At 37.5% G+C, this 72089-nt stretch overlaps 1 long non-coding RNA gene across 1 annotated transcript; it reads left to right on the forward strand.

Annotated features, from left to right (window-relative positions):
• Positions 1–9775: 9775 nt before the first annotated feature.
• On the forward strand, positions 9776–33842 carry LOC134736228 (uncharacterized). The gene is made up of 3 exons (XR_010120125.1): positions 9776–9907; positions 21834–21938; positions 33651–33842. It is a non-coding gene; the product is annotated as an uncharacterized lncRNA (long non-coding RNA).
• The last annotated feature ends 38247 nt before the right edge of the window (positions 33843–72089 follow it).

Consider the following 72089-nt stretch of genomic DNA (forward strand, 5'->3'; position numbering starts at 1 on the left):
CCTACAAAGGACATGAACTCATCATTTTTTATGGCTGCATAGTATTCCATGGTGTATATGTGCCACATTTTCTTAATCCAGTCTATCGTTGTTGGACATTTGGGTTGGTTCCAAGTCTTTGCTATTGTGAATAGTGCCGCAATAAACATATGTGTGCATGTGTCTTTATAGCAGCATGATTTATAGTCCTTTGGGTATATACCCAGTAATGGGATGGCTGGGTCAAATGGTACTTCTAGTTCTAGATCCCTGAGGAATCGCCACACTGACTTCCACAATGGTTGAACTAGTTTACAGTCCCACCAACAGTGTAAAAGTGTTCCTATTTCTCCACATCCTCTCCAGAACCTGTTGTTTCCTGATTTTTTAATGATGGCCATTCTAACTGGTGTGAGATGGTATCTCACTGTGGTTTTGATTTGCATTTCTCTGATGGCCAGTGATGATGAGCATTTCTTCATGTGTTTTTTGGCTACATAAATGTCTTCTTTTGAGAAGTGTCTGTTCATGTCCTTTGCCCACTTTTTGATGGGGTTGTTTGTTTTTTTCTTGTCAATTTGTTTGAGTTCATTGTAGATTCTGGATATTAGCCCTTTGTCAGATGAGTAGGTTGCAAAAATTTTCTCCCATTCTGTAGGTTGCCTGTTCACTCTGATGGTAGTTTCTTTTGCTGTGCAGAAGCTCTTTAGTTTAATGAGATCCCATTTGTCAATTTTGGCTTTTGTTGCCATTGCTTTTGGTGTTTTAGACATGAAGTCCTTGCACATGCTTATGTCCTGAATGGTATTGCCTAGGTTTTCTTCTAGGGTTTTTATGGTTTTAGGTCTAACATGTAAGTCTTTAATCCATCTCGAATTAATTTTTGTATAAGGTGTAAGGAAGGAATCCAGTTTCAGCTTTCTACATATGGCTAGCCAGTTTTCCCAGCACCATTTATTAAATAGGGAATCCTTTCCCCATTTCTTGTTTTTGTCAGGTTTGTCAAAGATCAGATAGTTGTAGCTATGCGGCATCATTTCTGAGGGCTCTGTTCTGTTCCATTGATCTATGTCTCTGTTGTGGTACCAGTACCATGCTGTTTTGGTTACTGTAGCCTTGTAGTACAGTTTGAAGTCAGGTAGCGTGATGCCTCCAGCTTTGTTCTTTTGGCTTAGGATTGACTTGGCGATGCGGGCTCTTTTTTGGTTCCATATGAACTTTAAAGTAGTTTTTTCCAATTCTGTGAAGAAAGTCATTGGTAGCTTGATGGGGATGGCATTGAAACTATAAATTACCTTGGGCAGTATGGCCATTTTCAGGATATTGATTCTTCCAACCCATGAGCATGGAATGTTCTTCCATTTGTTTGTATCCTCTTTTATTTCATTGAGCAGTGGTTTGTAGTTCTCCTTGAAGAGGTCCTTCACATCCCTTGTAAGCTGGACTCCTAGGTATTTTATTCTCTTTGAAGCAATTGTGAATGGGAGTTCACTCATGATTTGGCTCTCTGTTTGTCTGTGATTGGTGTACAAGAATGCTTGTGATTTTTGTACATTGATTTTGTATCCTGAGACTTTGCTGAATTTGCTAATCAGCTTAAGGAGATTTTGGGCTGAGACAATGGGGTTTTCTAGATATACAATCATGTCATCTGCAAACAGGGACAATTTGACTTCCTCTTTTCCTTATTGAATACCCTTTATTTCCTTCTCCTGCCTGATTGCTCTGGCCAGAACTTCCAGCACTATGTTGAATAGGAGCGGTGAGAAAGGGCATCCCTGTCTTGTGCCAGTTTTCAGAGGGAATGCTTCCAGTTTTTGCCCATTCAGTATGATATTGTCTGTGGGTTTGTCGTAAATAGCTCTTATTATTTTGAGATATATCCTATCAATACCTAATTTATTGAGAGTTTTTAGCATGAAGGGTTGTTGAATTTTGTCAAAGGCATTTTCTGCATCTATTGAGATAATCATGTGGTTTTTGTCTTTGGTTCTGTTTATATGCTGGATTACATTTATTGATTTGCGTATGTTGAACCAGCCTTGCATCCCAGGGATGAAGCCCACTTGATCATGGTGGATAAGCTTTTTGATGTGCTGCTGGATTTGGTTTGCCAGTATTTTATTGAGGATATTTGCATCGATGTTCATCAAGGATATTGGTCTGAAATTCTCTTTTTTGGTTATGTCTCTGCCAGGCTTTGGTATCAGGACGATGCTGGCTTCATAAAATGTGTTAGGGAAGATTCCCTCCTTTTCTATCAATTGGAATAGTTTCGGAAGGAATGGTACCAGTTCCTCCTTGTACCTCTGGTAGAATTCGGCTGTGAATCCATCAGGTCCTGGACTCTTTTTGGTTGGTAAGCTATTGATTATTGCCATAATTTCAGAACCTGTTATTGGTCTATTCAGAGATTCAACTTCTTCCTGGTTTAGTCTTGGGAGGGTGTATTTGTCGAGGAATTTATCCATTTCTTCTAGATTTTCTAGTTTATTTGCATAGAGGTGTTTGTAGTATTCTCTGATGGTAGATTGTATTTCTGTGGGATTGGTGGTGATATCCCCTTTTTCATTTTTTATTGCCTCTAGTTGATCCTTCTCTCTTTTCTTCTTTATTAGTCTTGCTAGTGGTCTATCAATTTTGTTGATCTTTTCAAAAAACCAGCTCCTGGATTCATTAATTTTTTGAAGGGTTTTTTGTGTCTCTATTTCCTTCAGTTCTGCTCTGATTTTAGTTATTTCTAGCCTTCTGCTAGCTTTTGAATGTGTTTGCTCTTGCTTTTCTAGTTCTTTTAATTGTGATGTTAGGGTGTCAATTTTGGATCTTCCCTGCTTTCTCTTGTGGGCATTTAGTGCTATAAATTTCCCTCTACACACTCCTTTGAACGTGTCCCAGAGATTCTGGTATGTTGTGTCTTTGTTCTCGTTGGATTCAAAGAACATCTTTATTTCTGCCTTCATTTCATTATGTACCCAATAGTCATTCAGGAGCAGGTTGTTCAGTTTCCATGTAGTTGAGCGGTTTTGAGTGAGTTTCTTAATCCTGAGTTCTAGTTTGATGGCACTGTGGTCTGAGAGACAGTTTGTTATAATTTCTGTTCTTTTACATTTGCTGAGGAGAGCTTTACTTCCAACTATGTGGTCAATTTTGGAATAGATGTGGTGTGATGCTGAAAAAAATGTATATTCTGTTGATTTGGGGTGGAGAGTTCTGTAGATGTCTATTGGGTCCACTTTGTGTAGAGCTGAGTTCAATTCGTGGATATCCTTATTAACTTTCTGTCTCATTGATCTGTTTAATGTTGACAGTGGGGTGTTAAAATCTGCCATTATTATTGTGTGGGAGTTTAAGTCCCTTTGTAGGTCACTCAGGACTTGCTTTATGAATCTGGGTGCTCCTGTGTTGGGTGCATATATATTTAGGATAGTTAGCTCTTCTTGTTGAATTGATCCCTTTACCATTATGGAATGGCCTTCTTTGTCTCTTTTGATCTTTTTTGGTTTAAAGTCTATTTTATCAGAGACTAGGATTGCAACCCCTGTCTTTTTTTGTTTTCCATTTGCTTGATAGATCTTCCTCCATCCCTTTATTTTGAGTCTATGTGTGTCTCTGCACGTGAGATGGGTTTCCTGAATACAGCACACTGATAGGTCCTGACTCATTATCCAGTTTGCCAGTCTGTGTCTTTTAATTGGAGCATTTAGCCCATTTACATTTAACGTTAATATTGTTATGTGTGAATCTGATCCTGTCATTATGATGTTAGTTGGCTATTTTGCTTGTTAGTTGATGCAGTTTCTTCCTAGCCTCGATGGTCTTTACAATTTGGCATGTTTTTGCAGTGGCTGGTACCGGTTTTTCCTTTCCATGTTTAGTGCTTCCTTCAGGAGCTCTTTTAGGGCAGGCCTGGTGGTGACAAAATCACTCAGTGTTTGCTTGTCTGTAAAGTATTTTATTTCTCCTTCACTTATGTAGCTTAGTTTGGCTGGATATGAAATTCTGGATTGGAAATTCTTTTCTTTAAGAATGTTGAATATCAGCCCCCACTCTCTTCTGGCTTGTAGAGTTTCTGCCGAGAGATCAGCTGTTAGTCTGATGGGCTTCCCTTTGTGGGTAACCCGACCTTTCTCTCTGGCTGCCCTTAACATTTTTTCCTTCATTTCAACTTTGGTGAATCTGACAATTATGTGTCTTGGAGTTGCTCTTCTCGAGGAGTATCTTTGTGGCGTTCTCTGTATTTCTTGAATCTGAATGTTGGCCTGCCTTGCTAGATTGGGGAAGTTCTCCTGGATAATATCTTGCAGAGTGTTTTCCAACTTGGTTCCATTCTCCCCGTCATTTTCAGGTACACCAATCAGACGTAGGTTTGGTCTTTTCACATAGTCCCAAATTTCTTGGAGGCTTTGTTCATTTCTTTTTATTCTTTTTTCTCTAAACTTCCCTTCTCACTTCATTTCATTCATTTCATCTTCCATCAGCGATACCCTTTCTTCCAGTTGATCGCATCTGCTACTGAGGCTTCTGCAATCTTCGCGTAGTTCTCGAAACTTGGCTTTCAGCTCCATCAGCTCCTTTAAGCCCCTCTCTCCATTGGTTATCCTAATTATCCATTCTTCTAATTTTTTTTCAAAGTTTTTAACTTCTTTGCTATTGTTTTGAATTTCCTCCCGTAGCTCAGAGTAGTTTGATCGTCTGAAGCCTTCTTCTCTCACCTCGTCAAAGTCATCCTCCATCCAGCTTTGTTCCATTGCTGGTGAGGAACTGCGTTCCTTTGGAGGAGGAGAGGCACTCTGGTTTTTAGAGTTTCCAGTTTTTCTGCTCTGTTTTTTCCCCATCTTTGTGGTTTTATCTACTTTTGGTCTTTGATGATGGTGATGTACAGATGGGTTTTTGGTGTGGATGTCCTTTCTGTTTGTTAGTTTTCCTTCTACCAGACAGGACCCTCAGCTGCAGGTCTGTTGGAGTTTACTAGAGGTCCACTCCAGACCCTGTTTGGCTGGGTATCAGCAGCGGTGGCTGCAGAACAGTGGATTTTCGTGAGACCACAAATTCAGCTGTCTGATAGTTCCTCTGGAAGTTTTGTCTCAGAGGAGTACCCAGCCGAGTGAGGTGTCAGTCTGTCCCTACTTGGGGGGGTGCCTCCCAGTTAGGTTGCTCAGGGGTGAGGGACGCACTTTAGGAGGCAGTCTGTCTTTCTCAGATCTCCAGCTGCGTGCTGCGAGAACCACTACTCTCTTCAAAGCTCAAACAGAAATGCAGAAATCACTCATCTTCTGTGTCGCTCAGACTTGAGCTGGAGACCCGAGCTGTTCTTATTTGGCCATCTTGGCTCCACCCTGCCGTTTATATTTTTTTCTGCAACTTATTTGTTCTGTTTCATTAATTTCAGATTTTATCTTTATTAATTTCATGTAGAGTTTTTATAATTGTATTTTTTATGTTTTTTTCTTAATTCCTCTACATGAGCACTAACTCATAGTTTTTAACTATCTTTTTAAATTGTGAAAGCATTTGTGATAGGACTTCCTTGTGTTGCTTTCTAGATGGTTTGCAATTTAGTTCCTCTTTGATCCAAAGGCTACATAAATTTATTTAATTTTCAAGTTGTGTATATATTTTAGTCAAATTTCAAATAACTTATTTTTAATGAAATTGGATTATTGTAAGATAATGTGGTCCATCGAATATTTTAATTAAGAATTTGTTCTGGTTGGTACAGATGTGTGATAAAAATAAATTAAATAAATTTAAATAAAAAGAATTTGTCTCTTGCAAGTATATGACCAAATATTATAAATATTTCTTAGATATAACAAAAATGTATATCATTTCATAAAGTCTCCTTTATCTTTCTCTCTCAATCAGAAATATGGTAATTATTTTAATTTGTTCTTCTAATAAGTTCTTTTCAATTTTGTCTGCTAAAACTTTCCAATTATGAGAGATATCTAAGTATTTCATTGTAATATATATTATGTTCTCACATTTTTTATGGATTTTGCTTTCTGTGCTTAGTTGCTATATTGTTTGCTGCATAAAGGTTTATGGCTCTTACTGTTTAACTTAAATTTCTGTGCGACTAATGCTAATATTTTTATTATTGTGGTTTGTTGTTGGTACCTTTGTTGTTGTTTGTATTTGTATAATATCCCTTAGGCTATCCCACTACTTTTTAGCCATCCTTTATGGCTTTGTTTTAAATGCATTTTTTGTAAACAGCATATAACTATGTTTTGTTGTTTAACCTCATCTAACAATTACTGACTTACTCTTAGATATTTCAATTAACACATACTTAGAGTAATAACTAATATGCTTAATTTTATTTCTTCCATGTTACTATATACTTATGTTGTATTTTATTTTCCTCCTTTCACTCATATATGCTATTTGATTAAGCATCTATTAACATTTTTCTCACCATTGTAATATTGCAAGTTCCTTAGTAATTTTCTTTCTTTAGTGTTTACTTTTTCCTCAGATGAGTTTGCAAGAAATTGCAGATTCCTCTACAATTACTTAAAAATAACATACCTCTATAAGACATTATTGTTTTTCCATTTTAGCCCTTTCTCAGTAAAACAAAGCTTTGAGAACACTTCCTCTCTCCTCACTCCTCCTCTCTGACTTAACTCAGACAAAACCTTTGTAATTATTTTAATTTCTCCCTCTCTTCTTGACTGCCGTTTCCTAGGTATCACTAAGAACATTTAGAATTATTATAGGCTAATATGAGTATTTATTTTTAATATGGCCTTTCTAGTTAAAAGTATATTTATTTAGCATTTATATTACTTTCAAGTATTCCATGCATCACACATACACAAACATAAACAAAACACCCACATTTATCGTTTATTTTTATCTTCCTCTATCTTGTGGAATCTTTTCTGTCTCATTTTTATCCAAAGTGCTTTCGCATATACATTTTCATATATGTAAAAGTGTGTATATATATGTGTGTATGTGTGTATGCGTATCTATATATGTACATATAGACTTCATGTTATTAATTTGGGTTCTAATAGTGACCTCTTTAATTTTATTCCTTATTATTTCCTGATTTAGTTATAGTTTGAAAGTCATATATTCAGCTCCAGGAAGCATTTTGTACTGCTCTTGAGTTTTCTTACAAGTTATTATTACCACTGTTACTGTTTTTGTTAAGTCGTCAAATTGACCTGTTCTATATCTCTATTTTTCTGAATGCCTATTCTGTTTGAACATCTTTCTCTGTCTGTGTATTCCTCGAGATGTGTAGCTGTTTTCCTTTGTTAATTCACAGTCTCTCCTGCCCGTCTCCTGGATTACTCTAGGTAATTGCAGGTCCAAGAGTGATAGAAAAATAAATATTGTTTATTCCTTAGGTTCAGTGATTCAGGAGAAAATGAATTCCAGTTCTGAGCGTGAGCATCCTGGTTACTTCTTTGCTTTATCTCCCTCTGCCAGCAGCAGGAATGGGGTACACTTTAACCACTGTTCATTTTTTATTTCTTTTCCGGTATTCAGAAACATTAAGCATGTTCATATGAAACTGATGCTGAGCTTCCCCATTAAGATTCAAGAACTTGGAAAGTCAATTCTTCCCTGGATTTGCATCTTTAAGACAGACTCTATAGGACTGGTCCCCAGCCTCTTTCCTGGCACACAGCAGAGGTGCTTTTCATCCTGCTCTCCGCCCTGAAGCTTATGCCAGCCCAAAAGTTTATTCATACTCATCTTTCCACTTTCCCTGACACAAAAGGGCACAGAATGGACATCTAGATTAGAGTCGAGGGTAGAAGGGAATTGAGACAAAAGTTAGGTTACCATACTTTTATAACATATTTTACCCAAGGTTTCATTTCATTGAGAAGTTTCAGTGGCACCTTGAAGTGTAGCCTGAAGTGTCAACACCAATGCTCAGAAATCTCACAACAGCTCTCCCTTACCAAATCTCTCTCTCCTAGCCAAGGAAATACTTCTATAGGACAGGATAAATCTCTCATTCTGCCCTCTTCATGTTCTTTTCTTCTGCATAGTCCTATGTTACAGATCAATAGAATCATTCACTGTTTTTCAAGCATTCATCTCTTTGTCTTTTCCGTACTATTCCCTGCACCTTGTACCTCATTCATCAACACTTACAAAAATTTTGTATGTATGTGTATATATCTTTGTGTTTGTGTGTGTGTGTGTGTGTGTGTGTGTGTATACTCTCTTATTATACTTGGATATCCCCTGGAATGCAAACTCAAGTTTATATATGTATATATGAACTCTTTATTGTTTACCTGGAATTACACACACTCCTCTCAGTGATTCCTGCTAACCTCCTTTTCCTCAAACTTGAATAAATTTTGGCTATTTAAAAACTCATTGCATTTTAGTTTCTATATTGAATATGCATATGTGTATGGGTGTGTATTGTGTGTATGTGTGGCATGTGTTTACCTAATTGTTTACACTAGACTGTGACTCTCTTGAGAGTAAAGATAGTGTTTTATCCTATTTCTATCCCCAAAGCCTAACGCAGTTTGGCACATTGCTGGTATTCAAATATTCACTTAATTTGAATTGAATTAGATACAATGAACATATCTCTTAAGCAATAACTCTCAAACCCTAAAACAAACAGTGACTGCATGAGCATGGTATATTTGGTGAAGGTGATTTTGAACACGAATCTCATTGCATTATTATTTCTGGGCCGCCCTCCTTGCTAACCACTCCCCAGCCCCGACTCTCCAGCCCCAATAGTTTTCATTTTCTGCTGCCAAAATACCCAGGGAATGCAGGGGCAGATTCAGAAATGTTGTGAAATGCAGCCACGCAGTGTTTAACAAACAACATAACAAAGGCATCTGTCACAACGCATCACCTTCTGTTCCTGGGAGACTTCCGCCAGCACGGTGGCATGCTCACTGCCTTTTCTCTTCCTCTCTGCTCATTCTCTCTAATTACATGTGGCATTCTCTCTCCATCACACAATAAAAGAGGCCCTCATTTTGGCAGGAAAATAGAGAAGATTGGCTAGGGAATAAATCCTGCCACAAGCAACGTTTCCTTTTCAGACAGAGAATTTGGGCCAGGTCACCTATATGAATTGATTTACAGAGATTGAAAGGCCACTTCATGCCTAAATAAGCGCTCTGATTGACAGAAAACCAAAAATATCTCCATTTTCTCATTCTTGTCATTAAAGCCCCAAATCTTTAGAACTACATTCCATGCCCTCATCAATCTGATTCCTACCTACATTTCTTCCCAAACTTCCCTCTGCATTTTCTCAAAAACAGAGCTGGCTTCCAACTTATGCAATTTATAGCCTCTTTACACCCCAAGTTTATGCTGTATATCCCCTGGAATGCAAACTCATGTATAATAATAACATCAATAATAGCAGCTGCTTGCATTTCGTGATTATTGTGTGCCAGGAACCATGCCAAATGATTTTAGCATTTATTTTATGTAATGCTTACAACGGTCTCATGAAGGATATGGTATTATTTTATCCATCTGTTAGATAAGGAAACTAGAGCTTAAAAAGAGGTTATAAATAAAGTAAAAATAACATTGCACACCTAGGAAGTGAGTGGCAGAAGTAAGGTTTATAATCTTTGTTATAAATATCTGTCTATTTCTAAATGTATGGATTCCTGTCTCAACGCTGGAGAAGAGCTAATGTCAGATGCCACCTTTCCTACAAAAGCTGGCTCAGATCTCCATAGATGGAATCATTCCTCTCTTGTCTATGCCCAACATCATTTTTTTTTTTTTGTTCTTCTCTCATAATCAATACAGCTGCGTCCACTCTACCCAGCGAAGAAAGGTATCTCTCCTGGGACCACCTTGGCTCTCCTTCATGGGAGTGACATTGCAGCAAGCAGCTCGTTATTCTTCTGTTCCTGGAAGTATATGTTTCAATAATGATCTGCCTTGCGTTCAGGTAAGGGGAAGGCCAACTGAATCAACTTTTATATTCAAATTAACTTTTACACAGTTTCAAAATCTAACTGGTGTATAGATTCCATCTCTCCATACTTATTAAAATAAATATTATTTTCCTCCCATTTCCACTCAACCCATTGGCATTACAATTAGTGCTCTTGAAATAATGAACCCTTAATGATACTGACAACATTTGATTCTTCTTAGAATATTAGTTCGTTATTCAATCCATTTATTCATTCATCAAATATTTACTGAGCACCTATTATAGTCCATGCACTGCCCTAGGAATTAGAAACTCAGCAGTAAACAGTTTTGATATGGCTTCTGTTCAAAAGAGCTTACCGTCTAATCACATTAGCAGTCCAGTTGGCAGAAAGAAAATGCAACCGATTATTGAATAAGGCCGGACATTGTTAAAAGTAACAGTTCACATTCATTCAGCTTATTCTTTTTTTAACACTATGCTGTACAAAGATTAAGTTATCGTGTCTTTATGAGATTCATCCCACCATTTTCACCATTTTATAGATGACTTCTTGAAATAAATTGTATTATAATCCTTATGTTTAAAGATGAGTAAAATGAGGTTCTGAGAGGTTAGGAAACTTGGCCAAATTCACAGAGTTAGCAAATGAATGGTGGAGTTGGGATTTGAACTCATATTGGGCTGACCAGGTTCTGTGCTATTACCTGTCACATTTGAACTAAAGCAGCACAGACTACACTTTATAGCAGACTTCAGTTTTGTATAATTTTAGGGTTTCATGTCAAATGACATAAAGGACCTAGAGTTCTCTGTACACTATATTGACAAACCATCCACCCCTGCAGTGACTTTTTAATCTAAAGAGAAGATACTCAGCCTGCCTTCCATGCTGATACTAAAATATAGTGATAAATTAGGAAGAATTATTATCAACCTGGGAAGTGTTGCTCCTGGAATACATTCGGCAATGTTGGGAGGCATTTTTTATTGTCTCAACTGGGGCTAAAAGTGAGTGCTTCTCTCATCTGGAGACTGAAGACCAAGGATGCCACTGAATACCCTACGATGCACAGGACAGCCCCTCACAATAAAGAGTTAATATGTCAATGGTAGTGCCATTGAGAAATACTAGCATAAAGGAAAAGGAGTTGCTTATCTATAGAAAATACAGCATCACTGGACTCATGTATAGGCTCATCAACAAACACTAAAGTCTGAGATGCTAATCTTGATTTTCTGCTTAAATATGTTATCTTTTTAAGCTCTCTTAGCAAAAACACCCTACCTACTTACTACATGTGATATGTCACCAGGCCATGTCATGCAAAAAAAAAATCATACAACATTGGATTCTGCTGTAAGTGTAGAAATTAAGATCTGATGATATGGAGTCAAACAGACTCAAACTGAAATCCAGATTTCAACCCTTCTTTGCTCTGTGACCCTTATTTAGTTGTACAACTACTCTAGCCTTCATCAGACTCATCTGAAGATTGAGAAAATAATGTTTTGTCTCTCATAAGTTGTTATGGGATTGAAATAAGATAGTGCATGTGAGGCCTTTTGCAATATAAGTTTGGTACCTGGTCACTGCTCAATAAAAAACAGCTATTTTTAGTATTATAGGTAGAGACAAAGTGGGTCTAGAAGGCTAAAACTGCTTTCTCAAGATTGCACAGCTAATAACTTTCAAGATTCAACGTAAGAGTCTCAGACCCACTGAGTGGGTCTTTGGTGCATCTTCCCATGTTTATTCTCCGTGGCATATGCCAATTGCTCCTATATATTTTTATTCCACTTTTCCAAGGACCCCCATATTTGGCCCAAACCTCAGGGGACATAATTAGCCTGGTACTTTGACTGCACATCTATACAATTTTCATCTTTCCACCTTCCGTATGGCATCACAATTGGAAACATGGCTTTCATCTGTAAACCTGGCTTCATCGAGTTCTGAGCCAGTCTGACAGGGCAGATGGTATACTAGCTTCAGGCCCATCAGAGTATGTGACATGGAATGAATCTTGCTGCTTTAAATATCCACCTGGTATTTGCTTCTTAGGATACACTCCCCAAACCTGTGTGCAGAGTAATTTTTTCCTGATTTTCCCTGCTGTCTTGATTCCATTTGTATGCCTGGGATGCTGCCTCAGTCTCCCTGCCTGGCAATTCAATCAAATGGCAGACCTAAAGTCCTGCTCTCTGACTCAACCCATCAATTATGGTCCTGGAGCCCTGCTATGCTATCCATTGGTTGAAGATTAGGGACCATGCTTCCGACTTCCTTGACAACCTGTTGTAAACCATTGTATCTCTCTTAAAAATAGAATCTCTGCTGCCTGTCTCTCTATGAGCACCAGCTGCAGGGTCTCAATATGCTTCCTCATCCACTGAAATATCCTTATTATATTTGTCTACCATAATTGAAAATTTACAATATGCCAAGCACCAAAAGAGGCAGTTTACAAACATTAATTCTTTTAATCTGTACAGCAATTCTGAGTTACCCCATTAAACAGAAGAAGCAAACATGTACAGGCATTAAGTAACAAAGGTCAAATGTTTGGTAATAGGTAAAACTAGGACCTGACATAGTCCTGTCCACTTCCCAAATCCACGTTTATCACCTTAAAGTGAAGAGATGCGATCTCAAATCACATGACTTCTCTTTCCAGATTTATTGCAGAAAACTGCTTCAATAATCAGACCTATGCTCCAAACCCCTCTTCTGCCTGGTTCCTTCTGACTTCTCTTTTCTGCCAGACTATGTGGCAATAGTTTAAGCATCCTTTACTCCAGAGTCCATTAGATTACACAAGCTCTGACCTGGTTTGCACTGTCTGGATTCTTAGTACCAACACATTCCCTCTTTCTACACTAACTGAACAATCTGTCATCTATCTTTTCTGTGGATATAATCTGGATTTCTCAGACTTCTACTGGTTCATTACTACTCAGGACCTAAAGTTGGCAGGTTTTAGAATCATCATCATAATCACCATCAGCAACAGTGTCATCATTGTCATCATTGACACTAGCATCACTAAGATAATTATCATCATCATTATTATTTTTATCATACCATCATCCTTATACTTTTCCTCCTTATCATCATCTTTTGGCTTCTATGATGTACAAAGAATCCAAAAGCTAATGCTGACCCAGCCCATGAAGTTCATGAGGATGTATGGCATGAATATGTGCAAAGAAAACTAACAGTAAAAAATAGTGAAGATTAAGTCCACCTCTTTATATGTTACAGATGATTAGAAAACTATTAAAGTGTGGCTCTAGGAGGAAAATAATCAGGAACGACTGTGAGAAAGAATAAAAAAATAATAAACATGAGTGGAGTTTACCTAAGTATACAAGGATTGGAATGATTTAGGTAGAAGTATATAAAGAGGGTATAGCAGGAGACACAAATGGTGTGGACAAATATTAAACATAGAGGAATTCACGAGATTTTCAGTTTTCTATAAAGAGATTGGTTTGGCTCAAGCCAGAAACTGATCCCCTCACATAAATGATATCTATTTTGGAAGAACAATGACAAACAGTAGATGAAGTGTATAAAAAATAAAAGTAGAATGAGCATTTGGCTGTCTCTCTCTCTCTCCATATCTATATCTATATATAAATATATATATATATAGGAACAATAGCATCTGTAATCATATGAAAAACTGTTCAGTAATGAGCAAAAGCATCTTAAAACTCTTTGTTTAATACTCAGTCTTACCAAACATTTTAACATTCATTATTTCATCTGACACTTTGAGCAATCCTCCCATTGTTGATTTCCCTGTGAGCTAGGTATCATTTTCAAAATAAGAAAAGAGAAACACCAATAGACATTGAAAGTCTTACTTAGGGTCATCTAGCTAGAAAGTTAGGGAGCAGAACTTGAATCCATGTCTGATAGCTCCTGTTAGGTCGAGCCAAGAGACCAATATTATGTTTCAGGGCAAGGCGTGAAAAATGGAAAGTCAAAGTTGATTCTAAGCAAAGCAGACAATGGCCTTTTGTGATTGAAAAGCACGTGGACAGATGCATACAGCATGCTTAGGCTTTGAAGTACTGAAGTCACAAAGCCCTTGGCTTCCTGTTGGCTTAATAGTCCTATCCTCCCTCACCCATTTCAGCCAGATGATTATAATAACCTCTATCACCAGGGCTATAAAGAAAAACAACCTCGAAAAAAAATCTATATTACGGGTTGTTATTAGAAATAAAATACCTGCAGCTCTGTGCTTAGAAACAAATTATTGCCATCTTGGGAATATTTTGATTGCATCAAATTCTTTGGTTTCTACTCCATGATTATTTTCTCTCCCCCCCAGAAAAAGAAGGCAAAAAGAAAAAAAAGCCCAGATAACATATTTCAATAACAAAATAGCCATACTGATTCCCCATGGTGTTGGTAAACAGCTGAGAAGCTATCAGAAGGAAGGGGAAAAGTTCAGCAGGAACTAGTCTAAAAAATAGCAAGATGTAGTGTGATAAACACCAGCCTGCTACAGCCGCTACCTTGAGTGGCCATTTCCCCTCGGAGTGACACTTTTCAATTACGAGATGGTGGCTGAGAGCATTCTGGGCAGAACTGCAGTTGGCTGCTGTTCCCTTGCCCAGTTTTTCATACATGCCAGGAAAAAGAATCCTTGTTTCTACAGCCCCTCTTTTTCAAATAGTAACAGTAAAAGAGTGGGATGCGATAGATACATACATATGTAGTGTAATGGGAGACTACTGTATGCCAAGGTGGTGATCAGTGAAGCTTAGTAGGGGAAAGAGCCATACTCTCATTTGGGGAAGTTTACTAAGGTCAGTGTTAACCATAAAATAATATGAAAAGCATCCCAGGTCAGGCATGGTGGCTCACATCTGTAATCCCAACACTCAGCCCTTTGGGATCCCAAGGCAGGTGGATCACTTGAGATCAGGAGTTCGAAACCAGCCTGGTCAACATGGTGAAACCCTGTCTCTATTAAAAATACAAAAAGTAGCCAGGCTTGGTGGTGCATGCTTGTAGTCCCAGCTACTCAGGAGGCTGAGGCAGGAGAATCCCTTGAACCTGGGAGGAGGAGGTTGCAGTGAGCCAAGACCAGGCCACTGCACTCCAGCTTGGGCAATAGAGCAAGACTCGATCTCAAGAAAAAAAAAAAAAAAAGATATGGAAAGCATTCCAGGCAGAGAAAATTACATGCTCACTGTTGGAAAGCTTCAAAACCACCACATATTCATGAACTAATGAGCCATTTGGTGTGACTAGGCTATGGCATGCAAGTTAGGAAGTGAGGACAGAGTTGGGGGAGAAAAACAAAGGAGTAGATCATAATTCTTCTGTATATGGTGATCACTCTTCTGTAAGCTATGATGTCCATCTGCAAACAAACAACAACAATAACACAAGCAATTAATCCAGTGCTTAGAACAGTGATTTGTTTATAATAAGTGTACTATGAATGATTGTTAAATTTAATTTTACTAACTGTATAAATCTTATAATTATAAGGTCAGTCTCATACTAAAATATTGTTTTGAATATGGGCATTTAAGATACATTCCTTGACTTCAAAAGGCTTATAATCAGCTTGGAGAAAGAAAAGGGGAAAAAAGGGTACATCCACAGGCACACAATAGTAAGGAATTCAAATTAACATAAAACCACAAAAAATGATATAAGTAAAATATATGTGCTTTAGAATATTGGAGGACAAGGGGACCCTTAATGGGTTTACTCTGCATGGATGACATCTTGAAAAATATAAAGACCCATGGACCAAGAAGAATAAGTAGAAGGTAGAGGAAAGCCTAGAGGTATAAAAGACCGAATGAATGATGGCATGGAGGTGGAGATAAGGTTACTATGTGAAGGACAAATTGGTGAGATTAACCTTGTAAAATGGTGAAGTGATTCTTTGGATGGGAATAATTACATGAAGTAGAAAAGAATGTATTTGCTTTGGAAGAAAAAGCCTTAGATTCTAGCTTCTTACCTACCATATTTACTATGTTATCTTGGGAACAAATCACCTCACCTTTCTTGGAATACCTGTTGCTTTAGCTAAACAGCAAGTCTCCTGAAGGATTTGTTTCTTCTGCCATTCAAACTGTGTGTTTGCACAAAGACCTATTATTAGAAGGTTTTACTCCATCCTTTAACCACTGGTTACATTAATTGGTACAGGGATGGTCATCCAACCCAAACTTTGCTAAACAACAGAGCCCTTTCTAGGGCATTCATTTTCAAATTGTATCAAAATGAGAATTTTCCCTTTTCTTGTTCTGGGAATTATTAGATGGAATACTAGAGAGCTGTCAGCTCCTACAATTTTATTTTATTTTTTTACAATGTAGAGGTAGCTGTTCTGCAGTGAGAGACAGTAAAAACAATATACCAAAAAAAGCATAGACAAGAGATATAGAGGCCTATTGGGAGTAAGGTCCCTGAATTTTGTTGACACTTAGTTTTATCTACTTCTTCCTTGTGGTTTGCCTGTCCAGACTTCTGTTTGATTCTGTTATTTTTTCCAATGAATTGTCTACTTTGCCTAGGTCAGCATAAGTTGCGATTCTGTCCCTTGAAATCTAAAGAATCCCAGTGAAGACATTTCCAAAGTAATTTCCTCATGTCTAGGAATGAGTAGGCATGAGACACAATTAGTTATTATTATTATTGAAAGAGAAGAGTAGGTTGTTTGAATTTACCTGAATGTGATATTTCCAATTGCAGCCTTTGAGAAGATTGACTATATTAGAGGTGCTAGGGTGAGATTTACTGTACTTTTAGGTGCTATTTTGCTAGAAGATCCAAGAGCACATGCATTCTGCTTTGAACCAGTAATCTCTCTCTTAAAAAAATTCCATTCCAAAGATTGTGTGTGTGCGTGTGTCTGTGTGTGTGTAGAAAACGGGACACTGGGCAACAATGTAATTATTAGCTCATTAAAAATAGTCTTCAAAGAAGTACTCCTTTGTGAATTAAGCAATGTGATATCATTTAGCCTAAAGTTCAAAATTAAAATCTCTCCCTCTTTTCTCTAAACTAATTTTTCCACCACTGGCGATCACACAAAGAAAATAATATCTTGAAGTGTGCGAATAAAAGAAAACAGAGAACAGTAAATAAGCATTAAGTTACCAGGCTTTGCATTAGCTGGTCCAAGGGAGGCAAAAGCGAGAGAAGTCCCTTCATAAACCTATGGTGACCTAGCCCACTGGTAATCAAGGCTCCATCACTCGGGACCTAAAACTCTGCTCCAATCATGTTACTATGTTCTGCCATCAGGGAAGTGCAAGGACAGGCTCCTTGGTCCATATCACTGCAGTATTTTTCTGTCAATTTTCCTCACCTAGTGTCTATCCTTCTCCCTGCTGACCTTACAACTGTTTACTTTTGAGTCAGTGTCCTCATTTTACACAATAACAATGATAATCACTAGCCCTCCTAATCTCTTAGATAATTAAATGAGATAAATCATTTAGTACATTGTAGGTGCTAAATAAATATAAATGTTTCTTTCCCTAGATAGCATGATTCTAACAGATGCCTCAACAATTGCTAAAGAGATATCTTCCTTATTGGTTTTATTTCTCTTTAGGTCAACACAAAATAGAGCTGGATGCAAGACATTTAATTTTTCCCTCAACTATTCAAGTTGTCTAATACAACTGCAACTACACGCAGCAGATAACCCCATATCTTTGTCCAGTTTAGTGCACTGTGATGAGTCAGAGAAAATTACGTAACCAAGACACATAGTTCAGATTGTAATTATGATGATTATTAGCTATAATAATAGATCATAATAACATCTGCTAGCACCACCAGCAGAACTCTGCCTGGGCCTCATTAATCTGGGCCTCACTAATTTGCAATGTGTATTTATTTGACTTTAGCTAGATGAAAGTGCATCCCCATCCAATCTCTGAGTTTAATTTTTAATGCAATTCAAAAAATATTTAGGTACAAGCCTGGGTGTCAAGTACAGAGATAGGCTCTGATGTAATAATTAAAGAGTCTCTAGGCTGTAAAGTCAGGCTGATCTGGATTTAAATTCTCTGACTGCCATGTTCATATTTCTGTGAACTTGGCTGAATCTGTTTTTCTTCACTTGGAAAATGGATATAATAACAGCGAATTGTTATCATAAAATAATTCTTGTAAAGTCTGTAACACAGGCATGTAATAAGACTTTAACGTATTGTAACTATTACTTGTACTGTTCTTGTCCATAATGATGATGATAGACAAGTCAGGGATTATATACTTAACACAGACACATAAGGAAATAATTGTTGCATCATGGATTAAAATGCTGTAGTAGAAATATTTACATAGTGTTGTGAGATCATAAATTAGTTTCTAACTAATTCTATCTGAAGAAATCAGGAGAGGAGTTCCTATCTGACAAAGTCTTATAGAATGAGTATCATATCCCTGGTGTTCAAGAAAACAAGGAGATTCAAGGCACAGTAAAGAACATAAATTATTATGGAAAATATAACAATCTGGTATGATTAAATCATGGATTATCATAAAGAGAACATTATGAAGACAGGCAAAAGGAAAAACGTATTAGCACATTAACAATATAAACACTTTCCCCCCACCCAGGGTCAAACTATTTAAGATGGTTTTAGAAATTCTAATGAAGTGATTTTAAAGTCCTGTGAACTATGGTAATTATATTTCTTGTCTATTTATCAAAAATTATGTAACCATTTGTGCTTTTTTCTCCATATGAAATAAGACAAATATATTTATTTTAATAGACTCATCAATTTACATGTTTTATTTGTTTAGAGTAATTTTCTCTTAGTAGTATGAGTCAGTGAGGTTTAACTATTGAAATCATGATAGAAGGCAATTATGAGTCACTTTGAGTAAGCTATTTATCCACTCTCTAGATCAGTTTTCTCAGCTTTAAAATGCGGACCATGGCTTATATCTAATGTTCCCGAAAGTTGAACAGGAGCTGGTCTGGATTTCAGTGTTTAGTGACCATATACTTCTGTATGATCTCTTGCGAGCAGATTCTTCGTTAAAATCTCCCTTACATCCCTAGTGACTGACACATGGTGGTTCGTAAATGTCATTTGGAATGAATGGAAGTAGCTCTGTAGTAGACATAGTATATGGCACTATACGAATATAAGTTATTATTATGTTAAGAAACATCATCAAGGTGGCTTTCTTTCTAGAACATTAAAGAAAATAACAGTACAAATATCCATAAAGAAAAAGAATAAATTGGGAAGATTTCAGTGTTTTCCATCAGCATAAAGCTTATATGTTAGGTAGCAAATGGTCATTTCCTTCCATATTGTTTCTAAGAATGACTCAGTCTCCAAGGCACAAATGGTTCTGTGGCCATCTGCAGTTCCAGGGAAGATTGAAGAATTGTATCTTGACTGCTGCTGGTATGTATATGGTCAAAATCAACTATTAATGATCTCTGACTCCATGGAGAACAGCTGTTGTAAACAAAGGAACTTAGAGTCACAGCCAAGTCTCCTTTACTGTTATAGTAAAAGAAAACAACAAAAATGACAACAAAATTATTTCATACATTTTGGATGAGAGTAGGCTGGTTGGGAGCTACAAAGTGAGAGACACCTCTACTGTGTGCCTGCTGTGTTACAGGCACTAACACACCACCTTGCTAACATGATAAGGCTGACAGAAAGGCATCATTACACCCATTTGAAAGATGCGAAGAGTAAGGTGCAGAGAGATTAAGTAACTTCTTTTAAGTCTTATGAACAGCAATTGGCAGAGGTAATATTTAAATCACCATCTTCTTCCTCAAGTCCCTTGTTCTTTTCTCTTCAATAGTTCTTACAAAGCATCTTTCTCATAACTTAAGACTTAAGTAGGAAGAAATGCTCGATGAAATAAGTTTAGGAGGCTGAGTTACTTTAAGTTCAACAGGCTTAATTAAGGTTATCTGCACCGGGCACAGTGGCTCACACCTGTAATCTCAAGACTTTGGGAGACTGAGGTGGGCAGATCACCTTAGGTCAGGAGTTCGAGACCAACCTGGCCAACATGGTGAAACCCTGGCTCTACTAAAAAGACAAAAATGAGCCAGTAGTGATGGCGTGCTCCTGTAGTCCTAGCTACTCAGGAGGCTGAGGCATGAGAATCGCTTGAACCTGGGAGGTGGAGGTTACAGTGAGCCTAGATTGTACTACTGCACTCCAGTCTGGGCAACAGAGCGAAACTCCACCTCAAAAACAAAACAAAACAAAACAGAACACAAAAAAGAAAAAAGATGATCTGCAATGAGAGCTTCCAGGATGGAATACAGAATGTATAGCCCCCTAATGTCTTTTTCAACAGGGCCTTGTTTCTTTCACTTTTAAATCCTTACATAAATTTAAAGCTGCCTGTGTTTACCCATCTAAAAATATTTATCAAATAACTGTTATATAAAATTTGTGGGTAAAAAGATGGACAAATGTTGTTTTATAAGTAATTGAGTTAATCAGTCAATAAAAAGTTAAAAAAATCACAATTTACCAGATAATGTGTCAAGGTTGAGACTACGCCGATTATGCCCCCAAAGAGTATATCTGAGTAAGGAAAAGGAATGATTTCCAGATTTCTGACTTGAACACAGATGAGGGTGTCATTGACTGCAATGGGAAAGAAAGCTCAGGTAGTGGACGCAGAGGTTATGCTAGCCCTTGTTTGGAATATCTAAATCACCTGTATGTAAGTTGAGCAGTAGGCATTGAAGTCTTTCTCAAAGAAAGTGATAGTTAATATACACCAGAAGAATAGAAGGAGTTAGCCAGGTGATGTAATTTACACATGCGGAGAGAATGTCCCTGACAGATGTTAAGAGCCTCTATCTTGACCTCATGGCAGATAATATGGTTAACTTGGAAAATGTAAATAAAAAGGTGGGGGACCAAGGGGTTCAGGTAGGTGTTGGGGGGAATGGGTGGAAAAGATAATATGCAATGAGGTTTTTACCTTAGGCAGGAGCCAGATCAAAAGAAGCATTTTACATTTGATCTTAGCCAAAAAGCCAAGAAGCATTTTTTTAAAGCCTTTTAAAACATGCTACCAAATTTGAACATTTTCCTAATGCAATGGGAAGATAATAAAATTTATTTAGCAAAGGAACAGCAGAATTCATCTTAAACTTTTGGAAGAATCATTCTAGATGCTTTATGGAAAATGAATTGACGTGAGCACAAGAATTCTAAATGCATGTGTTCAAAATGTTTTCAAAATGCTGACCGCTTTTAGAGAGAAAAAAATTTAGGATGAAGCTTAGCCTAATGGAGTATTAACATAATTTTCATAAAAAGACAGTTCTGGTAGCAATGTTAAGGAAAAATACAGTGTAATCCACCAGTGCAAGGCAAAACACAAGTTAGAAATGCATGTTCTGTGACTGTTCTCTGACATTTTGCAGATTAGAATGGTCTGTTTAGATGAGCTTTATGGGATAATGGGATTGACTCTGGGACTGTACTATGACTCTCAGCTCTCAATGGCTTTAGTTACCCTTCTCCATTTTGAAGATAACCAAAATTGCTTCATCTTCTACCTCATGTTTTTGGCTAGAAAGACGGTGGTGTTTCTACTACGTACATCTCCCTCTGTGATTGTTTCAAGGTGATTTTTTAAAAAATTGTGAGATACTATAACAAATTCGCAATGTTTTTCTACATAAACTGCTGCTGAAATCCCTGTCAGATGGCTGATCCTGCCCTTCTTCCTCCAGTATGTCAAGACATGTTCTGGAATATAATTATTTTAGATGATGTTGTTTAATTTCAATTTCTGTATTGTCATGAAAATGTGAAATGTCCTATCCCATTCGTCATCCAAAGGTAATTAAATAAGGTTTCTTTTAACTAACTAATGAGCTTGCTTCCAATAATATCAGCCCTACTTTTTGTCTCCAATCAGCCCACAGAATATGGTGAAGATTTACTGGAACATAATGAAAACAGTAGCAACCCCTTTTCCCCAGAAAAGAGGAGTGAGGGTGGTGATGCGCCAGAGGCAAGAACTGTGAGTACATTTAATGGTGACATACCATTTTTAGATGCAATTATGCAACTTCATCCTAGAATACTGTGAGTGAGGGCTGGGTGATCATTTCCCCCACTACCACCCACACACATACACACCCTGGGATTTACAGCAATTATGTCAATTGTCCTATTTATGGTACTTGACACGTCTAATGTAAGAAAGGGACAATGCATCCTATTACCTCTTATTACAATGCAGCATGGTGATGAATGGTATAATACTGATGATAATTAAAATGTGTTGTGCATACTTAAACATGAGATTCAAGGTTTGAAGAAGTGCTTATTATTCCAGCCTTCTTTCTTCTAAAGAAAGACTCGATGTCTTCCTCTGCTTGTCTGCAATCTTTACTTAGGTGATTCAGAAAAACACCCATATTACGTAGAGTTTATTCCCCTTTATGCATTTTTTTCTTTCTTTTGGATACTCTGTGTGAGACCTCTGAATGCCCCCAAAAGCTCTATATTTAGCTCTTGCAGCTGACAGTTCTTTAAGCAGAGACCCCTGAACTCTAGTATCTACAAAAGTCATTAGACTTAAATTGTCATAGAAACACTAGGGAATAATGTTAAGGTCCTGAATAACAATTTGCTTTCTTCCTACTTTAATATGTCTGTGCTTGTTCTGTGACCAAGGTCTCTAAAATGTAAATCAGCTACCCAGAGTTTCTACAGAAGCCAGAGTGGACTGCATACATTTGAGTGAATCACTCAATCTGAAACTTCATTATGTCTCCCTCCAAAAAATGGGAATGACATTAACTTGGGATGATATTACACACAATATTGTGGAAGAGACCAAGAATGTATAGTTAATGTATGCAAATATATATTATAAAACATACAGTATTAAAGACACATTACTACATAGACTTCAGATGAAAACATAAGAAAAACTCATGAATATACCACTTTAGAGTGATTAATACATGTTCACATAAAGTATTCTTTTGAACTGTACAAAAGCATTATGAATAAAATTAACTTCATACGATGAATGAGGAAACTGAGGCTTAACTTTAACAAGCCCAAACTCATAATGCTATTAGGCAACTGATTTGTTATTGGGATCTAGTACTTCTAAGTTTAAACAAAGGCTATAGCCACAAATTTGTATTTCTCTTCTGTGCAAATGCGATTAAGAACTAGGACAACCAAAAGAAAGAAGAATAAAAAGGTATTAAAAGAAAAAGTATGCTGCAATATTTAAATGCAAATCAGACTTAAGTTTGTCCTTGATACTGCCAGGACATCATAACACTGACCCCTGGCCCAGCAGCTCTCCCACTCCTCTAGATGACATTTTCTACCTTTTTTGTTCTCCTCAAGCCTCCAATCTCTTCATGTTAATGCTCAGTCTCAACTAGTTATTTTGCATTATATTTTATTAAAAAAGAAAAAAACATGGCCAGGTGTAGTGGCTCATGCGTTTGATCTCAGTACTTTGGGAGGCCAAGGCAGGCAGATCACTTGAGCCCAGGAGTTCAAGACCAGCCTGAGCAACATGGCGAAACACCATCTCTACAAAAACAAAAACAAACAAACAAGCAAACAAAAATCTAGCTGGGTGTGGTGGTGCGTGCCTGGTGTACTCCAGCCTCGGTGATAGAGTGAGAGCTTGGAAAGAAAAAGAAAAAGAGAAAGAGACAAGAAAGAAAGAAAGAAGGAAAAAAAGAAAGAAAGAAGAAGGAAGGAAGGAAGGAAGGAAGGAAGGAAGGAAGAAGGAAGGAAGGAAGGGAAAGGAAAAGGAAAGAAGGAAAAAGAGAGAGAGAAGGAAAGAAAGAAAGAGAAAAAGAGAGAGAATTTCCATAAGCTCCCAGCTCCCTTTCTCATCTAATAAACCTATGTGCTCATGTTCTTCGATCCCTCCCATCTAAATTGATATCCAGAACCTTAACATTATTCCCCAGTATTTCTTTTGCTGTCTATGTTCCTGTCTAAAGCCAACCCCTCTAACTTGCCCACTAGTTCCTGCTTAGTTAAAATATTTGAAGATATATATCTATATCTGTATCTTCTATATACATAGAGAAAGACAGAGACTACTTTTGTCTTTTCCTCTGCTACCTTTTACTGCAAAATTTTCTAAAAGCATTCTCTAAGTTGTCTAACTACCTGTCTCAAACCCCTGTCTCTCATCCTTCCTTGAATTATTTCAGTCATTCATGACCACTAAACTTGTTCCTATCAAGGTCAGCAATGATATTCACATTGTGAAATCCAGTCATCAATTCACATAGAAGGAATTTTTGTGTTTTGTTCAATGCTGTGTTCCAAGCTTCTAGAGTAAGTGCTAGTGTATGGACAGTGCTCAGCAAATACTTGCTGAATGAATAAATGTATATAAGGCAGACCTGGATTTTAATCCAGATTTTCCAGGTTCTTATCATATGCCACTGTGAGTCCCTTAATCCTCTCTGAGTCTCCATTTCATCATCTTTGAAATAGTGATAATAATAATGACCTACATGGATACTGTAAAGAGGAAATGAAATAATGCATGTGTATTACTGGCAAATAGACTTAATACCTAGCTGATGGTTTAACAGGTGCAGCAAACCACCATGGTACACATTTACCTATGTCACAAACCTGCACATCCTGCACATGTACCACAGAACTTAAAAAATTAAATTCAATTAAATTTTTAAAAAAGGGGAAATTCTTTGTTGTTACAGTTCTATTTTAAATAGTGCCATAAGCATTATTTGTTAGCAAGGCTGATTAGAGTAGAGTGGGAGATTTCTGAGGATCTTTCAGATGCTTAAAAAGTTTGCTCTGAGGATAACACAACAAATTACATAATAGTTTTGCTTGGTTTGTTAGAAGTTGAAATTTCTTGATGAGACTGGGACCTCCCAAACATAACTGTTGAACATATTGAGCAGGCAGGGGTCTCCAAGGTAAGACAGTGTAGACCTTGTTGCATCATTATCTTGTGTGATTGCTAAATCTAGAAAAATAAAACACATTGCCCATTAAGACTTCCTAAGGGTGCAGTATGAAAGAGAAGCAAGTAATTCATTCCAAACTGGTAATGACTACTAACCAAGGTCTTGCTCATTTAACAGCCTAGAAAGGGCATTCTGTCAGCAGTCCATGTCATTAATGGTTTCAGTGAAATTCCCTGATCTTTAATTAGTGGAGCTGATGTGGCACGTTTCAGGGGTTAACCTATGTAACCAAAGCCCTTGACTGGTGATCTGATTGTCTCTATAAAAGCAGCGTAAAATATCAATGCTCAGTTTTGTTTAATACTAACTTATTTACATCTTCTTTCTCAATATTTCCTTGTTGATTGTTCATAATGATACTGATGGGTTTGATCTTTTTTTTTAATTTTTTTTTTATTATACTTTAGGTTTTCGGGTACATGTGCACAATGTGCAGGTTTGTTACATATGTATCCGTGTGCCATGTTGATTTCCTGCACCCATTAACTCGTCATTTAGCATTAGGTATATCTCCTAATGCTGTCCCTCCCCCCTCCCCCAACCCCACAACCGTCCCCGGAGTGTGATGTTCCCCTTCCTGTGTCAATGAGTTCTCATTGTTCAATTCCCACCTATGAGTGAGAACATGTGTTGTTTGATTCTTTGTCCTTCCGATAGTTTACTGAGAATGATGTTTTCCAGTTTCATCCATGTCCCTACAAAGGACATGAACTCATCATTTTTTATGGCTGCATAGTATTCCATGGTGTATATGTGCCACATTTTCTTAATCCAGTCTATCGCTGTTGGACATTTGGGTTGGTTCCAACTGTTTGCTATTGTGAATAGTGCCGCAATAAACATACGTGTGCATGTGTCTTTATAGCAGCATGATTTATAGTCCTTTGGGTATATACCCAGTAATGGGATGGCTGGGTCAAATGGTACTTCTAGTTCTAGATCCCTGAGGAATCGCCACACTGACTTCCACAATGGTTGAACTAGTTTACAGTCCCACCAACAGTGTAAAAGTGTTCCTATTTCTCCACATCCTCTCCAGCACCTGTTGTTTCCTGATTTTTTTAATGATGGCCATTCTAACTGGTGTGAGATGGTATCTCACTGTGGTTTTGATTTGCATTTCTCTGATGGCCAGTGATGATGAGCATTTCTTCATGTTTTTTGGCTGCATAAATGTCTTCTTTTGAGAAGTGTCTGTTCATGTCCTTTGCCCAGTTTTTGATGGGGTTGTTTGTTTTTTTCTTGTCAATTTGTTTGAGTTCATTGTAGATTCTGGATATTAGCCCTTTGTCAGATGAGTAGGTTGCAAAAATTTTCTCCCATTCTGTAGGTTGCCTGTTCACTCTGATGGTAGTTTCTTTTGCTGTGCAGAAGCTCTTTAGTTTAATGAGATCCCATTTGTCAATTTTGGCTTTTGTTGCCATTGCTTTTGGTGTTTTAGACATGAAGTCCTTGCCCATGCCTATGTCCTGAATGGTATTGCCTAGGTTTTCTTGTAGGATTTTAATGGTTTTAGGTCTAACATGTAAGTCTTTAATCCATCTCGAATTAATTTTTGTATAAGGTGTAAGGAAGGAATCCAGTTTCAGCTTTCTACATATGGCTAGCCAGTTTTCCTAGCACCATTTATTAAATAGGGAATCCTTTCCCCATTTCTTGTTTTTGTCAGGTTTGTCAAAGATCAGATAGTTGTAGATATGCGGCATCATTTCTGAGGGCTCTGTTCTGTTCCATTGATCTATGTCTCTGTTGTGGTACCAGTACCATGCTGTTTTGGTTACTGTAGCCTTGTAGTACAGTTTGAAGTCAGGTAGCGTGATGCCTCCAGCTTTGTTCTTTTGGCTTAGGATTGACTTGGCGATGCGGGCTCTTTTTTGGTTCCATATGAACTTGAAAGTAGTTTTTTCCAATTCTGTGAAGAAAGTCATTGGTAGCTTGATGGGGATGGCATTGAATGTATAAATTACCTTGGGCAGTATGGCCATTTTCACGATATTGATTCTTCCAACCCATGAGCATGGAATGTTCTTCCATTTGTTTGTATCCTCCTTTATTTCATTGAGCAGAGGTTTGTAGTTCTCCTTGAAGAGGTCCTTCACATCCCTTGTAAGTTGGATTCCTAGGTATTTTATTCTCTTTGAAGCAATTGTGAATGGGAGTTCACTCATGATTTGGCTCTCTGTTTGTCTGTGATTAGTGTACAAGAATGCTTGGATTTTTGTACATTGCTTTTGTATCCTGAGACTTTGCTGAAGTTGCTAATCAGCTTAAGGAGATTTTGGGCTGAGACAATGGGGTTTTCTAGATATACAATCATGTCATCTGCAAACAGGGACAATTTGACTTCCTCTTTTCCTAATTGAATACCCTTTATTTCCTTCTCCTGCCTGATTGCTCTGGCCAGAACTTCCAGCACTATGTTGAATAGGAGTGGTGAGAGAGGGCATCCCTGTCTTGTGCCAGTTTTCAGAGGGAATGCTACCAGTTTTTGCCCATTCAGTATGATATTGTCTGTGGGTTTGTCATAGATAGCTCTTATTATTTTGAGATATGTCCCATCAATACCTAATTTATTGAGAGTTTTTAGCATGAAGGGTTGTTGAATTTTGTCAAAGGCCTTTTCTGTATCTATTGAGATAATCATGTGGTTTTTGTCTTTGGTTCTGTTTATATGCTGGATTACATTTATTGATTTGTGTATGTTGAACCAGCCTTGCATCCCAGGGATGAAGCCCACTTGATCATGGTGGATAAGCTTTTTGATGTGCTGCTGGATTCGGTTTGCCAGTATTTTATTGAGGATTTTTGCATCAGTGTTCATCAAGCATATTGGTCTGAAATTCTCTTTTTTGGTTATGTCTCTGCCAGGCTTTGGTATCAGGACGATGCTGGCTTCATAAAATGTGTTAGGGAGGATTCCCTCTTTTTCTATCAATTGGAATAGTTTCAGAAGGAATGGTACCAGTTCCTCCTTGTACCTCTGGTAGAATTCGGCTGTGAATCCATCAGGTCCTGGACTCTTTTTGGTTGGTAAGCTATTGATTATTGCCACAATTTCAGAACCTGTTATTGGTCTATTCAGAGATTCAACTTCTTCCTGGTTTAGTCTTGGGAGGGTGTATTTGTCGAGGAATTTATCCATTTCTTCTAGATTTTCTAGTTTATTTGCATAGAGGTGATTGTAATATTCTCTGATGGTAGATTGTATTTCTGTGGGATTGGTGGTGATATCCCCTTTTTCATTTTTTATTGCCTCTAGTTGATTCTTCTCTCTTTTCTTCTTTATTAGTCTTGCTAGCAGTCTGTCAATTTTGTTGATCTTTTCAAAAAACCAGCTCCTGGATTCATTAATTTTTTGAAGGGTTTTTTGTGTCTCTATTTCCTTCAGTTCTGCTCTGATTTTAGTTATTTCTAGCCTTCTGCTAGCTTTTGAATGTGTTTGCTCTTGCTTTTCTAGTTCTTTTAATTGTGATGTTAGGGTGTCAATTTTGGATGTTTCCTGCTTTCTCTTGTGGGCATTTAGTGCTATAAATTTCCCTCTACACACTGCTTTGAACATGTCCCAGAGATTCTGGTATGTTGTGTCTTTGTTCTCATTGGTTTCAAAGAACATCTTTATTTCTGCCTTCATTTCATTATGTACCCAATAGTCATTCAGGAGCAGGTTGTTCAGTTTCCATGTAGGTGAGCGGTTTTGAGTGAGTTTCTTAATCCTGAGTTCTAGTTTGATTGCACTGTGGTCTGAGAGACAGTTTGTTATAATTTCTGTTCTTTTACATTTGCTGAGGAGAGCTTTACTTCCAACTATGTGGTCAATTTTGGAATAGGTGTGATGTGGTGCTGAAAAAAATGTATATTCTGTTGATTTGGGGTGGAGAGTTCTGTAGATGTCTATTAGGTCCACTTTGTGTAGAGCTGAGTTCAACTCCTGGATATCCTTGTTAACTTTCTGTCTCATTGATCTGTCTAATGTTGACAGTGGTGTGTTAAAATCTCCCATTATTATTGTGTGGGAGTTTAAGTCCCTTTGTAGGTCACTCAGGACTTGCTTTATGAATCTGGGTGCTCCTGTTTTGGATGCATATATTTAGGATAGTTAGCTCTTCTTGTTGAATTGATCCCTTTACCATTATGTAATAGCCTTCTTTGTCTCTTTTGATCTTTGTTGGTTTAAAGTCTATTTTATCAGAGTCTAGGATTGCAACCCCTGCCTTTTTTTGTTTTCCATTTGCTTGATAGATCTTCCTCCATCCCTTTATTTTGAGTCTATGTGTGTCTCTGCACGTGAGATGGGTTTCCTGAATACAGCACACTGATGGGTCCTGACTCCTTATCCAGTTTGCCAGTCTGTGTCTTTTAATTGGAGCATTTAGCCCATTTACATTTAACGTTAATATTGTTATGTGTGAATCTGATCCTGTCATTATGATGTTAGTTGGTTGTTTTGCTCATTAGTTGATGCTGTTTCTTCCTAGCCTTGATGGTCTGTACAATTTGGCATGTTTTTGCAGTGGCTAGTACCGGTTGTTCCTTTCCATGTTTAGTGCTTCCTTCAGGAGCTCTTTTAGGGCAGGCCTGGTGGTGACAAAATCACTCAGCGTTTGCTTGTCTGTAAAGTATTTTATTTCTCCTTCACTTATGTAGCTTAGTTTGGCTGGATATGAAATTCTGGGTTGAAAATTCTTTTCTTTAAGAATGTTGAATATCAGCCCCCACTCTCTTCTGGCTTGTAGAGTTTCTGCCAAGAGATCAGCTGTTAGTCTGATGGGCTTCCCTTTGTGGGTAACCCGACCTTTCTCTCTGGCTGCCCTTAACATTTTTTTCCTTCATTTCAACTTTGGTGAATCTGACAATTATGTGTCTTGGAGTTGCTCTTCTCAAGGAGTATCTTTGTGGCATTCTCTGTATTTCCTGAATCTGAATGTTGGCCTGCCTTGCTAGATTGGGGAAGTTCTCCTGGATAATATCTTGCAGAGTGTTTTCCAACTTGGTTCCATTCTCCCCATCATTTTCAGGTACACCAATCAGACGTAGGTTTGGTCTTTTCACATAGTCCCAAATTTCTTGGAGGCTTTGTTCGTTTCTTTTTATTCTTTTTTCTCTAAACTTCCCTTCTCGCTTCATTTCATTCATTTCATCTTCCATCAGCGATACCCTTTCTTCCAGTTTATCGCATCTGCTACTGAGGCTTCTGCAATCTTCGCGTAGTTCTCGAAACTTGGCTTTCAGCTCCATCAGCTCCTTTAAGCCCTTCTCTCCATTGGTTATTCTAGTTATCCATTCTTCTAATTTTTTTTCAAAGTTTTTAACTTCTTTGCTATTGTTTTGAATTTCCTCCCGTAGCTCAGAGTAGTTTGATCGTCTGAAGCCTTCTTCTCTCAACTCGTGAAAGTCATCCTCCATCCAGCTTTGTTCCGTTGCTAGTGAGGAACTGCATTCCTTTTGAGGAGGAGAGGTGCTCTGCTTTTTAGAGTTTCCAGTTTTTCTGCTCTGTTTTTTCCCCATCTTTGTGGTTTTATCTACTTTTTGTCTTTGATGATGGTGATGTACAGATGGGTTTTTGGTGTGGATGTCCTTTCTGTTTGTTAGTTTTCCTTCTACCAGACAGGATCCTCAGCTGCAGGTCTGTTGGAGTTTACTAGAGGTCCACTCCAGACCCTGTTTGGCTGGATGTCAGCAGCGGTGGCTGCAGAACAGCGGATTTTTGTGAGACCACAAATTCAGCTCTCTGATAGTTCCTCTGGAAGTTTTGTCTCAGAGGAGTACCCGGCCGAGTGAGGTGTCAGTCTGTCCCTACTGGGGGGGTGCCTCCCAGTTAGGCTGCTCAGGGGTGAGGGACCCACTTTAGGAGGCAGTTTGTCCATTCTCAGATCTCCAGCTGTGTGCTGGGAGAACCACTACTCTCTTCAAAGCTGTCAGTCAGACAGGGACATTTAAGTCTGTGGAGGTTCCTGCTGACTTTTTGTTTGTCTGTGCCCTGCCCCCAGAGGTGGAGCCTACAGAGGCAGACAGGCCTCCTTGAGCTGTGGTGGGTTCCACCCAGTTCCAGCTTCCTGGCTGCTTTGTTTACCTAAGCAAGCCTGGGCAATGGCAGGCGCCCCTCCCCCAGCCTGGCTGCCACCTTGCAGCTTGATCTCAGACTGCTGTGCTAGCAATCAGCCAGACTCCGTGGGCATAGGACCCTCCGAGCCAGGTGCGGGACACAATCTCCTGGTGTGCCGTTTTCCAGGCCCATTGGAAACGCGCAGTATTAGGGTGGGACTGACCCGATTTTCCAGGTGCCGTCTGTTACCCCTTTCTTTGACTAGGAAAGGGAACTCCCTGACCCCTTGCACTTCCTGAGTGAGGCAATGCCTCGCCCTGCTTTGGCTCGCGCACAGTGTGCTTCACCGACTGTCCTGCACCCACTGTTTGGCACTCCCTAGTGAGATGAAACCGGTACCTCAAACAGAAATGCAGAAATCACCCGTCTTCTGTGTCACTCAGGCTGGGAGCTGGAGACCGGAGCCGTTCCTGTTCGGCCATCTTGGCTCCACCGTTTTGATCTTTTTATTTAAATGATGGCTATGGTTTTCTTTTAGAGAACTTTAACACCCAGGAGTGAGGTTTAGAGATGAATAAATAGAATACTGAAATTTAGAGGATATTAGAAGTTCGGGGGCCATCTTTTCTCTTCCTATTTTTGATGCTTTCAGGAATGTCAAGGCAGGGATGCCTAAAACAAAGATATGAGGAGCTGCTACTTCATTAGAAACATATAGAAAATGAACCAACTTTTGTTTCTGAATTCTTTATCCAATGTGTTTTCCTCCTCTCTTCCTCATATACATACACATGTTTACATACACATATTCATGTACGCCCAAGTCATAATGTATCCATATTAAATGCATATTTTCTGCATGTACTGTTTTTATTTTATTTTATTTTACTTTTATTTTTTTTTACTTTTATTTACAGGGTCTCACTCAGCCACCCAGGCTGGAGTGCAGTGGTGCAGTCTTAGTCCACTATAGCTTCGACCCCCAGGCTCAGGTGATCCTCCCACCTAAGGCTCCATAGTATCTGGGACCACATGCTGATGCCATCACACCCAGCGAATGTTTGTATTTTATGTAGAGTTGGGGTTTCTCTATGTTGCCCAGGCTGGTCTAGAACTTCTGGGCTCAAGCAGTCCACCTGGCTCGGCTTTCCAAAGTGCTAGGATTACAGGCATGAACCACTATCCCTAGCCTGCTTGTACTTTTTTCCACTTATAAGCACACACACACACACACACACGTTAAAACTCATAAGCTATACCAACTAGCATATGGCAACTAAAATATATGCATTCTCATCTATGCACATCTAGGAATACCCCAAAATGCATAAACTCATATGAAACTGCATATAATACACATATACTACATAATACACTTAAACATGTGTGCACATAGACATAGATACATGTAGTACAAGAAAATACCAGTTTTATAACCAAATTTTTCTTTTTAATAGGGTGAGTACTTTGAAAAGAAAGTTTATTTCATTTATTTACTTTCCCAGCTAGGCACATTAGTGGATTTGGAATGTGCAACCATGACATGATTTTTTTTTTTTTTACCTATGGTAAAAAAGAAATATCCCCTGCATATTGCCTCACATAAAGTAAAGTAAGTAATCGATAAATATGTGATGAGTGAGAGGGTGAGTTGATGAGTGAATAAATGATTGAATATGAGAAGGAGAGAGCACATTGCTCTGTATAACTGAAAGCAAAATTCTCTGGCTCCCTGGTTAGCATGGAAGTGAAAATTTGAGGGCAGGTGGGGTGGGAAAGAAGAAAGCAAACAAGATGGACTAATTTCAGAGCACAGAGGGAATGCAAGTGCTGGCTAGATTCCCTAATAGCTATTAAATGAATAAATCTGTTTTAATTGTGGAACCCACAACCATTGGCCATTTCCTCTTCATGATGTCATGTTTTAAGATGTAACCAACCCCAGTCTTGCTCTCTAAATTGCTTTTTCAGGGAGAAAACAGAAAGGCACTTATGGAATTCACTTGATCCCAATGACCAAATGTATCAGTTATCTATTGTTGTGTAACATGCAACCCCTTAACCTAGTTACTTAAAGCAACGGTGATTTATTATTTCTCACAATTCAGATGGTTGGTTGGGCTGGCTTCATCTGGAATATTTCAAGCAAGTACATTCAAGTGTGTTAGAAGCTCCCAGATGCCCACACTTCTACGCCTGACAATTGGTGCAGAAACTCAACTGAGGCTCCTTTGTTTTCTTTCTTGTGGCATGTTATCTTCTGGAATGCCATTCTAGCTTTCTTGCATAATGGTCTCAGAGAATATTTCTAAAAGAACAATCAAAATAATTAAATGTATCTTGAGGCTTAGGCCTTGGAACTTCACAATTGCATGATTGCTACTTCATATTAGTCAGAGCAAGTCACAAGACCAACCCAAATTCAAAGGGTGGAAAAAGACCCTATATTCTGATAGAGGAGATGCAAGCAACTTCTGTCCACTTTCAACTTGCACAACACAATTTCCTGATATCTCTACCTCCTTCCTGTAATATTGGAATTTCGGAACCTCTGCAGGTAAGTTTCCATCTATCCTTAATGCATGCATACTTTCCAAGGTTGCTTTGCAGAAATGGGCACTGTGGCCCACGAATATAGTCTCAGATTTCAAAGAGAAGATGGATGCTTGACTGATTCTTTTTCCCTTGATAGTGATCTAACAGCTGAGTGATCCAAGTATGACCACTGTGAAAGGAGATATTTGTCAACAGGATACATGTCCATTAGAAACTGGACCAAAGCCATGGATTCATTTGTCATACTTTCCAAAACAGCCTTGACTGGTAATGAGTTCTTTGCTCTAGAAACCAAGATTGGTATGAAGAAAAGGCCTCTTGACATAGAAAAAGCCCACTAGGTGAGTGTGTGAGTGTGCATAGATGTGTGTGTAGGTATTGTTGCATATATTTTACCACAGAGTAAAATAACTCTATAGAAAAAATATACAAATTATATCAAATCATTTTAGATGCCTCTTAACATATATGTATGCTTCCACATATTTGTAACCAGGGCATACATTTGCTAGTTTGAGTTATCATTTTCTAAATTAGCACAACATTTCTCTTAATACTAATATGTAAGCCTATATGTTTCTTTTTTGACATTCCATTGTGAATGTCAAATTTCTCTTAAGGTACTCATAACATCCAGCCTTACATTATTATTGCTATCTATGTATGTCTTACATCCCCTAATTCATCATCCGTGTAGGCATTCTTATCCTCATCATATCATTATCTACATTCCATCATTATCATCAAGGGCATTATTTGAGCAACTACCATTAAACATTATCTCCAATGCTCACAAAACTCTAGAGACAGACTTATTGTCCCCATATACTTAATTTAGAAAAAAAAGTTAAGTCTCAGGTGGCATTAGCAAGATGGCTGACTGGAGGCACCTAATGCTTGTCTCCCCCACAAAAAAGACCAAAAATATAAACAAACAATGATATTTTGATGGAGTATTTGAAAGAAAGCATTTTAGTACAGCAGCGGAGTGCCAGAAATCCTGTAGAGCACAGAGACTCAGGATAGATGCACGTAAAAGGGAACAAAACACCCTGCCTTTGCCACCTGTCTCCACTTTCTCAGTTTGGATTGGCTCTGAACCAGGAGGGACTCTCTCTGCAAAGAAAGGTAAGCAGGAGGCTCCCCAGCAACCTCCATGAAAGCTGCAGACACCTACAGTCTTTGCTGCAGAAGAACCCTGCAGTCCTCCCAGGCCCTGAGCCCAGTATAGGGAGCTGCCAAAAAAGCCCACATGGTTGCATAATTCCAAAGATGGAGCCTATTTTGTGCCCCCTCTCCACTGTGATCCAAACTGCTGTGGCTGTAAGACATTATCTAGGGATCAGAGCCATTGTGAGAGTATGTCTTATGACAGAAGACAGTAGTCAATGCATCTCCCTTTTCCTGAGGCTCTGCTGCCCTTATATTATGCTCACAAATGGTAGTGTGTCATTCTCCAGCTGAGAAGTTACTATAGCTCCTGACCCCCTGGGAATAAACTGCCTAAAAGGCAGTCCATCTTCCCCATCCCAGTGACTACAGCAGCCCAAGCCCAACTACTCAGATCCTATGCTTAGCAGAACAGAACACTAACAACTGAGCCAATAAGGTGTTCTTTCCACAAAAATCAGGAGGTTATGCTCAACAGAGAGACCGTGACAAACATGGCAGAAAAACAGCTACTGAATACCTTTAGAGCCTGATGGAACAGCCTGGTGCTTCAAACCCCATCAGGCAGGCATACCAGTAGCAAAGAAAGAAGTCCCTGCACACCCACAGCATTCAGAGCATCCCATCACTCTCACCCTCAGCAGAGAGGTAGTGCCCCAGCCATCATAGCAACTCCTACAGCCTAGGCCACTAAAGCACTCACAGACTTCATTGACATTGACTATAGCTGAAGAACCGCATGGAGACTACACTAATACTCCTATGCAAAACCAAAGTGAACACATCCTACCTAACTGAAACCCTATAACGTATTTGCAGGTAAAAATATTTTAATACAAAAGCCATTCTATAAAATTGGAAGAGCTAACCATTCTATAAGATGCACAAGTATCAACAGAGGAAAAATAAAACATGAAAAAGCAAGAAAATATAATACCAACAAAGTAAGACAATAACTCTTCAGTAACTGACACACCATCAATGAAATGTATGAATTGCCTGAAAAAAATCAAAATAATGGTCTTAAGAAAACTCAGCAAGGCACAGGAGATAGATAATTCAATGAAATCAGGAAAGCAATTCCTGATCTGACTGATAAATTCAACAAAGAGATAGATATTATAAGCATCTAAGAAATGGAAATCTTGGCAAGAAATATGTCAATGAAACAGATTTAAAAATATAATTGAGAGCTTCAACAGCAGACTGGATCAAGCAGAAGAAATAATTCCTGAGCTACAGACAAATCATATAAAATAACTAAGTAAGATGAAAAAGAAAAACGAATGAAAATGGACACCATTAAGATAACAGTTATCTGTATTATGGAAGTTCTAGAAAAAAAGAAAACAAGAAAGGTACAAAAAGATTAGTAAGGAAATAACAGCTGAAAATTTCCGAATTTTAGGGAGTGATATAGACATTCAGATTGATGAAGCTCAAAAGACCTAATTAGAAGTCCTCTCCGAGGCACATTATGATTAAACTGTCAAAAATCAAAGACAAAAAGATAATTCAAAAATCAAAGACAAAAAGATAATTCAAAAATCAGCAACACAAAAGTATCAAGTCATACATAAGGCAATCTCGATTAGACTATTAGTAGATTTCTCAGCAAAAACTTTGCAAGCCAAGAGAGAATGAGATATTTCAAAGTGCTGAAAACAGCAACAACAACAAAATACTGTCAGTCAGGGACACTATTTCCAGCAAAGCTATCTTTCAGAAATGAAGGAGAAAAAAGTCTTTTTCAGACAAGCAAAAGCTGAAGGAAATTATCATGACTAGACCAGCCTTACAAGAAATCTGTAAGGGAGTGCTTTAACCAGAAGCAAAAGAACATTAATTGCTACCAAAATCATATGAAAGTATAAAATTCAACTGTACAAATAAATGCATAATAAAATTCGGACTACTGTAATGGTGATACACAATGTTTTAAATCTCCAGTGTGAAGTTGACAAGTCAAAATGGTCAATTAGAAATATAACTAGAAATAGAAACGCTTTTACACTGTTGGTGGGAGTGTCAATTTGTTGAACCATTGTGGAAGACAGTGTGGCAATTCCTCAAGGATCTAGAACCAGAAATAGCATTTGACCCAGCAACCCATTACTGGATATCTACCCAAAGGATTATAAATCATTCTACTATGAAGACACATGCACATGTATGTTTATTGCAGCACTATTCCCAATAGCAAAGACTCGGAACCAACCCAACTACTCATCAATGATAGACTGGATAAAGAAAATGTGGCACATATACACCATGGAATACTATACAACCATAAAAAAGAATGAGTTCATGTCCTTCGGAGGGGTATGGATGATGCTGGAAACCATCATTCTCAGCAAACTAACACAGGAACAGAAATCCAAACACTGCATGTTCTCACTTACAAGTGGGAGTTGAACAATGAGAACACATGGACACTGAGGGGGGAACATCACACACCAGGGCCTGCCAGTGGGGTAGGGAGCAAGGAGAGGGAGGGGTTTAGAAGAAATACCTAATGCATGCAGGGCTTAAAACCTAGATGACGGGTTAATGGGTGCAGCAAACCAGCATGGCACATGTATACATTTGTAACAAACCTGAAAGTTCTGCACATGTATCCCAGAACTTAAAGTGCAATAAAAAATAAAAATAATGAAAAAAACTATAGCTACAAAGTTTTAAGGAATGCACAGTATAAAAAGATGTAAATTAAGGCAACAAAAATTACCAATTTTGTGGAAGAGAGTAAAAGTCTAGAATACTTGTGTGCAACCAAAGTTAAATTGTTACCAATTTAAAATAGTCTTCTATAACGATAAGATTTGTTACATAAGCCTCAAAGGAACTACAAAGAAAATAAAAAATGACAGCAGAAACACAAATGAAAAAGAGAAAAGAGTCTAAGCTTATCACTACAGAAAACCACCAAATAACAAAGGTAAACAACAAAAGAGAAAGAAAAGGTCTACAAAATAACAGAAAACAATCAACTAAATGGCATAAATAAGTATTTATCTATCAAAAATAACTTTGAGTGTAAATGGATTAAACTCTCCAATAAAAAGATATAGAGTGAATGAATGTATTGAAAAAGAAAGACAAACAGGACTCACTCTATACTGCCTACAAGGGATGCCTCTCACTGGTAAGGGCACATATTAACTGAAAATAAAGGGTATGGAAAGTAATATTCTATGCAAATGAAAACCAAAGCGAGCAAGAGTCACTGTATTTGTATCAGATAGAATAAACTTTAAAATGAAGACTATAAAAAGAGAAAATTATGATTATTATATAATAATAAAGAGGCCAATTCAGCAAGAAGGCATAACAATTATAAATATATGTAAGCCGAACACCAGAACACACAGATATATAAAGCAAACATTATTAGATCTAACTGGAAAGTAGACTGCAATACAATAATGATAGGGGACTTTCACACTCCACTTTCAGCAATGAACAGATCATCCAAACCCACACATAAAATTAACAAAGAAACGTCAGTTTTAAACTGCACTTTATATCAAATGGACCTAACAGATATTTACAGAACATTCCATTCAACAGTTTCAGAATACACATTCTTCTTATCATCACGTGGAACTTTCTCCAAAAATGATAATGTGGTAGGCAACAAAACAAGTATTAGCAAGTTTTTCAATATCAAAATCTGATCAAGTATTTTTTCAGACTGGAATAGAATAAAACTAGAAATTAATAACAGAAGGAACTTTTGGAAGCTGTACTAACACATGTAAACTAAACAACATACTCCTAAATAGTGGCTCCATCAATAAAAAAATTTTTAAGAAATTAAAAAATTTCTTTAGAAAAATGAAAATGGAAACACAACATACCAAAACCTATGAGCTACAGCAAAAGCAGCTTTAAGACAAATACATCAAAAATTTAGAAAGTTCTCAAATAAACAATCTAATATTGCAGCAAAATGAATTGGAAAAACAAGAATGAACTAAATCCAAAATTAGTAGAAGGAAGTAAATAATAGGGATCAGAGCAAAAATAAACAAAATAGAGATGAAAACCTATAAAAGATCAATGAAACGAACAGTTTTTTGAAAAGACAAAATTGAAAACCCTTTAGCTAGACTAAGAAAATAGAGAGAAGACTCAATTAAGTAAAATCAGAAATGAAAAGGGAGACATTACAACTGATATCACAGAAACAAAAATCATCATAAGAGACTACTATGAGCAATTAAATGGCAACAAATTGAATAATCTAGAAGAAATTGATAAATGCCTAGGTGCATACAATCTACCAAGACTGAATCATGAAGAAATAGAAAATCTAAACAAATCAATAACAAGGAAAAAGATGAAGTCAATAATAAAAAGTCTTTCATCAAAGAAAAGCCCAGAACCTGAGGGCTTAACTGGTGAATTGTATCAAACACTAAAGGAAAAATTAATATCAATTTTTTTTAATGATTTCAAAAATTGGAGGGAATTCCTTTAATTATAGAGGAAACATACCTCTACGTAATGAAAGCCATATATGACAAACTCACAAGTAACATCATACTGAATAGTGAAAACATGAAAGCTTTTCCCGAAGATCTGGAACAAGACAAGGATGCCTACTTTCACCACTTTTATTCAACTGAGTACTGGAATTCCTAGCTAGAGCAATAAGTCAAAACAAAGAAATAAAGACATGCAAATTAGAAAGGAGACAGTAAATTTTTCCTGTTTGAAGTGACATAATCTTATATATTTAAAAAAAACCCAAAGACTCCACTAAAATCAGTTAGAACTAATAAACAAATACAGTACCTTTTCAGGATACAAAATTAACATACAAAAAACAGCAGCACTTATATATCACCATAGCAAGCTATCTAAAGAAAGATATTAAGATACCATTTACAATAGCTGCAAGATAATTAAAGAAAATGCACACCTAGGAATAAATTTAACCAAAAAGGTGAAAGAACTTTACAATAGAAACTATAAAACATTGATTTTAAAAATTGAAGGGGTCAAAAATATATGAAAAGATACCCCATTTGTATGGCTTGGAAGAAATAGTATTATTAAAATGTCCATTCGCCCAAAGCAATCTACAGAGTCAGTGAAATCTCTATCAAAATATCAATAGCATTCTTCACAAAAATAGAAAACAATTCTAAATTTGTATGGAACCACAAAGTACCCTGAATAGCCAAAGCAATCTTGAGCAAAAAGAACAAAGCCGGAGGTATTACACTACCTGATCTAAAAATATACTGTAAAGCTATGGTAACCAAAACAGTATGGTATTAGCATTCAAATAGACATACAGACCAGTGAAATAGAACAGAGAACAGAGAGGCAAATCTGCACACTTTCAGCCAATTGATTTTTGACAAAGTCACAAAGAACACACAGTGGAGGAAGAAAAATCTCTTCACTAAATGGTGAGAAAATTGGATATACACATGCAGAAGAATGAAATTAGACCATTCTCTCTCATCATATACATAAGTCAACTCAAAATGGATAAGGTGCTTAAATGTAAGATCCTACACCATAAAAACTGCTACACGAAAATGTGGGAGAATATCATCACGGTTTTTGCAACATGCCATTGCTTTATTAACTAAGCTTACATAATATTCTAAATATGTTCTTATCATTTAAATTATGTTCATAGCATCTTCACCAGAAGTAGATTCCATAACAAAAACCTACTTTCTTTGCTCATTCACAAGAAACAACTCTTCATTGGTTGACATTTTATCAGCAGATTGCAGCAATTCAGTCACATCATCATGCTCCACTTTTAATTCAAGTTCTCTTGCTTTTTCTACCACGTCTGCGGTTACTTTCTCCATTGATGTCTTGAACTCCTTAAAGCCATCCAAGATGATTGAAATCAACTTCTTCCAAGCTCCTGTTAATATTGATATTTTGAGCTTCTCCCATGAATCACAAATGTTCTTTTTGGCATCTAAAATGGTGAATTATTTCCAGAAATTTTTCATTTTACTTTGTCCACATGCTTCAGTGCAATCCCTATCTATGTAGCTACAGCCTTATGAAATGTATTTCTTAAATAATAAAACTTGTAAGTCAAAATGACTCTTTGCTCTATGGGCTGCAAAATATATGATAGGCTAGCAAGCATGAAAATGTTTATCTCCTTATACATCTCCATCAGGATTCTTGGGTGATGAGATGCATTGTCAGTGACAGTAATATTTTGAAAACATCTTTTTTCTGAGCAGTAGGTCTCAACAGTGAGCTTAAAATATTCAGTAAACCATTTTATAAACATATGTGCTGTGATCCATGCTTCATTGTTCCATTTACAGAACACAGGCAAAGAAGATTCAGTATAATTCTTAAGGCACTAGTAGTTTTGGAATGGTTAATGCACATTGGCTTCAACCTAAAGTCACCAACTACATTACCTCCTATCAAGAGTCAGCCTGTCCTTTGAAACTTTGAAGCCAGGCATTGACTTCTACTTTCTAGCTAAGAAAGTCCTAGATGGAATATTTTTCAATATAAGGCTATTTTGTCTTTAATGAAAATCTGTTATTTAGGGTAGCCAACTTCATGAATTATCTTAGTAGCTAGGTCTTCTGGGTAACTCGCTGCAGGTTCTACATTAACTCTTTCTGCTTCACCTTGCACTTTTATGTTATGGAGATGACTTCTTCTCTTAAACTTAATGAAACAATTCCTGCTAGCTTCAGACTTTTCTTCTGCAGCTTCCTTACCTTTCTCAGCTGTCATAGAATTAAAGAGAGTTAGGGACTTGCCCTGGATTAGGTTTTGACTTAAGGGAATATTGTGGCTGGTTTAATCTAAGTAGACCACTAAAACTTTCTTCAGGCCGGGCGCGGTGGCTCACGCTTGTAATCCCAGCACTTTGGGAGGCCGAGGCGGGCGGATCACGAGGTCAGGAGATCAAGACCACGGTGAAACCCCGTCTCTACTAAAAATACAAAAAATTAGCTGGGCGTGGTGGCGGGCGCCTGTAGTCCCAGCTACTCGGAGAGGCTGAGGCAGGAGAATGGCGTGAACCCGGGAGGTGGAGCTTGCAGTGAGCTGAGATTGCACCACTGCACTCCAGCCTGGGCAACAGAGCGAGACTGTCTCAAAAAAAAAAAAAAAAAACTTTCTTCATATCAGCAATAATATTGTTCCACTTCCTTATCATTCATGTGTTCCCTGAAGTAGCAATTTTAACTTCCTTCAAGAACATTTCCTTTGCATTTACAACTTGGTGGTTTGATACAAGAGACTAGCTTTTGGCTTATTTCAGCTTTTGACACGTCCCTTTACTAAGCTTAATCATTTCTAGCTTTTTATTTAAAGTCAGAGACATGCAACTTTCTTTTTCATTTGAATACTTACAGGCCATTGTAGGGTTATTAATTGGCCTAATTTCAATATTCTTGTGTCTCAAAGAATAGGGAGACCTGAATGGAAGAGAGATAAAAGAACAACTGGTCATTGGAGTGGTCAGAACACACACAACTTTTATCCATTAAGTTTGTCATCTTATATGGGTGTGGTTCATGGTGTCCTAAAAACAATTACAATGGTAATATCAAAGATCACTAGATACATGTCTGTAATAATGTCATAATAATGACATAATAATTAATAATGACAAAATCATGTCATAATGTCATAACAGATATAATATTATAACAGATATTATGATAATTTAAAGATTTGAAATATTGTGAGGATTACCAAAATGTGACATAATGGCATGAAGTGAGCACATACTTTCGAAAAATGGCATGGATAGACTTGCTTGACACAAGATTGTCATCAACCTTAAATTTTTGAAAAATGCAATATCCATGGGGCACAATAAAGTGAAGCACAATAAAACAAGGCTTGCCTGTATGCTGTTGGTGGGAATGTAAATTACTACAGCTGTTATGGAAAACAAAATGGAGATTTCTAGAAAATTAAAAATAGAACTACCATATAATCCAGTAATCCCACTTATCCAAAAGAAATGAAATCAGTATGGCTAAGAGATATCTGAACTGTCATGTTTATTGAAGCACTATTCACAATAGCCAAGATATGGAATCAACCTAAGTGTCCATCAACAGATGAATGGACAAAGAAAATGTGGTATATATACACAATGGAACCCTATTTGGTCATAAAATAAAGATGAAATCCTGTCATTTGCAGCATTGGCAACATGGATAAATCTGGAGGACATAATATTAAAAAAAAATCCAGGCACAAAAAGATAAATGTCACATGATTTCACTCATTTTCAGAATTTAAGAAAACTTATTTCATGGATGTACAGAATAGAATAGTGGTTACAAGAGGCTGAGGAGGGTAAAGGGAAGGGGGATATGGGAAGAGATGGGTCAAAATGTACAGTTACCAGTAGGAGGTATAATAAGATAGAATGACTATAGCTAACAAATATTACATTGTATACATCAATATAAGTAGAAGAGAAGGTTCTGAACATTCTCATTACAAAAAAATGATAAAAGTTTGAGGTGATGGATAAACTAAATGCCTTGATTCAATCATTACACAATGTGTACAGGTATAAAAACATCACACTATACCCTATACAAATCTATAAATATTATGTCAATTAAAAATAAAATTAAAAAATCTAAGTGTTAGATATTTATTCACTTACCTGAAGTTCTGCCACTAGTAGAAAATAAAGGAAGGAAAATATTTTCACAGTCGATAACTGTGATTATAAGCAGATTATAATCTGAATATAAGATACACATCAGAATGATTTTTGTGTACCCCATTCTATCTAGCAGGGCCTATGCATGTAAGAAGCACTAACATATATTTTTAAGAACACATTATTTTATATAGCATGTCTATATATGCAATGTTCATTGGAGATTATATTAATAACATATTCAATTGTATTTTATTACTATATATCATCATATAACATTACAACACAATTTGCTTGATTGACCATTTCTCTACTGCTGGGAATGTCTGCTGTTTTTCCATGTGATATCCCATTTAGATTATAATGGTGTCAGTTCAGAGACAGGAAGGCAGAGTATTTAAGAGTCAAATGTATCTGTGTGAATCCTGTTGACTTTGAGAGAGTCACATACCCACCCTGGCCTTAACATTTTCATTAATAAGAGAGATTATGATATGACTAGCCTTGTAGGGCTCTTGTAAGTATTAAGCAAGAATTCATGATTTAAACAATTATTACTGAGCAGCCAATATACACAAGGACAGACTGTGCTGGAGGTAAACAGGAAACAAAACAAAGTCCCTGATCCTAGAAAGGCTACATTCTGGAGGGAAACGCATTATGTAAGTATAATATAAATATTAATATAATACCTAGTAGAGTAAATCTGCCTGAGCAAACCTCTGTGGTTGCTATTTTCAGATCACCTCATACATTACTTATTCTTCAGATTTTAGTTCAAATGTCACTGCTCCAAGGAAAATTATTTTTAAACCTCAAATTAGTTAAATTCCTTTAGAGCTATTTCTTTCAGAAAAAGGTTTTTCCTATTGTAGCTTTACATGTATTTCTGTGCTTATTTATTTCATTCATTTCTTTTTCTGCTCTAGACAGTATGCAATATAAGGACAGAAACCATGAGTATTCTTGCCCACATTTTATCTCTATGGTGTAACTCCAAGGTACCTAGCAAAGGATAGACATTTTAACAAGAATTCATTGAGTAAATAAACTTGATGGATGATAGGAATTAATAAGGTCAGCTTTTATTAAAGGAACAAACTCTCCAGTTCCTTCTCCTAGAAATATTCTACTTGAAGACACTGTAAAATTCAATTATGTGGATCTTCACAAATCTCAATGTAACCCAGCAACCACACAATATCAAAGAGTGGTGGGCCAGTAGAGTCAAGATTATTTTTAATCTGCACCTAAAAGAACTTGAACACATTTAGAGAGGGTTTCATTATCCTTTGTTTTATTCCATTTGAAACTAAATAAATTAGAAATTAGAAATCTACAAAGATTAGCTCCTTGTTGTCCTAAGAAAGAATAGACATAGTAATGATTTACGGTTTATGAGACTGTGTTTCGCTGAATTTCGTTTAATGTCTGGAGATGCTTATCATAGGACTGGTCACTCATATTAGTGAAAAATGAATTCCTGACTACAGTCATCTATACACTTGAATTTGGATAGCAAATGGCATATATCAATTGCAGGGGAAAGAACAGTGATAGAGTAGGGAAGAGAGAGGACTTTGTAATTAATATTATGTTAGGAATGAATGAGTTTGGCTTAGAATTCTCATAAATGGGTTTTCTGGATTGGATTTGGCATTTGGGTTAAGAGGAATGTTATCATGGCTTATGTTCATCAATATGTATATGTAACTTCATGTCTGAGGGTTTCTATGTGTGTGGAGTATAGAGATATGTACACACACGTACACACACAAACATATGTACACGCATGCACACATGTACACATACACACACATACACATGTACACACATGTACATATCTCTAAACTACACACACATAGAAAGGTGTGCTATCCCTATGTACATCAATATTGTGCATATATGTGTATATGTGTGTAAATATAGTAAACTTATACATGCATATATTATTGTGTGCAGTTAATTATGACTATTATTTTGATGACTGTTATTTTAATGACTATTATGTGCAGTTGAGTATGACTATTATTTTGATTTTTCTTAATGAGTTTCATTCAAAGAGAAAGAAATTAGGAGAGCTTTGTGGGAAGAGGATAGACTTCTATCCATTTCCAATTCCTACTAAGGCAGTTTTTTGCCATTTACAATATTTTAACTTATTTTTAATAACAACCAAAAAATTAAAAAGCACATTTAAAAATTGATAGTTTAGCTTCTGCTGTTTGTGGACCTTCAAGAAAATCAATTTCATGATTTGAGAGAAATCTGCTGCCATTTAAGTATCTTCACAAGCCTTCTTCCTAGGCCAGGCACACATTTGCTGAATAAAAAGCACTTAAGCTATGTTTCTTTATATTATTGATTAGGATATATATTTTTAATTTAAAGCAAATAAGCATGCTTCTATTGTGACTATGGAAAATAAAACACAATAGCATAGTCACTGTGACGCAGAATATTAAACAGCAGAAACTGAGGGATTCAGACCACTCCATGCCCACTGATCCTGCTCAGAAGAATGCAAATTAGAATGCTTCCTAATCTAAGGCATTGCTCTTAATTTTACATCTAGATGTGTGTGCCTTTGCAGCTCCAGATGCATTTGCAAAATTAAAAGCATAATTTATCTCCAAGAAGCAATATTCCATCAGCCTAGTGACTTAGTCTTGATGAAATACTGGCTCTGAACAATGTTTTTTCACTGTTGGATCTGGTCTCAGGAACAGCAGTGGGGCAATAATATTCAGTATCCAGGATTGGTTATGGGCAGGTGAGGCAGCTCCACTCCCTTCCTCAACCAAATATAGGTAATGGAATCAGACTCATCCTTTCCCCCATCCTTCACCACACATCATCAACAAAGCGATTCAAACTGTATGAACTACTAAGAAAAACACCCTGTCCCTGGAAGACTCCAGGGGAAGATGTTTTTCCTTGGACCAAGGAGTCAGGCAGTGCCCTTTTAACCTGTTAGCACCAAAATGAAAAATGTAAATTCATGAATAAATTTTAGTTGAAATAACACCTAAAAGTAGCTATAGAGAGGGACCGTATACAGCGCTGAGGTGATAGAAGGGAATATCATGCCCCAGGAAGGGCTATGTCCATATCTGAATTAGAGGGCACAAATGCAACAACAGAGCTGGTCGTAGCAGATGTAGCTCAGTCAGCTTACCACAGACAATTCTGAGTAGATAATATTTTGCTTAGGCTAGGCCTCTTTCAATCTTCCTCAACATCACCCCTGAAGCTCTGCACTGCATGATTACGCACCTATTAACGTATTTCAGTTATAGAGATAGCATAGGGTTTATTCATGTTTGTATATGTGTTTGTTGATTTATTTTCATTTTATTTTACAGTTATAAGGATTCTTAGCAATCACTGAGGAAAGAGAGAGACAGGTATTTCCCCAAGGTTATAAAACAAGTTGAGAAACAGCCAAGCTTGGGAGACAGATTAACAGGATTCGTATCTACTGGTACTTTCCTGTGTACTTCCTATTAAATCAGAAACCAATCTCATGGTGAGTGTGGCTATGAATTAAAGAAGACAATAGGCAGATGTTTATGCATCAGGGAATTGTAGATGAGGGTTAGCCTTCGTCTACATCACCTTTTTTTATTATTTTCTTTTTCTTTTAATTTTTTTTATTTTTATAGATTGAGAATGTCCATGTGCAGTTTTGTTACATGAATATATGACATAATGGTGAAATCTGGGGCTTTTGGTGTAAACATCACCTGAGTAGTGAACATTGTGCCTGTTGTATTAACTCTGAAGTTTTTTTTAGGACTAAGACTTTTATAATATTGGTTGAGAATCAATTCAGGTAAAACTGATCACAGCTGTTGTTTTAGTGTGATAGGACAATATTTATTAAATACAAAAATAACTCTATTGATGTTGGTATATTACTTTTAAAATAGAATTTTACAAAAATCAATGCTGATGGAATATTCTCCAAATTGAGGAACCAACTGGGGAACAAATATATTGAGATTGTTTTATAAATTTGGGATTATATTTTCCTTTATTTTCTACTTTGGTTGGCCTTGATTTATATTGATATGTGGCTGTTTCTTTTCTTAGTGGCACATTAATTTTTCATTTTTCAAAGGTTGTACAAGCTAATAGACAACAAGAGTTCAGAGGTTTTCATTGCCAACTTCTGGTACAGGCAGAGATTTCCAATAGCAAAGAGTACCTACTTTGAATTACTTGGGAGGGGGTATCTGTAAATATTTCAGCTTTGGAAAGGGTATCGTTCATGAACTGGTTAGGTGAACTTACCGAAGTCCAATTATAGCCTATGGCAAATGGGTATTTACATCTAAGGACATATCGTTTGAATATCTACCTCCCTTTATGATTTTTTGGATAGCCCATGCTTGGTTTCTGCCCAAAACACATTACATGAGTTGTTTTTGTTTTGTTTTGTTTTTTAATCAACACTAGCAACTGGTTTCCCTTCATTCTTTTTTAAATCAATTTAGTTCAGTATTGCAAAGGTGGAGGTTAGTGCCCACATGTGTTTCAGGCTTCCTGCAACCGCTAGACTAATCTAAGCATAATGACCCAGACTAGAAAGTTGAATAAGAGAGAGGGAACTGGCACATTTTGGAAGTTAGCAGGGCCAGAAGTTGTATTCAAGGTCATTCAAGTGAGAATAAAAGGCAGGCTGAAGAGATACAAAGTCAGTGAGAGGAAGCAGCAGGGATATGTGATCAAACAAGAAGACTTGTGGGAACTCAGGCAGAGGATGGAATTAAAACTCATGTGACACATTAAGGTCAGCCTTGGCTATGAAACATAATGTTCATATGTCTTTAGCCAAAGGGGAGGAAAAACATGATCTGATGGGGTGTGTGTGTGTGTGTGTGTGTGTGTGTGATCTATCATGACTTGCAATTTAAGTATTATTTGCTCCATGACATTCAGCTGAACAGGGCATGTGGGCTGAAGGCCTGACTTAGGACCCATAAGGATGCATTCTTTCACAATGGATGTTGAATGTGAAGTTTCTGTTTTATCTTTCTGAAGTTCAGTAAGCTATAACGGAGATTGAATTAATTAGGATAGTAGCAACTGTCATAGACCATGGCTCAAACACACAGTAGACTTTTTTGTTTGTTTTTTCTCTTTCTTATAACCCACTGTGCTGTTTCTAATAATCAGACACCTCTCTTCCATACAGTACTCAAGGAAATCTATTTCTCATGTAACCCAGTATCCCAAGATCCCCGTATCCCTTGGCTCTGCTATACTCCAATATCCTGTAATCATCTGCAACTACCGAGTGGAAGGCAGGAAAATGCATGGAGGAGGTTATCCTACTTCAGAAAAGCTTTTGCCTAAAAATGGCTCACATTATGATTATATTTTTTGCTTACATTCTATTGACAATAACATCACATTATTACATCCAGAGGTAAAGCAGTTAGGGAAGTATAATTGACTGAACCATTGTTTCTCAGGTATAGTTCTATACTTCTGTATGCTGAATAATAGCTATCAAAATATAGCAGGTTCTAATCACTGAATCCTGTAAATTTTACCTTCTGAGGAAAAGAGTCTTTGTAGATTTTATTAAATGAAGGATCTTGTCATGGAGAGATTACCCTGAATTCTTCAAGTAGGCCTTAAAGAAAGAGGTGGAGACAAAATGGACAAATGAGATTACATAAAACTAAAAAGCTTCTGTACAGCCAAGGAAAGAGCGAATCAATAGGGTGAAAAGACAGCCTGCAGAATGGCCTGCAGAATGGAAGAAATATTTACAAGTCATGCATCTGATAAGGGGAAATATCCAAAATACATGAGGAACAAAAACAACTCCACAGTAAGAAAGTGAATAACGCAATTACACAGTGGACTATTATTCAGCCATTAAAAAAGCATGAAGTCCTGTCATTTGCAGCAACAAGAATGGAACTAGAGGCCATTACGTTAAGTGAAACATGTCAATCAAGGACTTGCAAATACTGTATGTTCTTACACATATATGGGAGCTAAAAAAGTGGATCTCATGGAGGTAGAGTGTAGATCAGTGATTAACCAAAGGCTAAGAAGGGGAGCATGGAGAGGGAATGAAGGGAGAAATAAAGAATATAAATGCATTTTATCACCACTAAACTGTTGTATTCATCTGTTCTCACACTGCTAGTAAAGACATACCTGAGACAGAGTAATTTATGAAGAAAAGAGGTTTAATTGACTCACAATTTCACATGGCTAGGGAGGCCTCACAATTATGGTGGAAAACAAATGAAGAGCAAAGTCACGTCTCACTTGTTGGCAGGCAAAGAGAGAGTGTGTGCAGGGAAACTCCTCTTTATAAACCCATCAGATCTCATAAGACTTACTACCACAAGAACAGCATGGGAAAGATCCACCACATGATTCAATTGCCTCCCATTGGGTCCCTCCCACAACACATTAGAATTATGGGAGCTACAATTCAAGATGAAATTTGGGTGGGGACACAGCCAAGCCATATCAACTGTACTCTTTAAAACGGTAAAGCTGGTAAATTATATATGTATATTTTAACTCAATAAAAAATGAAATTTAATAAAATAAAAAGGTTAAAGGATCAGAATATGCATATCTCAAAAGAAGACATACAAATGGCCAATAGATACATGAAAAATGCTTAAAATCATGAATCATCAGAGAAACAAAATAAAACCACTAGGAGATATCACCTCACACCTGTTAGAATGGCTACTGTCAAAAGGACAAACATAACACGTTTCCACAATGAGGAGAAAAGTGAACCCTGTACACTGCTCTCTGTATGAGGCACATGTAATCTTTTCTGGGAACTGGTTAGCTATGCATGAGTCAATGGTTTTCAGGAATGCCCCCACCTTTTTGTATTTCAGACTCCATGGGTCAAGGGTTAATGTCCTCCTACCGCAACATAAAGTATTTTTCATCTGGTTATACCATGGGCATTGGCTGAAAAATGAATCTGCTATCCATGAGGGACCAAGGCATTGAAAAGGCTGTATTTTGTGTGCTCTCTACACTCTTGCTGTAAGTAAGCACTCTACTACTTGAGCCTGATGTGCATGCTGTCTGTTCTCAGTGACCTCAAATCATATAGTGGTCTCTTCCTTGAGAGGTACCTACCTGTGTTTTCACCTTGGCCACTTTCATGCTATAGTCTATCCTGCTGCATAACTTGACCAACTGGTGAAACACCAGAAGCTGGAAGAAGCAAGGAATACATTCTCCCTTAGAGCCTCCAGAGACAGCTGACAGCATCTTGCTTTTGTTTCAGTGGAACTGATTTCTGACTTCTGGCCTTCAGAAGTGTGAGAAAGTAAATTTATCTTGTTTTAAGCCACCAATTCTGTGGCAATTTGTTATGGCAGCCCCAGGAACTAATACATACATACCCTGTTCAAGAAGATAACATATTTGGTTGGACAGCTGGTTATTTAGGCTACAAAGCTATTAATCACTACCTCATAGGATTATTGCAGGCTTAAATGGAATAATTCATGTAAAGAAAATAGGACAATTAGAATTCAAATTGCAGGTAATTGGTTAAATATAAATAAAGTTTGTAAGTAATTTAAATATAAGACTGGCTGATAATACACTTGTGCTTTGATATTATTTTTGGATATAAAAGGAAAGGGTGGAGTTACAGTACCCTGTGACTGGCCAAATACCCATGAGAGCCTGTAGCGTATGTGCATGCCATCAGCAATGAGGGGTAAGGAGAGTGGGTGGTGAAGGCTTTGAAAATTGGAATGTGTGCAAGTTAATACATGTATTAGTCAATTCTTGTGCTACAAATAAAGACATACCTAAGACTGGGTAATTTATAAAGAAAAAGAGGTTTAATGGATTCACAAATCCACATGGCCAGGGAGGCCCCAGCATCATGGTAGAATGTGAAGGAGGAGCAAAGGCATGTCTTACATGGCAGCAGGCAAAAATAGTTTGTGCAGGGTTACTGCCCTTTAAGAAATGATCAGATCTCATGAGACTTATTCACTATCATGAGAACAGCATGGGCAAAATCCACCCCCATGGTTCAATTACCTCCCACTGGGTCCCTCCCATGACACGTGGCAGTTATGGGAGCTACAATTCTAGACGAGTTTTGGGTAGGGGCACAGCCAAACTGTACCAGTACAAATCAAATAAACCACTAATGAAAATGGTTAATAAGCTCTAAATTGTTACTTTTTTCCTTCCAACTTCTTTTTTTATCTACCCTTTCTTCTTCTTTTTAACAAATATATTATTTGTGACTCTATGAAGACACAGGCAGCTTGGGAAGATGGGAGAAATGTATAGGCATTGCTACCAGGAAGAGTGAGAGGTTAAAATTTCTGTCAGTAACCTCTGTCACTTTATTTGTGTAATTCTTAGAATAGCAAACTAGAGAATAAATTGAAAATGATATTCTCAAGTGAATATCTGTATTAAGGGTATGTTCCACTTATCCCTTATCTTTTCACATGTGGACACTCAAGAGTTAGTTATATTTACTCAAGTCATTAAATCTATTATGCCATCAGAAATCCTCTCAGCATGTTTATCTAAATAATGTATTTTAAAAATCTGCTTAATTTTCTCTTGCACTAATAACAGATGTACATGGTCAGTACATATCTGATCATAGTTCTGGATAATAATAATATAATAGTATTGGAATCTATAACATTTAGCTGGGGACTTCAGCTCTTTGTAGCATAATTCTTTTTGTATCTTCTTTCCTCTTTAATCCTCATCCTCAAAGTCTTAAATTCTATGTACATACATGCAAATATATATCTAATCTACCTAAACACAAACACTAATACAAAAAATATATGCTACATATGTCACGAAACTATGTTTCGTTGGAGAAAAAGGAAATGCAATAGTTGGCCTATTTCTAAGGTTGTAAAGCCCCCTAGCTCACCCATCTTCAAGAACTGGAAATTTAAACTTTAAAGTAACAATAGTAATCATATTATACATAAACAACCTTAGCGGTTAGTCAGATACTAAAATAAGTAGTTTAGCTGCATTATCTCATTTTTTAAACTTTCTTAACATGTTGGTGGGGCAGCTATTACTGCCGTCATTTTTGACACAAAGAAACAAATTTTCAGAGTTTAAGTGATTTGTTCAGAATCAGATAGCTGGAAATGCAGAGTCAATGTTTTAATCATGAACTTCCTGATCTCAGAGTCTATGTTTTCAACCATAGCAAAGATAGTAAAGCAAGAATAGACATTCTGGATAATCTATGAAAAACTCCATTTCTAATCAGTTGCAAGAAAAGACATATGGGGAGGAGGGGTTACAGAACCCATCTAAAGCCATGAAAATTTTCAGAGAAAGGTTCCAAAACAGACTTTAGCTTTTGAAAATCCTAGTTTTTTGCCCCCCTAAAATTATATTAAAATTTTCATGTTAGTTTTTTAAATATGTCAACATATCTTTTTAAGCATGTCTGTTGTGGACATTATGGCTCTGTATATTCTATTTTTTTTCAGCTTGAGATAAAAGTAATAAATAAAAAAACTTTGTATATTTAAGGTGTACAATTTGATGTTTTGATATATATATATATATATATGCAATATAATGTGAATGATCACCATAATCAAGCTAATTAATATATTGTTTACCTCATGTAGTTACCATTTTCTTTTGTGTGTGTATGTGTATGTCTATTTGAACACTTAAGATTTATGATCTGATATGGTTTTGCTGTGTTCCCACCCAAATCTCAACTTGGTTTTGCTGTGTTCCCACCCAAATCCTAACTTGAAATGTACCTCCCATAAGGATCTCCACATGTTGTGAGTTCTCACAAGATCCGATGGTTTTATAAGGGGCTTTTCCCCCTTTTTCTTGCCACTTCTTGCCTGCCACCATGTAAGACATGCTTTTGCCTCTCCTTCACCTTCCTCCATAATTGTGAGACCTCCCCAATCATGTGTAACTGTGAGTCCACTAAACCTCTTTTTACTTATAAATTACCCAGTCTTGAGTATTTCCTCATAGCAGTATGAAAACGAACTAATACAGTAAATCAATACTGGTAGAGTGGGGTACTGCTCTAAGGATACCCAAAAATGTGGAAGCAACTTTGGAACTAGATAACAGGCAGAGGTTGGAACAGTTTGGAGGGCTAGAATAAGACAGGAAAATGTGAGAAAGTTTGGAGCTTCCTAGAGACTAGGAGGGCTCAGAAGACAGGAAGATGTGGGAGTTTGGAACTTCCTAGACACTTGTTGACTGGCACTGACCAAAATGCTGATAATGACATGAGCAATAAATCCAGGCCGAGGTAGTCTCAGATGGAGATGACAACCTGTTGTGAATTAGAGCAAAGGTGATTCTTGTAATGCCTTAGCAAAGAGACTGGTGGCATTTTGCCCCTGCCCTAGAGATCTGTGAAACTTTGAACTCGAGAGAGATGATTTAGGGTATCTGCTGGAAGAAATTTCTAAGCAGCAAAACATTTGCAAGGAAGCAGATAATAAAAGTTTGAAAAATTTGCAGCCTGACAATGCAATAGAAAAAGAAAAACCCATCTTCAGGGGAGAAATTAAAGCCTGCTGCAGAAATCTGCATAAGTAATGAGGAACTGAATGTTAATCTCCAAGACAATGGGGAAAATGTCTCCAGGCATGTCAAAGACCTTTATGGCAGCCCCTCCCAGCACAGGCCCAGAAGCCTAGGAGGAAAAAATGGTTTCCTGGGCCAGGCCCAGGCCCCCACTGTTCTATGTAGCCTCAGGACATGGTGCCCTGCACCCCAGCTGCTTCAGCTCCAGCCAAAGCTAAAATAAGCCAATGTACAACTCAGACCATTTCTTCAGAGGGTGCAAGCCCCAAACCTTGGTAGCTTATACATGTTTTTGAGCCTGCAGGTACAGAGAAGTCAAGAATTAAGGTTTGGAAACCTTTGCCTAGATTTCAGAGTATGTATGAAAATGCCTGGATGTCCAGGCAGAAGCTTGCTGCAGGGGCAGGGCCCTCATGGAGAACCTCTGCTAGAGCAGTGTGGAAAGGAAATGTGGGGTTGAAGCCCCCACACAGAGTCCTCACTGGGGCATTGCCTAGTGGAGTCTTCCAGACTCCCAAATGGTAGAGCCCCTGACAGCTTGCACCATGTGCCTGGAAAAGCTGCAGACACTCAACACCAGCCCATGAAAGCAGCCAGTAAGGGGGTTGTACCCTGCAAAGCCACAAGGTTGTATCCTTGGCCGAGCTGCCCAAGGCAATGGGAGCCCATCTCTTGCATCAATGTGACCTTGGTATGAGACATGGAGTCAAAGGAGATGATTTTGGAACTTTAAGGTTTAATGACTGCCTTATTGGATTTTGGACTTGCGTGGGGCCTGTAGCCCCTCTGTTTTGGCCAATTTCTCCTGTTTGGAATGAGTATATTTACCCAATGTCTGTATCCCCATTGTATCTAGGAAGTAACTTGTGTCAGATGAGACTTTGCACTTGGACTTTTGGGTTAATGCTGGAATGAGTTAACACTTTGGGGGACTTCTGGGAAGGCATGATTGTGTTTTGAAATATGAGGATATGAGATTTTGGAGGGCCAGGGATGGAATGATGTGGTTTGGCTGTGTCTCCACACAAATTTTATCTTGAATTGTAGTTCCCATAATTCCCATGTGTTGTGGGAGGGACCCAGTGGAAGGTAATTAAATCATGGGGATGGTTACCACCCATGCTGCTTTTCTCATGATAGTGATTGAGTTCTTGTGAGACCTGACAGTTTTATAAGGGCTTTTGCCCCTTTTTTGGGGCACTTTTTCCTGCCATCATATGAAGGACATCTTTGCTTCCTCTTCTGCCATGATTGTAAGTTTCCTGAGGCCTCCCTAGCCATGTGGAACTGTGAGTTAATTAAACCTTTCCCTTTATAAATTACCCAGTCTCCAGCAGTCCTTTAAAGCAGTGTGAGAATGGACTAATACACCATCTTAGTGAATTGCCAAGTATAGAATACAGTATTATTAACTATAGTTGTCATTCTCTACATTAAATCAGCAGAACTTATTTATCCTGCATAAATGAAACTTTGTACCATTTGGGCAACATCTGATATCTCGCTCCCCACATCTGCTGGCAACCACCATTGTACTCTCTGCTTCCATGAGTTTCACTATTTTAGGTCATCTAGTATTTGTCTTTCTGTGTGTAGCTCATTTCACTTAGCATAGTGTCTTCCAGGTTCATCCGTATTGTCATAAATGTCAGGAATTTAATTTCAGTTCCAACATAACACATGGCTTAAAAAGCAAAGAGGAGCTCAGATTTACTCATTCACACCTAGGTAAAATTTGTCCAATAAGAAATATGAATTGCATTGCTGTGGACATATGTTCTTTGTTCCAAAAATTCACTGTTATGCAAAAAATTTAAAAAGTAAAAATTGATCTTTACTGAGTCTTGAGAAGCCCACTACTAGGATGTCCTGAAAGCCTAGAGCATTGTATATTCATTTGGCTGCAAATTGACTGCATTGTCATATTTCTTATGCCCTGGCCTTAAGGCATTTTTTCCCAGGCAATCAAACAGGAGTTCTGCTGTTCATAGCTCTTAATTTTATTTTTCTCAAGAAATCTCACAAAAAGGAGAGACCACAAAGGTTAACTTGGCAGAACCATCAGCAGCAGTTATGTAAATCTACTCTTAATGTCCTCTCCAAAATAGTCCTTTCTTCTATTATGATTCATTCATTCATAGATAGTAATCATCTAATCAGATTCTAATATGGAAGATTCAATAACTATTCTTCAAAACTTTCTTAGTGAATTAAGGAGACACACTGGGACTAAAATCCAGGCTTCACTGCTTCCTACTAGCATAACCTTAGACAAATTACTTAACCTTTTGGATCCTCAGTTACCTTATTTGATGTTTGGTAATGAAATTGTCACTAAGTGGACTCTTATTAAATGACAGTTATTATCGTAATCCTTATTGGGATTTCCTCTGATAGAAGACTCTGGTAAAGTTACATAACTTGTCTTTGCTTTAGTTTCCTTATTTGTTAAAATTAGAGAATTTGGGGAAATACTAAGTGAGTTAATATAGGAGAACGATACCTAGCTCCTAATGAATATTTAATGAGTTATTATAATACATAATTATAAAAATACACAAAGTTCACATATATGTAAATGTCATTAATGCTTTAAAGTAAGGGACACTTCATATAGGATTAGTTAAGTTAATACAAACTTATTCAAGAAAATTCAAATAAAATTGTCTGGAAATTTAAAAGGAGATGAGCTTTTGTTCAATGCATTAAGATTATATGGTACTAGAAAGGCCTGCTTGAGTGTAGATGTGAACCATTGGACAACATGATGGAGTTAGTAGCCACAATTCAGAAGCAATTGGTGGGGGGAGGTTATGCAATTTATAGTCATTTTTTATACATTTTTTCATCTTGGGGGTTAGTAGGAGACAATTTTTCATGGAGGTCAAGTCAGCTGTCAACTCTGAAGCACGATGTTTTTCATTTAAGTTTTGAATTATTGATGGGCAAAAAATGTCTTTAACTTTTTTAGTTTGAAAAGGGACTCTTTAGTCATTCTCTCATAATTCAAACAAAGTTGTGTTGGATGTTTAAGTGTGTGTATATATGTGTGCTTACATGGTGGTTATATACATGTTTTTGCTGGTAAACTTTTTGAAAATTTTCACAAAAGCAAACACAAAACTTTTATGCTTGGGCTGGGTGTGGTGGCTCATGCATGTAATCCCAGCACTTTGAGAGGCTGAGGCAGGCAGATCATTTGAGGCCAGGAGTTCAAGACCAGCCTGGCCAACATGGCAAAACCCCATCTCTACTAAAAATACAAAAATTAAGAGAGTATGGTGATGCACCCCTGTAATCACAGCTACTCAAAAAGCTGAGGCATGAAAATCGCTTCGACTCAGGAGGCAGAGGTTGCAATGAGCCGAGATCACGCCACTGCACTCCAGCCTGATGACAGAGTGAGACTCTGTCTCAAAAACAAACAAACATTGCTTGTGTCATTGTTTATAAATAAGTTAATATTGTTGCATTTGTGTATATAGATATGTTTATATTTTTCCTTGAAATGTTTATGTTCTTTTTTCCAAGAGCTTCAAGTTAATTTTGATATATTTATTATATATTTCTACATATACCTTGCATAAGTAAAAAAGTTTTTGCTGAATACCAAGTAATGAATGCATCTGGACACATGTTGCTTAAGATACTGAGAAAAAGAGATCAAATAATTTAGCAAGAAATATTTTCAAATCAAACCTCTACTAAGTGCCTAGCACTTAGTAGATGCTATAGTAAGTAGAGGAGATGGATACATACGTTTGAGTCCTAACACTTTTTCTGGTTTGGCAGGGAGGCAATTGGGTTGAGTTTTCATGATTTGCAGGATAAACTTGAGGCAGAAGTGTTGACTCAGTGGAAGTTTTGCAAAAATACTGTAAACATTACAGAGAATGAAGAAAAAGAGTCTGAGAATGACCAAAAAAAAAAACAACCCAAATATAAAATAATGCATATGTGATACCATTTAGAAAACATGAGTTACAGAAAACATGAGTTACAAGGCAAGCTCAATAACTAACAATATCTGTAACCTTCTACAAGCTGTTTTACTCTAGTTAAGATGTCAGTGTCTTTATCTCTAAAACTAGGTGTTTAACTATAACATTTACCTCAACCATGACTTTTTCTGCCTTCTCCAACCCCAAGCAGTGTAAACTGAAAGTTTAATATAAAAATTATTTGTTGATTTGGTAGTCTACTACTACTTTCCCAAAATTTTATGCTTAAAAACTATCAATTTATTCTCTTTCACAATTCTGTGGAATGACTGGGCTCAGCTGAGCAGTTCTTCTACTCCATGAAACATTGGCTGGTGCTGCAGTCATCCAGGAGCTTAACTGCATTGGAACTCCAAGATGGTTTATTCTCATAGCTGGTGATTGATGCTGGCTCTTAGCTAGGAGCTCAACTGGGGCTGTTAACCAGAGCAGTTATATACAGCCTATTCTTATGGTTTGACTTCTCAAATGTAAGGGTTCCAACAGGGAAGAAATGACTGCTCTCATTCCTTTTAAATTGTAGGCTTGGAACTGGCCCTGTGTCATTTCTATCAGAGCATATTACTTGAGCAGTTAGCCACAGGATGAACCAGATTCAACAAGATGAGGAATAAACATTTCAACTTTAGGGAGAAATACAAAGAAGCTGTGGACATCTTTAAGATACCTAGATTTTGCTCTATGGCCATACATTACTTATATTTCTTTAACATGTAAAATATACTCCCTCTTCTCCCAGACCTCCAAAAATCTCATTTTCTTACCTGATGTGGCTTCAAGAGCAGGATCTCATCATTTAAATGAGGTTTCATTACAGATAGGATGTCTTGGATGTGATATCTTTCAATATGAAAGCCTAATGAAAAAAAGTGACAAAGTTGACCCCTACCTACTCAACATACACTAGAGAGACAGGAACAGGAGAACCACAATTCACATTCCCATCCCCTGCTCTGCTAGTAAATGTTTATCAAAGATTCTCCAGTGACAGGAAAAGTATCAATTTTTAACATTTGCTGATTTTAATAGTGTGAATAGCATAGTCAATTTCAATCTATCAATGTGTTATCAACTAGCTTGCAAAATTCCTTAACATTTAACAAATGGCCCTTGCACACCACTCTGTTCCAGCCAAGAAGGGGAGTTGGGAAATAGGAACCATATCAATGATCCACAGCAGTTGTGAAATCAAGTTGGGTACATATTGGCAATAATGTATTAGAGACATGTACCTTGGGGGTGATTTTTGATGCTTCTTGGCTCTACTTTTTAGGTTCTTGGCTCTTCTCTCCATGCCATCCTTCCTTTTCCACAAGAAATGCCCCAAGTTTGCATTTAATTAGCATGTGCATCTTCTTCCTGTCCATAGGAAGTTGGAGGCCCCAAAATCTCTTTGTATTATAAATTACCTCTGTTCCTTTAATTCAAAGTCCATAAAATCCCTTAAACATTGTGTAGGTTTCTTGTGTATCAATTTATGATTCACTTCATAAGTCACAGTCTACATTACTCTATTAACCAAAATAATGGACCAACAAATCATTTTGAGATTGCTCCTTTTTTACCTTGCTTAGCCTGGGAGTCAGAGTAATATGGAATAACACCCTTAAGATCCTAGAGACAGTCTAGGATAAATGGCCTCCAGAGGATTAGAAGCCTTATTGCCCAGCTGAAAAACATTGCCTTAAGTCTAAGATCCTAACAAGGAGTCTAACAGATGCACCCTTGAAACTTGACCTTAGACCACATTTTCTGGCATTGCCCTGGATGTAATTATTGTCTCAAGAGTCTTTTTCCAGGAGTGTCTAGTAAAGAAAATTCTTTAAAAAACAAAACAGCAAGTCTTATCTTGAAAACCTAAAAATCCCTTCTCTAATTCATATCTCTTTCTTCTGTCTCTCTCTATCTTGATATTATATTATATGCAACTAAAATAAATGAGTAGGGACCTTTGACATTTTGCCTATAAATATTCTCAGCTGAATTCACAAGTTCATTAGGCATTTTTCTACTTTCTGTGTTACCTTAGGCGACAGTGTTGACAAACTTTTGACACTATATGAAATAAGCAATGTTATTTTCAGCTTCAAATAAAAAGTTTTTCTCTGTCCTTCCCACCTTTTGTTATGGTTTCCTTAATGTGCAACCACATTCTGCCTACCTCTTAGCTCCAAAGCCAGTGCCAAATATTTACACTTCTGCTAAAACAATGTTACACTTCCAGGCAGTAATTTCTGTTTTGTTTATCTGTTGCTGAATAAGTAATCATCCAAAACTTGTCTTAAGAACCATTTTATTATTTTTAAAACAATTATTTTGTTGTCTGGGCTCTGCTGAGTGGTTTTCTGCTCTATAAATGATGACTTTCATCCCAGTCAACAGGAGCTTGACTAACTAGGTCAAAGATGGTTCTCGCACGTGACTAGCAGTTGATACTGGCAGTTGGCTAGGAGCCAAGATGGTCTGCTGGGACTACACATGGACAATATCTGTGTCTTGGGCTTCCCACACCCTAGCAGTTGGGTTCCAAGAAATAGCATCATAGGAAAAAAATGTTCTAAGAGGGAAAAAGCAAACATTTTCTGCATTGTTAAAGGGTATGCCCAGAACTAGTGTAATATCACTTCTTCCTCCTAGTAGGGGCAAGTACTCACAGGACCAGGGCAGACACAATGGGAGGGTGAATGAACATCAATTCTAAATGAGAATATAACAAAGAATTGCTGACCCTCTTTAATCCATGAGACTTTATCCTGTTTCATGAGATACAAATATTTCAGGTAACCAAAAAGAATAACAATAACTTTGTTTTCACCATTTTTGATGAGTTTGTTTAGGTTATACACATTTAACTATCATGTTTTTCCTCACTTTCTGAACTTGTGTAACCATCAAAATGGAACAATATTTTATTCTGGAGAGAGATTACATCTAAAATAATTCCAACTCTAAATGATCATGGACTATTATATTGGTGTCGTCTCTGATTACTCTCCCTATATGGTTTCAGTGTCATATATTGAAAATTTCATTCCTTATTTGTTCACGATGGTCACTCCTATAGCTATCCTCCTTCATCTCTGCACAGAAAATAGTGTCCCAGACTTAGGATATCTAGATGTTTGGCCTGGCTCAGCTATTTTGTAAGTGACCTTGGGGAAATCAGTAAGCTTTCAACAATTTTCTCACTTACTATGTGTTGATAAAAGTAAAACAAAATAAGGCTTCACTATAATGAGACAGTTTATGTGAAAGTGCTTTGTACAGTGTGTTATATTCATGTGAAGGATAACTGCCCACTCACTATGAACCCTCTCAGGGGACAGCTTGTGCTTACATGGAATATTGCTTTGCTGGTTAAAGCCAGCCAGCTGACACTGTATCTTTGAAAAAGAGGCCTCTGTCCACAGCCACTGCATGCACCATCGCCTTTGGGAAGAAGGCCGTACACCAGTGGGGCCCCCATATGTTTCAGGCAGCCAGCCAGCCAGCTACAACCCGTCAACCAACCATTACTAGCCCAGTTGGTCTTTTCACATTACATCTTAAACCCCAGTAATTTCAATCTGTTTTGTTGATTGTTTAGATACTTGGTCTATAGGATGCCAAATCATCAGTTTGAATAATTTGGGTACTGGATTCACCAGATGTTTTGGAGCCACATATGCATGTGGTTCATATAGAGAACCTTGTGTGTGCCCTTGTGGGTGCCTGACAGCTCTTTGGGAAGTTGGAAAAAGCATTTTGTAACACATGCCATTGCTTCAAAGTCTTAAAGCCACCACCACAATTGTTGGAATCTGGGAAATAGAGTTAACTTTATGCATAGAAAGAATGTGTTATTTTATTCCCAAGATAAACAAACCACCCCTTTTCCCCACATTTTTCTTTGTCTGGCCCACCCACTCACTTTGCCTGAAATTTTACCTTTTTGCCCATTTTGAAAATTGAAGATGAAAACAAAATTGCCAATTTGTTCCAAGGTATAAAATCATCATTAGTTAGTAATATAATTGAATGAATTGATTATTAGCTAAGCAGTGCCTTTCTAATTGAATCCTGAAGGAATAGAACAGATGACAGATGATATTAGGTGAGATAAAAGAACATGAAAGGTTTAATATCCCTGATATGGATGATGAGGACATTAGCCACCAGCTAAAAGAGTGTAGAACATAAGCCAGTGAAGCAAAAAGCAAATGAGGTTAGGCATTTACTCCAACGTTGTATGAAAGGACTTCTACAAAGGAGATGGGGTGGATTGGGTGTGAACTGTTTGATCTGACATTACTAGAGGAATGGTAGGAGTTCATGACTCCAGATATTACTATGTTACTAACATCTCTCATACTATACTCAGGCGATTTGATTGTGATAGATTGCAAAAGTAGCCACAATACTTTGGATCAACTTTAATTAATAAGTAGTTGATTTCTCCACCTTTTGAATCTGGGATGCCCTTGTGACTGGCTTTGGCCAATAGAATGTGGAGGAAGAGAGAGTGTACCAATTAGAAGCCTAGGCTTTAAGAAGTCTTAAAACTTCCAATCTTTTTGCTCTTGTAACCTGCTATCGACATGTAAATAAACCCAGGCCAACCTGCCAGAGAATAAAAGGCATGGACACCAGGTGCCACTGTCAACCCAACTAACAACCAGGCAAACGTTGGAGTCAGAGCTGCTTATCTGACTAGCACTGACCTCAGATGCATGAGTAAACCCAGTCAAAGACAGAAGAACCACTGAGTCCAGCCCAAATTACTAGGCCATAGAACCCTGAGCTAACAGAATGATTTCTGTTTTAAGTCACTAAGCTTTACAGTGGTTTATCATGCCTCAACAGCTAACTGTCTAAGTGATATAATGGAAATCACTCTAATTTTAGAGTTATTTGTAGTGTATGGGGGTCATTTGATCTTTCCTCCAGGATCAACAGGAGCTTGTTGAGAACAAAATGGAATGCAGAGAAAGAGCTGGTTATAGTCCTTTCAAATCTTGATTTGCCTGGGTTAAATGTTTTGATTACTCAGAGCTTACTTTTCTTTTTATTTATTTTTTTTTCTTTTTATCTTTTTTTTTTTTTTTTTGAGATAGAGTTTCGGTCTCGTTGCCCAGGCTGGAGTGCAATGGCAAGATCTCGGCTCACTGCAACCTCTGCCTCCTGAGTTCAAGCAGTTCTCCTGCCTCAGTCTCCCGAGTAGCTGGGCTTAAAGGCACCTGTCACCACACCTGGCTAATTTTTTGTAGTTTTAGTAGAGACGGGGTTTCACCATGTTGGCCAGACTGATCTCCAACTTCTGATTTCAGGTGATCCACCTGTCTCGGCCTCCCAAAGTGCTGGCATTACAGGCATGAGCCACCACGCCCGGCCCAGAGTTTAGTCTTCTTCCACTCAGAAACAAAATATTTCGAAGAGAAGATTATAGTAAGGTAAGATTATAGTAAGGTAATAGTTGACAATGCTTTTATTCCCTTGTGAAAGTGACATTCATACCCTAAAGCACATGATCTATAATCCAAAATAGTGAAAACAGTGATGAGGTAATAATGATTAGCAGTGAAAATAATGATGAGGTAAATATCGTAGGTGCTTAGGTAACAATGATAATATAACAATGGTACTAATAATCATACTTAAGAAGAATATGAATTATCATTATTATGTACTCTCTAAGTTTGGGGTACCATATTAAGGATTTCAGCAGCACACTCTCATTTAAGCTTCACTATAACAAAACAAAAATATCACTGCCCTCATTTTATAGATGTGGAAATCAAGTCTCAAAAAGTCAAATTGGGTTTCCCAGGGTCACAAGAGTAGAAAAACTAACAGCTAAGACTTAAATCTATCTTTCTATGGCTCTCAAAATCATGTTTATAATTATTTAGTTAATAAATAACAAACTAATAACTACAATAAGCCAAGCACTCTTCTAAGTGACAGAAATGGTAAGAATCATGGGGCTCAGATTTTATAAGGTTTATGTTCTAATCAGGAGATACGGGAAATAATAAGGAAATAAAACATTTAAGATAGTAACAAGTGCTGTGAAAAAAGATAAATATGATGCTGTGATAGTAAGCAAGCGACTCTTTACATTGGGTGACTGTGAATGCCACCTAGCTATAAATGACAGGAAAGCACAGCCATGCAATATCTGGTGGGGAATGATTCTAGTAGGAGGGAAAAGTTAATACACAGGCCACAGGGCTACAATGACATTAGACTTTTGAGTGAGAGAAGGCATTGCTGGAACATAAGGAAAGCTGAGTGTGAGTGATTCTGAGAAGATAATCAGGGTCTTGATTATTTAAGGAGTCTCATGATCTACTTGCAGATCATAGTGAACAGTTTTGATTTAGTTTTGAATGCAATTGGAAACAGTTGGAAGATTTTAAGCAGGCAAATTACATAATCTAATACATGTTTTAAAGAGATGACACAAACTTCTGTGTAGGATTACTTTAATACTCCTTTTTGGTCTTATGACTAAGAGTGTAAGTCATAAGACGAACAAGAAGTATTAAAGTAATCCTAAGAAATAATGATGGCTTGAACTAGGGCAATACTAGTAAAAATTATAAGTAAACAAATTTGGAATACAGTTTTGGATGTTCAGTTGACAGAATTTACTGATAGAATGATTTTTAATGATAGAATGGTTCTAAGGCGTGAAATTATTAAGAATAACTTCTAGATTTTAGGGTCTGAAGGCCACATATTAAAAGGACAATGACTAGGGTAGAAGCAGGTCATGAAATGGGAAAAAGGCTCAAAATCTCTACATTTGGTAATTCATGACATTTCATGATACTTCAGGTCATGAAGTGGGAAAAAAGCTCAAAATCTCTGCATTTGGTAATTCTAAGAATATATATTTAAAAAGATATTTTATACAGGAGTATGGTATTCAAGGAAGCCTGTACCAAAGATAAAAACATGGTGGTTACCTGCAAACAGATGGTAATTGAAGCCATGGGGGCAAATGGCTGGACAAGCTAACCTAGAGAAAGAGTTCGGATATGAGATCAGAGGTGGCCAGAAATAATTTTAGAAGCCAAACCAAAAATTAGCAGTCAGGCTGAAAAAGAGTGACAAAGATAACTGAGAAGGAAAAGCTAGTGCAGTAGGATTAACCTCAGGAGAACATGTTTTTCTAAATGAGAAAAAAAGTATTTCTTTAAAAAAGAAAAAGTGACCAATTTTGTTGAGTGTTTCTGAAAGTTTGAATAAAAGGAGAAGAAATGACGATCAGACATAACTTGGGATAGTTGATGATCATACCGTTTCAGAAGGCTGGTGACAATAAAAGCCTAAATAGAAATGAGTTAGGCCAGGCACTGTGGCTCATGCATGTAATCCCAGCACTTTGGGAGGCCAAGACGGGAGGATCACCTGAGCTCAGGAGTTAGAGACTAGCCTGGGTAACATGGTGAAACCCCATCTCTACCAAAAAGGCAAACAAAAAATAGCCAGATGCAGTGGTGCACACCTGTCATCTCAGCTACTTGGGAGGCTGAGGTAGGAGGATCACTTGAGCCCAAGAGGTTGAGGTTACAGAGTCAAGATCACACCATTGCACTCCAGCCAGGGCAACAGAGTGAAATCCTATCTCAATAAATACACAAATAAATAGAAATGAGTTTATGAGAGAATACAGAAGAGAAAGTACACTGATACTCTATTACTTGCCATATGTTTGTGGGGAAAGGATTTATTTTGAAGAAGTTGGCCTTTTAATAGCCATCCCATTATAGTCAACTTGGTTAGAAATGTCATAGAAAAATGGGCAAAGGTATGAGTAGTGCCTCTGGGATGCCTGTAGTCCCAGCTACTCAGGAGGCTGAGGCAGGAGAATGAAGTGAATCCGGGAGGTACAGCTTGCAGTGAGCCAAGATCGCACCACTGCTCTCTGGCCTGGGCGACAGAGGGAGACTCCGTCTCAAAAAAAAAAAAAAAGAGTAGTGCCTCTGAAATAAAAAAATTACATAAATCTTCAAACTTTATTAAATTATTTTTAAAATAATCTAATTGTAAGCTAAGTTCCACTCTAAACAATACACTAATTTTAGCAATGAATAAAACATTTATATTCCAAGGAGACCAACTGATGTGTCAAAACATAAAATAAAATAACTGGAGTACCAATCAACCTCTAGGATGGGATAAGTTGATTTTGACTAACAGCAACAGTTTTATGGGTAAAGTCAATATTTATAAGACTTGGAAAGAGGAGGAAAACTGATAATTGGATAAGTCAGAGGAAAAGAGGAGAGACAGTGGCATCCAGTGTAGCTGGGGCATAAGTTGGGAAGGGGTAAAGAGGTAGACTGAGGCCAATATTTAGAATATCTAGGTTATATGCAATTTATGGTGATATAAACAAGGAGCCAGTAAATAGTATTAAGGAGAGGAGTAACATGATCCAGGCTGCTTTGTAACACCAGCATTTCATTACTGGTATGTGCAAGATGATTTGGAAGATAAAGAGACTTACTCAAAGGCTACTGAAATAGACCAGATGAGAGGTAATGAGGTATGAACTCAGGCACTACAAATAGAAGTGAAGAATGGGGAGAACTTTCGAAGATGTTGCTGAAAAAAAAGAGAAATAATGGTTTGTTGGTTTGCAAATTGTTCCACTGCTGTGGGCTCATAGCAATCCATTCCTATGGTCTACTCCACGGTGAGTCAGACAGTTATCACTTACAGTGCATGAATTAGCGGTCTGGGGATTACTACTGGCTGAAATGTGTGAATGGTGCAAAAAGGTGGGGTTGGGAGCTAGAATGAGAGACAGATGTAGAGAGAGAGCATCGAGAGTCCTGCGTACACGGCAAATTGTAGCATGTGGTTAGTTTACTGATAAGGAGGCTCTTAGAGCTTGCTGTGGTCACCACAGAGGATTTTGCTTACCTCTGGCCATCTGCTCCAGCTCTGGTTATCTTTTCTTCTTCTATCCAGAGTCCCAGAATGACTTCCTGAAAAACAAACAAACAAAAAAAAAAAAAAATGAGAGGAGAGGGAAGAAGGAGAAAAGGAAAGAGCTATCACCTCCTCAAATTGTTCTCAGATTTGGGTCTGTACTGGGGGAAAGGGGATGCAATCGTGCACTCACACTCAGAAATCCTTGGTTCCAGCATGTGAAGTGGAAAAAGGTATTGGTGCTTTGATTGAAGCTGGGGTAAAAGCCTAAAAGCGCAGCCTTCTTGGCTGGCCCCACTGGGCCCTCCTAAGGTCTCTATTGAGATTGTGGCGAGTGCAGTCAGTGAACCACTGATCCAGTGCTCTCATTTTTCATGCTGGGAAACTGAAACTTTGAGAAATGAGGTGACTTGCACAACCGTCACATACCTGTTCAGTGGCAGAATGATGCCTGAAATCAAGTTTTAATCCTGGGCTGTTCTTATAATGTATTCATTTCATTCAGAATTACAGGCTACCTCTCTGATTTCTTATAGTTTCTTGCTCAATGGGTTAAGCATGTCTTTTTCGTCCGATCTTTTCAAATCTGGGGCCTTACTGACCATGGAAGAAATCCCACTTTGAGAACTGGAAAATTCCTAAAGAGAGTAAACAATCTACCAGTGAGCATACTTTTCATATGCAAGTTAGCCAAGAGCCCATCATGTCCCTTGCCCCTCCACATACCTCCTCTATGTGGCTCTTACACTCCAGGCCAATATTCCTCTAACCTAATCACCCCAGGTCCAGGTACCAGGCAACTCAGGACAGCTCCTACACCCCAGAGCTCACTGAAATTATTCAAACTAAGCAATCATAAGCCTAGTCATCACCTGGTCCTTCCTATGAAAATCACAATAAAAGCTCTTACTCACATTCTTTTCATATTCCTCCTGCTTCCTGCCCAACTCTGATGCTTCTACATGTGACCTTCTTGCATGGTGTGGCATGCTCCTGCCTCTTGGGAACTGTAAGTAACAAATTGTCTTTTCAATGCTAGGCTTCTTCTGATCTCCAACAGATCAGGAGAAGCCTGAATACCTGAATAACAATAAGACCTATATTTTAAAACACCCATGTCTCTTCCCTGTTCTTATTTGTCTTGACTATCTCACCCACTGCAGTGTGAGCTCCTGAGACTAGGAGGCAGATTTTGCTCTACTTCGAAGTCTCCAAGTACCTGGCACAAATAGTAAACACATAATACATATGTTAAAATTATGAATGTGGATTTTTAAATAAAACTTGCAAATTTAATACATGAAAAAACCTCTAATAGGCATGATCACCATTCTCAATGAGCTGATAGTCAAGTCTTACCTAGGAAAAATAAAATATGCATCTAGGTAACTGAAATAAAAAGTTAGTATGTAATATGTCAAAATAGAGACTCAGATAAGATGTGTTCACATGCAACAGGAAATAAAATTATCAGGTGTAATTTAAGATGCAGAAGTGGTATTGATAGGCAAAGCCAGGTATGAGGCATCTCAGTTGGTAAGTAGGACATACATAAAGTCATGGATGTAGAAAAACAATGAAACATTAATTACCGTGTTTTAAACACGTCAACATCTCAACTTTTCCTTTACAAAAATGTCCAAACCATTAGCATCATTTAAAAGATAAGTCTTCCTCTGTTTTCTTTATCTGACCCACTCTTCTGTACTCATTCTTTGAGAAACCTGTGATTCCCCGAGTCCAAACTTCTTCTCCCTCTTCAGTGCTCCCATAGCCCCCATCTCTCTCAACCATAAAATGTAGAGTATAGTGTAATATTGTCCAAGTGTCTATATTTCTCATTAGACTTTAAACTCCAGGAAAGATCTCTCTCTCTCTCTCTCTCTGTCTCTCTTTCGCTCTGTGTGTGTGCGTGTGTGTGTGTGTGTCAGGGGACAGGGAATGGTGGTATCAGTCTTGTGTTGCTCATTGCTATGTCCACATCATCTGGAACACAGTGAATATTCAATAAGGGTTGACTGATCAGTTGATTGCTGAAAAAGAGAGAAAGGAGTTTTTCCAATTTGGCTGCAGTTAGAACTGTGTCGATGAGCTGGGAGGAGGCTGTATAATTTATCATTTCACCTGTGATATTATTAAAGCTAAAGAGGATGCAATTATTAACTCTGTTGTGACAACAAGAATAAATGAGACTTGCTTTGGTAAGTCAGGGTTTTAAGTTACATCTTGTCTCAACTATTGTCTGCGCTTAGCCTGGTCTAATACAAAATTTCACAGAAGACAAGAGGCAACCTTAAAGATAACACTTCAGAGCTCAATCATTGATGCTTCCTCCGTTGTCTTGGTTACTTGCTCTGGGAAAGGTCTGGAGGACTTCAACCTTGGATACAAAACGTTGCCAGAGAGTCTAAGACAAAGTTTATTGATAGTAATAATAAAAGTAGTGGTAGTAATAATAATAAACTATCTTAGTTTTTAATTGCTACATTACAAGGTACTACAAATTTAGTGGCTTTAGTGGCATTAAATTTGTTGTCGTAAGAGTTTCTATAGGTCCAAAGGCCAGGTATAGAGTGACTGGATTCTTCACCAGGCTGAACTCAAGGCATTTCCTAGGGCTATGGTTATCACCAGAGTTTTGTGGTCCTCTTCCAAGCTTGCTGGACATTGGGAGACTTTCTTTCTTGTGGCTGTAAGACTGAAGTTCTTATTTTCCTGCCAGCTTTCAGATGGGAACCACTCTCTACTCTTAGGGGCCAGTCTAAGGATTTTGCCATGTGGCTTCCTCCATAGGTAGCATACAAGACGGATGCCTGCCTTCTTCCAGGCCAGCCAAGCACATCTCTCTGGCTTCCTCTTCTGCAATGACCAGAAAAACTCTGCTTTTAAAGGACTTATCTGATTAGATCAGACCCATCTAGGAAAACCTCGCTTTTGCTGTATAATGTAGCATTATCACCACAGTAATATCTCCTCATATTCACAGGCTCTACCCACAAAAAAAGCAGAAGGGATTATAAAAAATGAGGAGATTTTGGAGATCATCTTAGAATTCTCTCCACTGCATGTATCATTTTTGAACAGTCTCCATAAGACAGGCACTGTGATAAGCACTATGCTTGCATTATCTTATTTAAACAGCACAATCATTTTATGAGGTAACTGAGACTTTGGGATTACAGTTGATGCTGTGGTACCACTCAAACTTCTTCCTCCCCACTTCAGGATTGAGCTCCTGTTCTCCCAATTGCTGGGAGATTTCATTGCTGAGGACTCTTAGCTCAGTCCCTCTCCAGGAGGCATCATTGGATGAAGACAATTGAGCACACCCAGAGCCACACTCCCTCCCCAGAGGGAGGTCACATTTAGTTATGGCAACTGTAGGTTATAAAGTCTCAGGCCCTTGACCTTGAGACAGGAGCATGCAACATCCAGCCCCAGAAGTTCTCACTGGATCAGCTGTGGCTTTTGTTACAAATCTCAGAATCTGGGTCTGTTTCAGGGAAACTGACATAGTACAAGGAGATGAAAAACAAACAAAAAAACCGTGACATAGTTCACAGAGATAGTATTAATAAAAGCTAGGACCAGTGTTTGAACCCACATACAAACAACCCATGCTGTAAACACTGTGTGATCACTCCTTATTAGTCACTTAAGCATTACAAGTAAAGAATTTGGAAAATAATCACGTCTGTTTCCTCTGAAACCTGAGATCAATTTGGGCATGTTATTATTTGCACAAAGAAAAAATAGAAGAATATTTTATTTTTTTATTGGAGTCAAGATACACAATAAACCTGTGATTGATTTCTTGCAATGTTATCAATTCAAATACTTTTGAGAGTTGGACAAGAAAAAATAGGTCTCTGGACACATCACTTTTTAATACGGAATTGCAATTCCAATGTCACTGCCTGAATGTCTGCATTAATAGGAATAACTTAAGCTTCCAGGTTAATGGTTCCCAAATGCTGGTCCTTGTTCCAGGCCAGTGACAGCAGAGTGTCAGGAGCAAATCAGGTATTCAATCAATAGCTGATAAATAGATGGATTATTAACCATCACTCTTAATTTTCTGAATAGGACTTCACAGCGTAAAGTGTCAGGTACATATTTGTAAAAGTCTTTCCAGGTGGTTCTGATGCAGAGTCAGATTTGAGCAGCCTTACTGAGGTAGTTACACTAATTTTTATTTTGGCAAAATACACCTATTGTCAAATTTATCATTTAACCATTTTTTAATTGCAGTAAAGTATACACAGCAGAAATGACATTTACAGTTTTAAAGTATATATTTCAGTGGCATTAAACACATTCACAATGTTGTGCAACCATCATCACTATTTTCAGAACTTTTCCATCAACCCAAAAGGAAATCTGTGCCTATTATGCAGTCAGTCTGTATTTCCCCTCCACCAGCTTTAAGATAGTTGTTACACTGAGTCATCTGACCCAGTTCATGTCCTGATAATTCACATATTTCATGTTTGTCCCCTGAGTCTAGTCATTTCAGACTAAATTCCCTCATATGGCATAATTTGGAGACCACACATAACATGATTTTTCTTCTCTTGATCTGTTTATATTTGTCCAAATCCCCTTTAAATTGCACTATCTGAAACCTGGCGTGGTTTTGCCAGAATGCATAAAGCAAAGCTATCCCCTGCCTGGAGCCTAACATTATACTTCTTTAATTTAACCTTAAATAGTTTTGAGAGCAGCTATTTTATACTGCTGATACCCATTGAACTTGACAACTAATTTTTTATATGTGCTACTGGTAGGGTTTATTTCCTTGTGTGTAAAGATATTTTAGGAATCTAAATTCAGGAATTTATATTCATCCCTTTTAAATTTGTTTTAAAGCAAGTTTTTTCCAACTTTCTGGGATCTTTTGAGATATGATTTTAAATTTAATTATTATCTTAATTCAAGTGAGTTTCAGATGTCATATTAGGTTGTGTAATTCAGGTCCTCTGACAAAACTAAAGATATATATATAATGTGTTGGATTTTATGAGCCTTGGAAAGGCTCACTCTTTTGGAAATATCCATTTATCTATTTCATAATTTACCATAGCTACTTAGAACACAGAACTATACAGCACACTCTGAATTATTATTGTGAATAAGAAAAGTTGAGTCCCTTCTTGTATTTGTCAGTGGGATAGTCTGATTTCTGTAATGGCCACCCAGAGATGTCCTGTTCTAGCCTTATCCTTGGCATGTGTGA

Source organism: Symphalangus syndactylus, chromosome 3, assembly GCF_028878055.3.
Source record: "Symphalangus syndactylus isolate Jambi chromosome 3, NHGRI_mSymSyn1-v2.1_pri, whole genome shotgun sequence".
Classification (NCBI taxonomy): Eukaryota; Metazoa; Chordata; class Mammalia; order Primates; family Hylobatidae; genus Symphalangus; species Symphalangus syndactylus.